Source organism: Miscanthus floridulus, chromosome 6 (assembly GCF_019320115.1).
Source record: "Miscanthus floridulus cultivar M001 chromosome 6, ASM1932011v1, whole genome shotgun sequence".
NCBI lineage: Eukaryota > Viridiplantae > Streptophyta > Magnoliopsida > Poales > Poaceae > Miscanthus > Miscanthus floridulus.
In genome coordinates this window covers 67,579,619-67,651,707 of record NC_089585.1, presented here as the reverse complement: position 1 = coordinate 67,651,707, position 72,089 = coordinate 67,579,619, and the positions used below count along the sequence as shown (strand labels likewise).

General features: G+C 48.2%; 2 protein-coding genes and 1 pseudogene across 2 annotated transcripts; all 3 read right to left on the bottom strand.

The window, feature by feature from the left end:
- Nucleotides 1-29,565: 29,565 nt before the first annotated feature.
- On the bottom strand, nucleotides 29,566-30,128 carry LOC136460651 (uncharacterized). Its single transcript, XM_066460272.1, has 2 exons — nucleotides 29,928-30,128; nucleotides 29,566-29,787 (listed from the first exon to the last, which is right to left on the bottom strand). Exons 1-2 carry the CDS (start codon nucleotides 30,126-30,128, stop codon nucleotides 29,566-29,568), a joined length of 423 nt encoding a protein of 140 aa, XP_066316369.1.
- An 8,243-nt stretch (nucleotides 30,129-38,371) lies between these two features.
- LOC136460650 (protein ALP1-like) lies at nucleotides 38,372-39,915 on the bottom strand (annotated as a pseudogene).
- Nucleotides 39,916-39,953: 38 nt separating this feature from the next.
- Nucleotides 39,954-41,143, bottom strand: LOC136460649 (uncharacterized). The gene is made up of 3 exons (XM_066460271.1): nucleotides 41,063-41,143; nucleotides 40,541-40,671; nucleotides 39,954-40,257 (listed from the first exon to the last, which is right to left on the bottom strand). The coding sequence occupies exons 1-3, from the start codon at nucleotides 41,141-41,143 to the stop codon at nucleotides 39,954-39,956; spliced, it is 516 nt and encodes a 171-aa protein (XP_066316368.1).
- Between the last annotated feature and the right edge of the window lie 30,946 nt (nucleotides 41,144-72,089).

Sequence of the window (72,089 nt, the reverse complement as noted above, 5' to 3'; positions counted from 1 at the left end):
CGTTAGACGAGGTCTTCTACATCGGAGATGGCCATGGGCCAGTAAAAACCATCTCGAAAAGCTTTACTGACCAGGTTTCTCGAGGCCATGTGGTTGTCGTAGGAACCAGAGTGAATTTTGAGAAGTAGCTGAACTCCCTCTTCTTGGGTGATGCATTTCTACAGTATCCCTTCCTTGGCACTTTTCCTCATCAAGTTGTCGGCCACCAGCACATAATGCTTGCTTTGATGGATTAGGCATTTGGTTTCAGTCTTGTCGATGGGTACTTCAGCGCTGGTGAGGTACTTGATGAACTGTTCCCTCCAATCAGTGGCCAGTGATGAACTGCTCGGCGGGGGGAATTTCCTAAACTCCCTTATCTTCCTTAATGGATGGCGCCAAAAGATCTTGAATGAAGACCCTCGGCGGAATCACGGCGTGAGAGGAGCCTAACTTGGATGGGTGGTCGGCGACCTGATTTTGATCTCGTACCACGTGGTGGTACTCGATACCGTAGAATTTCCCTTCAAGTTTCCTGATTTCAGCGCAATATGCATCCATCTTATCACTGGAGCATGACCAGTCTTTGTTGAGCTGGTTGATGACCAGCATGGAGTCCCCATATACCATGAGGTGTTTGACACTGAGCTCAATGGCTATACGGAGTCCATGGAGACACGCTTCGTATTCGGCAGCATTGTTGGAGGCCGGAAAATGTATACAGAGAACGTATCGGAGCTTATCCTTGGTCGACGTAATGAACAAAATGCCCGCACCAGCACCGTTGATGTTGAGAGCGCTATCGAAGTACATCACCCAGTGCTCGGGGCAAGTAGCGGTGATGGGCTCTTGGATCTCGGTCCACTCAGCGACGAAATCAGCGAGTGCCTGAGACTTGATGGTAGGTCTGCTTCTGAATTCGATGGAGTAAGTGCCGAGCTCGATAGCCCACTTGATGATGTGTCTATTTGCCTCTTTGTTGCAAAGAATATCCCCTAGAGGGAACTCAGTGACCACGACGATCAGAATGGTGTATAGCAGGTTTTGGACCTGAGGATAACGAGTTTAGGCTCGTTACGGACCTCGCTGATGAAGTAGACCAGACGTTGCACCTTATAGGCGTGCCCGGCCTCCTCGCGTTCAACGACGATAGCTGTGCTAACGACGCGAGAAGTGGCGGCGATGTAGATCAAGAGAGTTTCGTCTAGCCGTGGCGCCATCATGATTGAAGGCTTTGTTAGGAACAACTTGAGCTGCTCGAAAGCTGTGTCTGCCTCCTCCGATCAGGAAAAACGCTCGGAGGCCTTGAGAAGTTTGAAGAATGGTAGTCCCTTTTCACCGAGGCATGATATGAAGCGTCTTAAAGCAACCATGCAGCCTATAAGCTTCCGTATATCCTTGACGCATGTTGGCCATTTCATGTTGGTAATGGCGAAGACCTTGTCGGGGTTGGGTTCAATGCCACGTGTGTTGACGATGTAGCCCAGGAGTATACCGAATGGAACTCCAAAGATGCACTTTGAAGGGTTCTGCTTCCATCGGTACCTTTTCAGGTTAGCGAACGTTTCCTCGAGGTCGGCGATAAGAATGTCGGTGGTCTTAGACTTGACGACCACATCATCAATGTAAGCTTCGATGTTGCGGCCGATCTGTTGATCAAGGCATATCTAGATGGCCCTTTGATAGGTCGCCCCAGCGTTCTTGAGTCCGAAGGACATGGTGGTGTAGCAGTACACACCGAAGGGCGTGATGAACGATGTCTTAATCTGGTCTTCTTCCTTGAGGGAGATCTAGTGATAGCTGGAGTAATAGTCGAGGAAGGAGAGCAGTTCACAGCCGGCGGTGGAGTCTACAACCTCATCTATCCAAGGCAGACCAAAGGGGTCTTTAGGGTAGTGTTTGTTAAGATCAGTGTAATCAACACACATTCTCCATTCTTTATTCTTTTTTTGAACAAGAACATGGTTTGCTAACCACTCAGGGTTATACATTTCTTTTATGAATGTCGGTGAAGACTTTTTTTAGCTCTTCCTAGGATTCGATGGAGTTTGGGACAAGGCTTGTGAACCAGTTCATGGCGGTTGGCATGAGCATGATGGGAAGATAGTTCGCCATGACACTGATGTCTCCTCTAGCAGCGCGGACAGTAGTGGCGTAAGCCTATAGCCACTGTGTTGGGTTCATCCTTCTCTCATAGGGCTTGACCCCAGTGATTTTAAACCCATGGGGCCACTAAAGTGTTCAGAGCACCCTCATGAATGCTGGGGGCCCTTTGGGGTTGTCGGTGCCGTTGTCTGCAGTGTTGCCGGCGTTGAGCGGCTCGAGAGTTGAGTCCGGGTTACCGTACTCTTGTTTGTACTCCTAGCGGCGACGTACTTCTTCTTTATGGCGATCGAAGTAGTGTTCGTTGATACGTCGTCGCGCATCTTAGAGATTGTTGAGGTGCACTTGGACGTCCTGGTCGACCTCCTGGTTGTGTTGGCGGTGATATTCAATGCGGTTGCCCCTAAGTCCGCCGTGGAGGGGTTGCCTATCGTCGCGGTGCTGGTCGGTGAAGAGACTTGGGCGACAATCGTATCTTGGCACGGCTGATCAGCGAATTGAGCTTGTGGAGTATGAAGATCTCTGATCCTGACAGATCTCATTGACCTAGCAGTGCACCGCTTTAAGCATGGCAGTGACCTTGGCGACCTTTGGTGTCTATGGGAGCTGGACGAGCTCGTTGGCGGCCACGGTCAGGTTAGCTCTTGGGGTCTTGTAGATGTCTTGGCCATCAACATGAACAAACTCGTTGTCAAGGTTATGTTGGAGTTGGTGTGGCCTTCCTTACGAGTCAAGCTGCTGCTCGGCCAACGTAGGGCAGCCTCATTTGCTCGGCGCTGCGCACGGTTGACGTTCCGGTTCTCGCGAGCGGCGTGTTCCTCCTCAGTTTCGCTATTCTGAGGGGGGGCTGTCGACACTGACGTTGAATATTACGCCACCACGGAAAGGAGGGAGAGGAAGTAGTTCGGTGGTGGTTTCGGCGATGGTCTCCGTAGAGCCCTAGGACTCAGAGTCCGAATTCTCCTCTAGGATGGTTTGGAGGGATGCTCCGGGGCGTCAGCCGACGTGCAGCATGTTAACAGCCGGTGGAGGCTGGTCGGCGATCTGGTCAGCGAGAGGATGGACATCTCGAACCTGGTCTACGAATTTGCTCCTTAGGGCATCTTGGAAGGTGGCGGCAACGTTGGTGAACCCGAAGGGCAGAGCCGCAACCCCTAGAGTTTTCTGAGCAGACTCCGATAGATCTGGATCAGAGGGTGGTCGGCGCTGAATGAGGGTGTCCAGAGCCGATTCGGCGATGGAGAGACAATCGGTGAGCTTCTGACCAACCTGATCGATGGATGCGATTAGATCGTCGTTGTTGATCTGCCTCCTCTGGTAGCGAGGAAGCGGGCGGCGAGTTGTCGATGAAGGCGACCTCGAAGGCGGTTCTGAGATCAGATCTACAATCACAGGTGTTGGGGTGATCGGCGCAGAATTGATCTGCACCGGCTCGATGAGCTCTCCGACTCCGTCAGCGTTGATGATCCACGAGATCGATCCGACCGTGAAGATCTGGCCAGGCTACGAGAGGGATGAAGAGTCTACGGAACGTACCATCTTGTTCGATATAGAAATACCACGCACACCCCTACCTGGCGCGCCAACTATCAACAGAATATCGACGGTAGTCCTTCGAGGAGTATCCCACGAAGGTAGATTGATCGGCAGATATGCGTGCAATCAAGAACAAGAAGGCAACAGAGACACACGAGTTAGACAGGGTCAGGCCATCAGTATGACGTAATACCCTACTCTTGTGGTCTGTTGGTTTATATTGACTATTGTATGATATTACGCGAGTTTGGAGGGGTCCCTGCCCGCCTTATATAGTCCGGGGGCAGGGTTACAAGTCGGTTAGATCTAAGAGATAACCGGAAAGTAATAACAGATTACAGAAATCATGGGATCATACGTAATCTAACAGATCTCGAAGTATCTTCAGGATATATTCTCGGTGTCTTGCGGGAGATGCCGAGCAGCGTCGTGCCCCGTAAGGCTTTATCTTGTGGGGCTGGGCCGCCCCTGGGGGCGCAGCCCATGTGGTCTACTGTGAGTATCTGGGTCGTACCCCACAGTCGTTAAAGATTAGATGTTTTATGAAAGTTAAAGATTAGATTTGAATACAAGATGGATAGTTCAAATTTGGATTTGCATTCAGATATCTACTTTATTTGAAGATAACAATTATCCCCAGCCTAAAGCAGGTGGGCTCCATTCTCATGCGCAGCAAATGGGGCGGGACCGATGTAGACGAGATAACAGGGCCATGTTTAGTTCCCTCATTCCAAACTTTGGCAGTATAAAAAAGAAGATTCTTTGTCACATCAAACTTACGGTACATGGAGTACTAAATGTTGATAAAATAAAAAACTAATTACACAGTTTGGTTGTACTTTGCGAGACGAACGGTTTAAGCCTAATTAGTCAATGATTGGATAAGTATCACCAAACAAAAGCAAAACTCCACTGTAGCTACAGTGTTGCTACAGGGATTCTGCCGCCGCTGAATCGGTGACACTAAACGAGCCTAGGAATGGGTTGCAACACTGGCTTCGTTGAGGTGACATGGTTGTGTTGACATTCACGATCGACTGATGCTACAAGCTAAGGACCAGAGGACGGTTGCGTGGGGCATAGCAGAGGTCGTTGAGATGCTAGGGCGCTGCTGGGCTGAGGGAGCCGTGGGAGGCAAGGACAATGCTACTGTTAGATGTGGCGACACGGGTGGTGAGGAGAGCAGAAGGAAAGGAAAGAGAAAGAATGAAAGTGAGGGAGTGAGGAAGAAGAAAGGGTTAGAGGTAAAAATGATATCTCAACATAGTTTTTTTTCTTTTAAGTCAAAAATAAATATTTTAATAGGCACGGTATTTTTATTAATATTTTTCATAAATCAGATTGTTTACTAGCCAAGTAGATTTTTTTCATTGTTCGCTGGTAACGCGACATTACTTTTAATACACTGTAGTAATGTTTTTTTTAATATAATATGAGATAGATCCCCCCACCGTTCAGTCAATAAATTTATAAAGCTGGCCAGTCATTCATAGGTCAATCTCTTTAACACGAATCTGCAGGGAAAATGCTGGCTTCTCATTGGGCCACGTCACCTCGTTTTTCTCTGTTGTTGGATCCATCTATAGCGCCTGATCAAGCCGTCCGTTTCATGCCGGGGCTCAGCCACCTCTGCCCCCCCCCCCCCCCCCCCCCCCCCCCCGCACTCGCACCTCCCTCCGTCACCTACTCCAGCCGGCCTCCGGAAATTGCCCGGCCCGCCGTTGGCGCCTTTCTCTGCATGTAGCACAGTCTCACATGAATCGTCGCGAACCTGCTCGTTGCCGAACCATTGCTGACATGGCACTTGATTGCCACTATTGAGCTTGACCTAGACGGCGTGATAAATTGGTCCTGTTCGCTTGTCTTATAATCCGTACTTTTCAGCTTGTTTTTTTAACCAGAATAGTGTTTTCCTCTTATAATAAATCAACCGGAATAGTATTTTTGCTTGTTTTTTCAGCGAAGCGAACGAGGCCAAAATCCGACAACCAAATCCATGCGGCTGTCTGGTCCACCTCTGGCACTCACTCTGCTGCACGACAATTCAGGAATCCAGAGGTGGTGCTCATGTATAATTGCAAATTTGTTCCTTCTCAATGGAAAGGTACCTTCTAGCGATTGTAATGGTGCAGGGAAGCAGGATACTTAGTTTTCATATAGGCAACACTTGCATTGTAGTGTAAATAAAGCATACTCTGTTTAAATTGTTTATACTGCCATTAACAGAGTTGTCTATCTCCAATCTTAAGCAAACATTGTTCATCCCTGCCTGTAGCTTTCATTGTTACAATAAAGTTGTGCTAAACAGCCATTTGTACTTGCTCCAGTGGATGTCCTTAATATTTCGGTAAATAGATTCTATCGATCCAATGGTACCCCATCACCGAATTCAACCGCACATTTCTGGAAGCAGGGATATGTCCAATTCTGAAAATGTTGCCCATAAACTGACAAAAATGGGAATGTAACTTGTATGCTTAGTGTTTGGAGAATCTAAAACGACAGATAGCAATCTCTTTACAAATCTCCTTTCTACTATGAGCTAATGCATATATATTCAAATCATTTGCTCCTTCCTTGTATGTACTTCTCTTCAAGACAATGTCATCTGTTAGGAGTCATGCAGCAGCTAGCGATTTTTATGATGTTTCTCCTATTCCTATAGACCTTGTTCATTCAACGTCATCAGGTTACTCTTCGGTTCCATATTCAGTTGCCTCATGGCTCTAAAGTTTACGAAATTGTGTCATCTATTATATATTGTCTACGTACATTATGAATTCGGCACTCCACACATTACAAAATTTTGTAGTGGAAAATATTTAAGGCTTGGTGTGAACCTAAAAATCAGCACTGTACAAATGGTATAGATGCAAAGTTCATTTCAACTAAATATCTGAATTTACTACAGCACCTAACTGTGTGGTTGATTTTACGTTTTCCATCTAGGCATAGGTAACTAGCTGTAATGACCCGGGTCATTACCACTTTACATAATAACTCTGTCCTATGATTTATTACTCCACAAATACAAGATTTGTCGAATAAAAAAAACTATCGGTGCAGAAAGTGACCAACACGTAAATATTTGTAGTTTTGCCGTACGTTGTGATCGGAGGTGGCCTAGCACTCAATGACACAGGGTTTATACTGGTTCAGGCAACGTGCCCTACGTCCAGTTTGAGTCGGTCGGTGAATTTATTCCTGAGCCCAGGTGCTCGAAGTTTGCAGTGGGGTTACAAACGAGAAGGAGAAAGATGGGGGGTACAAAAGGTCCAGTCGGACTCTGGTCTGAAGGGCCGAGAGTGATGGAAGCCCCGCTATGAGCTGTGTGTTCGAGCGTGTGTTCGAGGTTTGAACCTGGTGGTTCTGTTATTGTGTACTAGTGAACTTGATCGACCTGAATCAACTTAGTTGTGTTAGAGAGAGCGTATCCCCTTTTATAGATGAAGGGGATAGCTTTACAAGTAAGAGGGAGAGAGTGCGTATGCTTACTAAGTTTTGTTGCCCGGGCCGGTGGGTATAAGATGATGGTAGGCGCCCACAATATTGTTTTAGTGTTAGATGCACGTGGGAGGTTGCGTCGTCTTCTTTAGGTATGGCAAACGTCGGTGCTTGCCACACTATTGTTACCTAGAGGGTTTTACCATGTTCACCTGGTACGGTAAATACCGAAGCCGACAACACCATTGATGCCTCAGAGGCACGTGGGGAAGCCTTACCGTATTTGTCTGGTATGGGAGTTGATGGCGCCCACAACACTGTAGGGGAAAATATCGGCGCCTACAACACTGTTTGAGCTCTGTCATGCCAGGGAGGTTGTAGGGTACTATCCTGCTATGTATAGGGTACGGTCCTCAGCATTGTGGTTGACTTGGGTCCCCTGCCTTCCTTTCTCTGTCTGTTTCCTGGTCCTTGCCGAGCGGACGTCCCCGGTCGGTTGGTCCCAGTTGGCTCTGATTGCGCCAGTCAAAGAAGAGTTGTAAGCAGGGGTTCGGTGCATTCTCAGTCGGAAATGTGGGTCTGAGTCGGAAGCGGTGTTTCGCCAGGCCTTCCGGTCGGAGAGGCCATCCGAAGGTGGGCTGAAGACTGAAGCGAGCGCTCCGATCGGAGAGGTGGGCCAGAGTCAGAAGTGGGCGCCGTTCCTCCTCGGCCAGGCCTTCTGGTCGGAGATTGGATCATCCTTCTAGCCTGTTGTCTAGGTATTTGGGCCAGCCCATGAGTTGCGCGTTGCTCGCAACCTTGTATGTTGGGCTGAGCCTTTGTTGGCAAGCTGGTACATGAGGGATCCTGGGTTTATGAACCCGACAGGAGCCCTTGAGCCCCCGGGCGATTCGGGTAGAATCATTTGGGGCATTTTTATCTCATCGGTGAGTGCGCGCGAGCGCACCCACGTGTGTAGCCCCTGAGCTCCTGGGCGATTCGGGTAGAATCGTCTGTGGGGTTTTTCGTGTTGCCAGCGGGGGAAGTTTTCATTTTGTCAGTGGGTGTAGCCCCCGAGCCCTCAGGCGATTCAGGCATAATCATCTAGGGGGTTTTGTCAGCGGGCGTGTGTTCGTGCATTTAAGTCGAGACAGAGTCGATGGTTAGTTTTGGGATCGAGCGAGGCAGAGCTCGCGGATCCTGGCATCGGTGCAGCCCGCGCAGCCGAGGCAGTTAGTTTTGGGATCGGGCGAGGCGGAACTCGTGGATCCTAGCGTCGATGTAGCCCGCATAGCCGAGGCTGTTAGTTTTGAGATCGAGCGAAGCTGAGCTCATGGATCCTGACATCGGTGCAACCTGCGTAGCCGAGGCAGTTAGTTTTGGGATCGGGCGAGGCGGAGCTCACGAATCCTAGAGTCGGTGCAGCCCGTGCAGCCGAGGCAGTTAGTTTTTGGATCGAGCAAGGCGGTGCTCATGGATCCTAGCGTCAGTGTAGCCCGCGTAGCCGAGGCAGTTAGTTTTAGGTGTCTTGAGCCCCGTTGGGCCTGGTAGGGATTGGTTTGAGTTTTGTGCGTTACCCCGTCCTCTATTTCTCATAACCGGAGGGGCTGAGCTTTGTCGCTTGCCTAGATCGCTTGGGCTCGAGTGACGCGCTCAGTCAGCTCGCTAACGGGTATGATCGAGTGGAATCTAGGTCCGTCATTCATGACGGGTCGGCATAGCCCTCTTGTGACATTCCACTGCTCCTTTACCTGCAACCCAGCAGATGCCTAGGTCGTTCCAGAGACCAACCCAGGTGGCCCGCTGGCCTCCCCTCGATGTAGATTCTGTGGGTTTGGCAGAGGTTTAGACTAGGCAAGAGCCGCAAGGGGCTCATCTGCATTTTCTCCCTTGGCTCTGTTTGACGTGAGGCGGCCTCGAGCCCTTCGTGGGCCGACCTTTGAACCACGGTCAGTCATTACTGATGTTGAATGAGGCAACTACCGCTTCATGATGCATTTAGCCGCATGTGCGATGCCTTAGTTCCTGAGCCCTTGGGCGATTCGATCCTGAATCGTCTGGGGGTGTGGGCATATGGAATGAATGCGTGTATGGATGTATGAATGATTATATAAAAAAAGAGCTGGGGTCGATAATGTTACCTTAATGACTCGAGTGACGGGGTTCGAAGAGCTCCAATCGGAAATGCCCAACCGGGACCCATGCTCGTCGTTCGTGACAGACTTGGCATGGCCTATATGGGGCATCCCTTTGCTCCTTACCTATCTCTCGGTGTTTTCCTGAGCTGTTCAATTGACTTAAGAAGCCCGATGGTCTCTCCCGGCGGAGATGTTGTTGTTTTGGGTTTTTCAAAGTCCCGCTTGGGGAGGCGGAGAGCCGCCTGAGCGTGGTGGCGCTTTGTTTTTCATGCCTAATCGTGTGGTAGTGGTGGGCCATACCCAAGCCATGTCTTGTCTGATCAGACGCCATTCCATCGGGCAGGGTACGTCTCATCGATCAAGGCACGTCCCATCATATCCCATCCGCATTAAATAGGGAAGGAAGAGGGTTTTTTACCCCCGTCGTTTCGCATTTCCCCGATCACCGTGCCTTCCCCAGCCGCAGCACCCTTTTCTTTAAGTAGGAGAAGGGAGAGGGCTTTCACCCTGTTGCTTCACCTATTCCTCATCTGTCGTTTCTTCTCTTTCTTCCTTCTTGCCAAGAGCGTCTGAGTGTCACGATGGTTTCTAGGAGAGAAAAAGGGAGAGAACGAGGGAGAGGAGAAAACTCACAAGTCCATTCGTGAACCTAGAGTGAAATGTTGGGCTGGAGGTCATTCGTTGTGAGGGAGCCGGTGTTGGAGGCCTTCGTCGAGAAGGGGTTTCTGCCGCCGAAGGAGGTGGTGCACTGGAGGGCTCTCGGGATGGAAGATTTCCCGCAACCTCGGCCCGGTGAGGTGGTTTCCTTCCTTGCCTTCCACGAGCACGGGCTAGGATACCCTGCGCACTAGTTCCTGTGCGGGTTCCTCAACGAGTAGGGTTTGGAGCTGTAGCACCTCAATTCGAGTGGGGTGCTGCATATCACGGGCTTCATCACCGGGTCGAGGCCTTCCTTGGGGTGGAGCCGCACGTGAATTTCTTTCGACGGATGTTCTCTAGGCGAACTTTGTCGGTGGGGAATCTACCCAAGGCCATGCCGGTGGGGGGGGGGCTTCACCCTAAAAAAGAAACTGAGCGCGGGGGGCTCGTACCACGTGTATATCCCCTGCAATTCCAATCGGGGGTGACACAGGGAATGGTTCTACATTAGGAACCTAGCAGAGGCATCGTTCCCTCCTTTCACCGGCAGGAGGCTGGAGAGGCTGGACAACAGGTCGTGGGGCCCCGTCAGCCGACAGAAGCATAAGGTGGAGATTATCGAGGCGGAGCTTAAGAAGCTCATGCGGCGCGGCTTGATGGGGTATGGGTGTTCCACACCCTCTTCCACCATTGGGTTGCTCCATTGGTAGAGAGGACATGGCCGCTGTGGAAGTATAGCGGCCTGATGGACCCCGACAGCACATTGCCGGAGGAGCTACCGAGCAACGAGGTCTGGAGTCACCTTCACCGGGTGCTACAGCTGAAGCCCAAGGCGAACATTGATGGAAAGCCCGAACCTCTCAATTCCTCGGTGGTGTCAAAACTAGTATGCTCCCCTTTCTTTACTCCATGTTCTTTTCCCCCTTTGTTCTCCTGTTTTTGATTAAGTCACCTATTTCGTAGGGACTTGGAGTTTACAAGTCCTGGCCGCACCTTTTGAAGGGGTCAGAGGGCGCGGCTCGGTAGGCCATCTAGAAGGAGGTGGCGGATGCCAGGAAGAAGAAGAAAGCCAAGGAGGCTCGGTGGAAGCATGAGAAGAAGGAGATCACCTAACGCGTGCGGGCTAGGGAAAATAGGAGCGATGTCGAGTTAGAGCTTGAGTCGGAGAACCCCATAGAGGTGGGGGATGACATGATCTTCTCCGAGGAGGAGGAGAGCCGAGAGGTTGTTGTGACCTCGGTGGAGTGCCACGATCCTATGGCTATGTCTGCTAGTGGCAAGGAGGAGGCAGAGAGGCGTGGTTATGTTCCCATGCTGAGGAACCATGCCATGAGTGCGGATGCCATTGACGAACGGGAGGTGAAGCGAACGCGGTCACCGCGCCCTTCGGTGGCATCGCCGATCTCATCCCCGCCAGCCACGGGCGTGGCGGAGCAAGCCAGGTGGTCAGAGGAGCGGGCTTGCACCCATGCGTCGTTGGGGCCGGCACCTGTGTGTGACTCATAGTGGGAGGATGCCCCACCAGCTGCTCTAGTTGGCGTGGCTTGAGCCGATGGTCGTGGTGATTCATAGGCCGAGCTACTGGTGGTTAAGTTGACTCCCCCGATTGAAGCGAGGGGCGCGGTCCTTGCCCTATGGGCCCATCATCGTCAAGTTAGGGTTTCAGAGTCGTACCACTTTCATCCCGGCATGCCCCTTTTTGTTTCTTTTTAATCTTGTTGTTAGTTATTTGGAGTGTGACTGACCTATACTTTTTTGACAACGGTCGAATGCTGATAGGGCTGAGCATTGCTCTAGCTCCTATGTAGGAGGTTTGGAGGCTCACCTTACAACACGCTGTGGTGAGCAGCGGGGAGAGTAGGGTGGTGGTGGTGGATCCTTCCCTTTCGGGGGCAGCGCCCCCCGGGTCGGTCGCTAGTATGGCGGTAGCGGCAGCGATCCCGATGGTGATGGTGGAGGTCATGTCGGACGTGTCCCTTATGGCCCCTCCTCCACCGGCTGCGCTGGAAGAGGAGAGGGAGACCGGGCTCCCTAGCTCGCTAGGCGGAGGGCTACATGGCTCACCTTCCTAGTTAGCACTGGAGGTGCCGAGGGGAGATGCGGCCAAGATGGAGCCAAAACGTCTGTTGGTGGCCCATGAAACCGAGGTGGTGGAGATCACCTCTGATGATGAAGAAGATGATGAGGTGGAGCCACCGGTGCTGTCGCGGGTGCTGGCAGTGGTCCGATCGGAGGCTGGGCCCTCCTGTGGGCTAGAGGAGACCGACCTAGTGTGGCCCTGCCCCAAGGACCTAACCAAGGTTTGGTTCATCCTTCGGGATTATACAGGAGTGTCAGCTCTAGGGCATCCTTGGGGGAGAGGACTCACCATGGAGTCCAATCTTACCAAGCTATCAGTGAAGCTTGAGGATGCCTAGGAGTGGGTTAAGTCCGTCCAGTGGTTGGTCAAGGTTGACCTACGCCACACCATGGAGGTGAGTTTCCCATGCTTGGCCTTGACCCCTTGGTCTCTCGTTGGTTGCCTCAGCATGCATGCTTCTCATTTTTGTAGGGTCTACAGGGGATGTCGTGCTGCAAGTCCCGTTTCCTCCAGATGGAGCTCGCCTAGATGGCCAAGTTTGAGTGCCAGCTAGAGTCTGCTCACCGCGAGTCCTAGGACTAGGCGGTGGAGGTGACCGAGGCACAGGCAGTGGAGCAGCTCACGGCGGAGCAGGCGACCGCCACCGAGCAGGGGCTTGAGGCAGCGAAGGCCTGCTAGGCAAAGACCGAGGCGACGCTGCGGAAGTCCCTGGCGAACACTAAGACGGTGCTTTGAGGTACCCTAGAGACCTTGGAGACAAAGAGGAGCACCCTGGTGTTGGAGTGGAAGGCCCAATCGGAGGCCGACCAGGAAGTGCTCGTGCTTTAGGACATGGTGATGGGGATAGAGGAGGCGAATGCCCGGCTATGCGAGCAGGTGACCCGATAGGCAGAGGGACTCTCCATCCTCAAGAACTCCCACCTCGATATGTACCTTTTCTATTTTTCATCGTGTTGGTTTCTTCCTTTAGCTTGCTTCTGAGCTTGTCGCCCTTTTTCTAGAGTTGGGTGAAAAGGTGGGGTCGTTGGAGCAGGACCTGGAGATGACCAAGGCGATGTTTGGCCAAAATGCAGAGGCGCTGGCCAAGTCCCTTGAAGAGCAACATGCTCTCGAGGGGGAACTCGACTAGATCCACAATGTTGCCCAGCTTGTCATCTTGGAGGTTTTTGGGTCGGTGCCAAGTACTAGTGCGCCCGCCATCCTACTGGCAGAGGTTCTAGATGAGGTCTAGGCCCTCATCACCCAAGGGCTGTTCTATGGAGCGTCAGGGGTGTTAACTTCGTTGGCGATGTACTACCCGGACCTAGACTTTGCCACCATCTATAGTGGGTATGCCAACAGCTATAGCACGGAGGACATCCAGTCACTCGGGGAGAGCTTGTTGCCACATGCAAAGTTGTTGGCCAAGCAAGTCTTTGCACAGTGGGTGATGGATGCTTGCCGTGAGACCATGGTCGGAAGCGTGTGTCAGGGGGACGTCGCCCAGCCTACGGATGGCATGGAGCTTGGGTCAGAAGTGGACATCGTCTCGCCTCTAACCAAGCCAAATGTCGTCTAGCCGGCGAGTGAGCAGCCCATGCCTTCGCCGGTCGCACCGACAGCAGATGCTGCCGAGCAACCCCAATAGCTTGTAAAGTATAAGTAGTTTACCATATGAAAAAGTTAAGTTCGTGGAGGAGCCCCTGTGTGAACGTTCTTGTGTACTTTAATGAATACAATCAGTTTCATTTTTTGTGATGGAATCACTCCATTCGGGGAAGCTTGTCCCATTCGTTCCTTAGTTTTACCTTAGCATAATTTTCTTTTTTATTCATTCTTTTTCGCACTTGACTGTTCGTCCCATAGGCTGCAACCTTAGGAGCCCGAGCATGGCCCACGAGACTCAGCTGCTCGTAACCGTAGGTAGAGGCGGGGTGCGATCAGTCGCAATAGTTTAAAGCAAAGCTACATAAGGTAATTTAAAGAAATGAAGTATCCTTTTGTTCGAGTAGGAAGGAGTTTTACCATATGATAGTAAACGAAAAGAGAGGTGGTAGTGCACACCCGTGGAGCCCCCAAGCGACCTGGGCCGAAAGTGTTCGGGTTGGGGCGCTTTTATAGGAGTAAACATTAAGTAAACAATGGTAAGATTAAATTTTAGGGGAAGAAACGACATAGCTATTTCAAGCGCTGGTGAGAACATTGTCGTTGTTGTCCTTCAGTCGGTAGGCATCTGGTCGGATCACCTTGACCTTCAGTCGTCTAGATTCTTGCTTGCTATGCCCCCTTTCTTGGCCGTTGCTTCTTTGCCTTTTTCTTCCTCTGGCCCATCGGCCTATTGTAGAAGGCACTTGAGGAGCTCGCTGTCCTTGTAGAGGTGTTTGACAGGGTAGGCGTGGTTGGTGCATGGGCTCTCCATGAGCTCATTGAAGTGGTCTAGAAGGCCCTATTGGGGCTGCTTGCCCATGTGATCAGCCGTGGCGACCAACGCGGAGTTGGCCGGTCGACGGTAATCTTTTCTGTTCTTTTTGCCCCTCCACATGGAGGGGCCCTCATCTGGATCCTCACGCTTGGCCTTGCCTTTGCCACAGCCTCCGTTGAAGCACTGCAGGAGCGGCACTCTCTAGATGCGTTAGGCAAAGGCCCGTGGTCCCGGGCCATTCAGTCTAGGACTCCGGCCGTCCAGCTAGCAACCATGCCTAGGGTGTGTTTCACCACCCCTCACGATGGTCTAGCCAGGGTCTATGTTGCCTGCCATCACTACTGCTCGATGGGTGCCATCATCCTGCTGGGACTAACACCGATTGCTGATGATGCTACGAGCATCTTGGTTTAGCCTGAGATGCTCGTGTACATGTGGTTGGTGCAGAGCGGGCGCCAAGTCAAGCCAAGGCGTAGATGCTACCTCCTGTGCCGCGCTCGGCGGCTATAGCGGTGAGCGGGTGGAGCGATTTGTTTGGTGCGTCCGTAGTCCCCTAGTGGGAAGGGAGGCCATGAGTCAGTGTCATGATGTGGAGCTCTCCTCCTATTGAACGGCAATAGTTTCCACCATTGCCCGGAGGTTCCGATGGATCGCCTGTTCCTGGGGTCATTCGGCTCGAGAAGGCCGCGCATAAGCATTGCCGCAGCGGCGATGTTCTGGTTAGCCCAAGTGAACTATGGGGGATTGTTCCCCTCGTCCATGATGTTGCGCTAGAGCCAGCGGGCATGACCCCGAGCGCCGCTCACCGATTTATGCTCATGGGGCGTAGAGTGGTGTACTGAGCGTGCCGGCGCAGGTGGCGGCTAGTTCTGCTACCGTTGTCATAGCTCCTCGCCATGTGAGCGTGAGGGTCCTTGCACAAGGGTCTAGAGGGGTGTGAGTCTACAAGGACTCCACTACCACCGGTGGTTGTCCCAGAGCGTCTGCCGTAGCATACTCCTAGGACGAACGGTGGCTAGGTGCCACGTCGCTGATCCTAGAGTTGTCACTCTCAACATCGTCATCCATGAGGTCGAGGAAATAGGTGGAAGCATAGCTCGCCATCCCCACAAATTTAGACGTGAGAGGGGGCGGCGCCGGCATCCTTCGGAGCCCTCGGGCGTACGCATCCATGGGGGATGCAAGGCCGTAGGGGAATCGGTCGCATGGTGGTCGCGGCAGGGACAATGGGGTCCCTCCAGATAATCAGTGGAAGATAGTGAATAGCGAGTAAATAATAGTATGTACATTACTCACAGTGGGGTTTAAGCAGAGAGTTTACTCAGAATGAAGCGCAGGTGCCTCGTCATTGAAGTCAACATGCGTCCTAGTGCCGAGGGAGGGCGCCCCTCCAATGGACGCCAGAACAAGTGCCTTCTCACGGAGGTGTAGTACGCCGAGCCGGTCAGCGATGAAGTCCAGGCTTCCTAAGAGGAAGACCTAGGATAGCTCGAAGATGGGTGGGACCCACATCCCCACAGGTGGGAGTGCGGAAAACTCTAGTGAGCCGAAGTGAGTCATATCACTTGAGCCCGCCATGGCAAAGGTGGCGGAAAAGTGGGCCATCCGATGACCAAAAGTGTTGAACATACAACGTCTTCCCCATGGACGGCGTCAACTGTCGGTGCAGAAAGTGACCAAGACGTAAATATTTGTAATTTTGCCGTACGTTGTGATCGGAGGTGGCCTAGCACTCAATAACACAAGGTTTATACTGGTTCAGGCAACATGCCCTATGTCCAGTTTGAGTCCGTCGGTGACTTTATTCCTAAGCCCAGGTGCTCGAAGTTTTTAGTAGGGTTACAATCGAGAAGGAGAAAGATGGGGAGGTACAAGAGGTCTGGTTGGACTCTGGTCTGAAGGCCCGAGAGTGACAGAAGCCCCGCTATGAGCTATGTGTTTGAGCATGTGCTCGAGGTTTGAACCTGGTGGTTCTGTTGTTGTGTACTAGTGAACTTGATCGACCTGAATCAACTTAGTTGTGTTGGAGAGAGCGTGTCCCCTTTTATAGATGAAGGGGATGGCTTTACAAGTCAGAGGGGAGAGTGCGTATGCTTACTAAGTCTTGTTGTCCGCGCTGGCGGATACAATATGATGGTAGGCGCACACAATATTATTTTAGTGCTAGATGCACATGGGAGGTTGCGTCGTCGTCTTTAGGTATGGCAGATGTCAGTGCCTGCCACACTGTTGTTACCCCGAGGGTTTTACCATGTTTGCCTGGTACAGTAAATACCGGTGCCCACAACATTGTTGATGCCTCAGAGGCACATGGGGGAGCCTTACCATATTTGTCTGGTATGGGAGTTGATGGCACCCACAACACTGTAGGGGAAAATGTCGGCGCCTACAATATTGCTTGGGCTCTGTCATGCTAGGGAGGTTGTAGGGTACTATCCTACAGGTGTACTGGGTATGGTCCTCAGCATTGCGATTGACTTGGGTCCCCTACCTTACTTTCTCCTTCTATTTCTTAGTCCTTACCGAGCGGGCGTCCCCGGTCGGTTGGTCCTAGTCGGCTCTGATTGCGCCAGTCGAAGAAGAGCTATAAGTAGGGGTTCAGTGCATTTCCGGTCGGAGACACGGGTCGGAGTCGGAAGCAGTGTTTGGCCAGGCCTTCCGGTCAAAGAGGCTGTCCGGAGGCGGGCTGGAGACTGAAGTGAGCACTCCGGTCGGAGAGGTGGGCCAGAGTCAGAAGCGGGCACCATTCCTCCTCGGCCAGGCCTTCTAGTCAGAGATTGGATTGTTCTTCTAGCCTATCATCTAGGTATTTAGGCCGGCCCATGAGTTGCGTGTTGCTCGCAATGTTGTCTATTGGGCCAAGCCTTTGTTGGGAAGCCGGTCCATGAGGGACCCCGGGTTTATGAGCCCAACAAAACCATAATCAAAGTTAGCAACAGAGAATAGCTAGAGGGTAGCAATAAATATTACAATACCATCCTACGCACTTAAGTCTTTAAAGAAGCGTCCCATGTTTGCGCATTATTACAAGCCCGACATACATAAGTCCAAACTAGATTACTAGGTGAGCGACAAAGATATATCAACCCTAACATACATAACTGAACTAATGGGGATCATTTATTCATCCCATCCACCATAGGAGGTGGCAGCAACTCGACTAGCCTCCTCATTGTCATCCCAATCTGCATAGGCATAACCATCATCTAGAGACCCTTAAGCACACTCTTAGGGATTCTCTGAAGAGGGAGAGTTAACAAGAGTGAGTACAACGTACTCAGCAAGCATATAAATATCAAAGCAATGCAATCTGGTCATCTCAAATGATCAATAACATATCATCTTGCTGTTCAAAATATCATTTGTAGAAAAAGTCAAGTTTAATTTAAAAACACTATTATCACTTGTATCTTGAGAAAGAGCCACCCATAGGTTCTCGTAGCCTCTAATTCAAGAGACATGACATGAATTCATGATTTAACCCTATGCAGGTTTGTATCACTTTAGCCATAATTACCTTGACCAATTTTCCATCGCACTTCCGTTGGTGCAACTCATGGTTAAGATACCGAACTTTCCCCATTTCGTATAATTATACATCCACATCTATTCACGTGCGCTAATATATGTGCCTAGGTGTGCTTCATCGACACCTGATTGAAAATTTCATCACCCAACCCTCTCCTCACTTACCATAGGGATTATACAACAACTCCTTGGGTACTAGAATCGGCCCGTCCCAAACGAGTTTACGGTTGACACGAATTTATACGGCCAAATAACATAAGTGAGAGTTGATCATTAGTCCTACCAAACTTTTTCATCCAAATATACAGTAGGGAATTAGTTGCTCCATAATATAACCCCATATCATCAAATTCATATGTCATCCATCCATAGTCAATATTAGAAAATAATATTTAATGCAGGTTACTTTTATTTTTTTAAACTTTGTATAAAAACTCAAGGAGAAAATGATCAAGGATTATTGCCTGAGTTGTTAAGATTCAACTCGGGCTCAGTTTGGTTCGCTAGAGGTTTCTACACCTAACTTTGCTCGCTCCCTATAATTAGTATATATATACTGACATTTAGAAGGGATAGAAAACACACAAATATATATACACAATACATATGTAGCCATATGGTCGTCCAACACTAAAAAATAGCCTCCTCGTATTTAGTGTCAATTATATGTTGTGATTTATAAAGGAACTAGGTAGCGTGCTCATACGTTGCTACAGGACAACTAAATCTTTTGTACTAAAAACACACGGATCGCACGATAAGATAACAATACTATTAAATTAAATATCGATGTTAAAGTGGCATTTAATTCAAAAAGCAAAATTCATGAAATTAACACAGTCACGGAGAGCGCGGCGTCGTAGACTCGTAGACTCACAAACTCTACTTTATAGACTTTTTCGTTATATGGCTAAGATAATATTTTATATTGGCATAAAAAAATTCTCCGATATCCATTTCTTTCATGCGCCAATAAATCCATAAATAAGTTTTGCTGCATCTCCATATAATCGTATACACATAGGTTCGAGTATATATGTAAATATTAGTGCCTGTCACATGGATAATGCTGCGTGTCTTAAAAATCTCTCATAATTTTTTTTTAAAAAAAGTATGTTATACTCACCGTATAAATATGTGTGACTTTAGGACTATTCCACACAGACATATATTATAGAATAAGGTATCTATTTGAGTCTCTGTTTCAAGATGTTGAATTAGGTGTTATAATTCTTAATTTCGACACATTTTTCAGGTCAAGACAACCAATGGTGACACTTTTCTTAGTGGTGCATAATTTTATGGTGCACCTCTTGACTATCTAAGTAAGGACAAGTTAGCACTACAAAGGCTCAGAAAAGCTACTAAGAACGCCAAGGTTGAGTTTTTCTCCACTATGCATACTAAAACCTATGTCCCCGTTTATCATTGCTAATACTTTTGATGCAAAGTAATTCAATATTACCATGATCAGATATAAGTTTGAGTCTCTTCTGAGCAATCTCATAGAGGAACTCTCAATTTTTATGTGATCTCCCTCAAGGATATTGTCAGGACTATGGACCCATGTTGGAATGTCGTACCAAAAAGTGTCCACGTTTTGTCCATAATTTATTTCCCATAAATATATGCGGATACTATGATAACACTAACTACACCAAATAAAAGATTAGAGAGAATTTGCATTGCCTCCAAAAAGATTTATTTATTCAGTTCTTTGGACTCTACAGATAGTTTTAAAATATCTGTTTGCATGTCTTACCTCGTATCCTAATTCAAAATTTTATAGTTTAATTAGAATATTTAGGTGATTGTATATATATAATATTCAATACAAGAATAATCTATGCATGATCTTCTTGAAAGATTTCTGCATTGTAAAGACATCTTCGTTTTCCATGCATATCCGTGCTAACGCTACGGTAAAAATAAAAGGACAATATATTAATTAAAAAATAAAAACAAAACTCATGCTCAAAGTCAAAGAGATAAATTATGGATGCTTGAATTTTGTTATCCATTATCTACCGACATGCCTATAAAATAGACTGAATAAACAATTAAACATAGATAGAAAACTAAATTAATGAAAGGATCATTGTAAGACATCAATCATCTCATAGCTTCAGACAATATCGCAAAGCTACTAAAAACTATAACCGTGCCCTCACCTCAAACATTGTCCAGATAAATAGATTACAATGAAAAAATAGATATCGGAGATTTCTTCCTGCCAATATAAAATATTATCTTAGCCACATCACGGAAAGGTCTATAAAGTAGAGTTTGTGAGCCTGCGACGCCACGCACTCTGTGACCGTGTTAAATTCATAAACTTTGCTTTTTGGATTAAATGTCACTTTAACGTTGGTATTTAATTTTTACAGTATTGTTATCTTATCGTGCGATCCGTTTGTTTTTAGTATAAATTGTTTGTTATCCCGTAGCAACGTATGGGCACGCTATCTAGTATAAATATAAAGAATGAAAAAGACGACAAGAAAGATTGGCATTGGGCTATCTCCTTTTGATTCTTGACAAACATATCTGAAAGTTAATATGTGGGCTATGGGCATCAAATCAAAACAACAAAAAGAACATGGATTCGACCATAAGTAGCATTTGCGCTCCTTTTTTAAAAAATAAGAAAGGTACTGCACAGTTACAGGATTGTCAATCTTATCAGCACCATCAATTTTTGGTAATTATAGAACTCAACCAAAACACCCATTGAAGTGCTACATCTTTAGCTCGCAACACAATTAAGAGTAAGTTTTCGCAAGCATAGCTCCCCAGCCATTATTAAACTGCATGAAGGGCTCCGAAATGAAGACCGCTATTTGAAAAAAGAGTAAATGATTATTGTTTCCTTCCATACATGATTGTTTCCTTCCATGCATGATTATTGTTTCCTTCCATGCATGATTATTGTTTTCTTCCATATATGATTATTGTTTCCTTCCATGCATGTGGGCTCAGATAATCGATTTGTTTATTTCAAAGCAGGCGGGGATCGCAGGGATGGCAGTTTCATTTTCTATCACGCAGGGTATCGCACGGGGTGGGCAGATGGACGAACCAAACCAAATGTGGCACCAAAAGATGTCCACACTTTGTTCTTTTTAGCCGTAGGAGGAGATATTGTATAGTTGTGCTTAGTAAATCATTGAATTAGTTTAGTATTGTTAAGCTCTCTCTACTCTCACGTGAGCTGCACCTGCACTCAATTAATTGAAGCCATCCACCGCTCAGTACTACTGCTATTTGTTTAGCTGATAAGTCATGGTTGAAAGTACTAGTTGATTTGGTGTGAGAGAAAAATATTATTCATTGGCTGAAAAAGTATGGCTTATAAGCCAATCAAACCCAAACGAACAGGGCGTTTGCAGCCCCAAAAGCACTAGCACTTAAGCATGTCAACAAGCAAGGCCGCAAGGGGCAACACACATACGCACTCTCCTCTCTCCCTTTCTCTCTCTATGCTTCTTTTCCCCTTCCCCTAGATCGACGACCATGGCTGCTGGGCTCTCCAAGGATTTCTACCCAAAATAAATCTCTGTGGTTTCTAGCTGCTATGCACTAGTTTTCCCCTTTGATTTTCCTTGATTTTCCCCCTCTCTGATGTGTGCAGGTCGTCGGTGGCGGTGGCGTGCTCCACCGAGGTGTCGAGCTGGGCGGCCATGGTGCCCAGGCAGGGCCAAGGAACCCGTGTGTGCTGCTATATGGTGGTGTGCAGGGGTTCAGAATCCGGCACCAGATACCCAACCTGACAGTGAGTTCTCTCCCACATCTTCTCTCTCTTTTGTTTACCTAGCCTACAACTCTGTAACTCAACCTACATACCTGAGAGCTCTAGATGTGTAGATTTGAGGTTAGAGTTTTAGCCTAGGCCCAAGTATTTTTATGAGTATTTTTCTATTAAAGAAGGAACGCTAGTTCTTGCTCTTGTTCTGATAACAGTTGGTATATCTCTTTTGACCCAATATATTATTGAACACCTAACTGCCGTGCTGCTCTAGAATAGATCAGAGATCCTCTCTATGGAATGGTGCTCTGTGTTCTTAGTAGAGAGGAAAAAAAGAAATATTCTAAGACATGCCTGTGAACCTTACCTTAATTTTGATGATGTTTAGCTCTAATCTTAGGCTTATTTCCCTCAGACACTCACTCCTTCTCTTGCAGGTCTTGGTTGCTTCAAATGTGCTTCGAGAGTTGCTTGCAAGCACTAAGGCTCATTGGTGATTTCCTCTCCTGGTCAGCCTCCTTCCTTCTCACCCGGTCACCCCATGTCGCTCTCCATGGTGATCAAGTCACCATCTTGTATTGGTGGAAGAGTTGTTTTCTCATGCAAGGCGTGCACGGCGTGTTTGCCCTGTTCGCTTGGCTGATAACCTGGCTTAAGGACTGTCGGCTGATTTGTGTTGAGAGACTGGTTTTTTTTGTGAGAGAAAAATACTGTTCATATGCTGAAAAAGTTAAGTGGCTGCTACTTCGATGGAGGCAAAGGCCCCTCTCACCTATATTGAGCTCTTCTTCTACTACTACCCTCTCCCAGCTTTCCTAGATATTTTAATCCTAGTCATGGCTTGGTCAAGGGAATTCACTATGCTGTTGAGCTGCTGCTAGTTGATTGGTTGCATCCTTTTTGGGAAGGGCATGGCTACACCCGATGTGTATCAAGTGTGAACTATAAGGGGGTGTTTGGTTCTTTAGTCGCTCCTAAAATTTATGTCACATCGAATGTTTAGATACTAATAAAGAGTATTTAATATAGATTAATTACAAAACCAATTACATAGATGGAGGCTAATTTGCGAGACGATTTTTTAAGCCTAATTAATCTGTCATTAGCGCATGTTTACTATAGCACCACGTTGTCAAATCATGGACTAATTAGGCTTAAAAATTCGTCTCACAAATTAGTCGCAAGTTGTGTAATTAGTTTCGTAATTAGTCTATATTTAATATTCTATGCATGTGTCTAAACATTCGATGTAACAGGAATTTTAGGAGCGCCTGTAGAAACCAAACAGAGACTAAGCATAGTGTTGAGTGTACTAGTACTAGAGTACTTTAATATGCAAAAGAATGGTGGCTTGAGTCCTTTCTGTGGAGTAAATTTGGTCTACCAGTGTATATAAACACCACCATGGATTAATATTTGATTTATGCATTTTAATATCAGAGTGTATTAAATTGTCCAGCTTGTTGTAATTGATTTTTGTTTACTGTGCACTTAGCTGTGATTAACTATAAGCTAAAATGGTGGGTCGTTACACTAGCATAATACCAATATAATTACAATATAACTAGCATAATAGCAATATAATTATAATATATAGTTCAGTATTAGATTACTATTGACCGGTCCACAAGTTAGATAACTACAATATCATATTTTCAAAGAATAGCAGGCATATATCTCCTGTGCCAAGATATTACAAAATTCTTTTCTCTGAACTTATGTTCTCTGATCCCCCTGGAAAAAAGAATTTATGTACTGTGAAGTTTCGATCCCTTTCTCAAAGATACAAAAACAAAAATGTGCACTTGCACTCCGAAGTTGTGACCATGCCGTAATAATTGATGAAGGCTGCAACTCACTATCATTTGCACAGTCTGTAAGAACATGAACATTTTATGTACTGAAATTTTATACTATCTTGCTACTCAAAATGTATATTATCTTACGGTCTTGGTAAAGGAATATGAAGCCCCTCTTTGAACTGAAATTAAACATAATTTATTTGGTTGCAATTGCATTCTTAATAATGGCTGCAATTGTCCTTTTGACTTTCATCTTTCACTTTTTCCTATTAAAGTCTCTTTGCAGATCTCCTTCATCTCTGCTGTTAAACTGGAGATTGTCTTTTGATCAGCAAAAGTCAGGAAGCACATATGCAACCAAGGATAGTTAAACACCGCATAGATTAACCCAACGACAGAGACAGGCTGGACCACTCAGCGTAAGGCGCGGGCGCGCGGCAAAGCCGCGTCTGGTTTTCTAGTTTTGTCTTAGAAAGCCCTAAAAAACAAGTCCATCTAATCACCACAGCTCTAAAAAAATCAGTCGGCCTCGGATGACGCTAGTGTACACGAAGAACGCCCAGCCCTGGGCCGCTTTTTGAGCTTGTGCACAAACGACCCTAGGAAGGGCTGCCCGCTTCATGTGTTCTTCCATGAATATCGGATTTGGATGATTATTTTCTCTCTTATTTGTTATATTTAATTATTTAGCTAATTTATAAAAAAATCAATGGCTCAGATTCATCTGTGCTGTTACCTCCAACCTCCAACCTCGGCGGAGGATGCACCCCTAAGGTTGGCGGAGCAAGTCCGCCCCGCTCCGACCAACCCCGCCGCGCTGACCCTGATTCCACAGCAAGCCCTGGTGCAAACCAAAGAGGATGCGCCTCCAAGATCGGCGGGGGAGGACACGCCCCCGAGGTCGGAGGAGCAAGTCCGCCCCCGCTCCAACCCACCCCACCAGGGGATTGAAGCGGCTAATTGCTAACGTGGCGGAGTTGGGGTGGAGCGACTAGCCCCCGAAATGCTCTCGGATTATGGCGTCGAGGTGAGTTAAAGACTTCTTCACCCTTTCATTGCGTTCTCAGATTTCATCGTGTGACGTTGGTGCTTTCCGTAGGACCATCCCTAGCAACTGCTTGGTGTTGGCACCATAGATGATCCTAGTGCGCCAGCCAATCCCCTAGGAGCCTACTAGTGTGGTGCCGGGTGAGCGCCATGATGGCGCCGAGGCGAGCACAGCGCCGCCTGAGGAAGTGGGGGAGGCAGAGGCGCCGATTGCGGCAGAGGAGGAGCTCGTGGAATTGGCGCCCGCTCCAGTCGACGAGCCCAAGGTGGGGCAGATGGGAGGAGGTGCGACCGAGGCGTCCCCTATAGACGCAACGACGGCTCGGACTTCAAGCCCGAGCTGCCAGTCTCCTCTACCATCGGAGGGTCCGCTCCCGAGGGAGCGCCGGTGATGAAGGAGGTACTGTCGGCTCTCGTTGGGCCGACGACAATGGTTGCGACGGTAGACCCCTCTGTTGGGGCTAGGCCCTCCCAGTCCCTTGTCTGCCTAGGCGACGATCCGTTGACATGGGGAAGAAACTGGCTCCTTAGGGCCAGGAGGCTAGACCCGAGCGACTTGGTGTTCACCCTCGATGACCCAGCGGAGGTGAAGGACTGGACGAGCACGTGCTCGGGACTTGAGTCCGCAATCCGCTCTCTGACTGACGCGTTGGGGCGTTGAAGGATGGCGTTGCCCCGGCCAGCCAGGTTTGTTGTGTCTTAGTGTTTTCTACTTTCGAGCCTTGTTTAAATAATTATAACCTGATTTTTTTGCAGTCCCTTCTAATGCGCAGCTGGGAGAAGTCCCTATTCCTCCGTCACGAGAGGTAGGTCTGGGGCTTGCTGCCAAAGTGTTGCAGCTGCAAGAGGAGGTGACGAGCCTCTAGACCAAGGAATGGGAAGCCCATCAACACGCCGATGAGGCCGAAGACAAGCTCAAGGTTGTGGTCGCCAAGGCTGGGGAAGATGCCGCGGAGCTTGGACGACTCTGCCTGGCCCTTGACCTTGCTCGATGCGCTCTCGAAAATGAGTAGAAGTCAAAGGAAGAAGTCGAAGGGCTGGACACCGCCTTGCCAGGGATGTTGGCATGCTCCAGAGAGAGAAAAGGGTCCTTGAGGAGCAAGTAAAAGGTGAGGCTCTGGTTACCTTTTTGCTTGATGTTTGCAATTGGCTTTCTGATGCTCTTTGATGGTCGATTTGGGCAGCCCTATGGGGGCAACTCTTCGAGGTGCGAAGTCAACTCCAGTTGGAGAGCGACGACCACGACGCCTTGCGCGCTGCCGTTGGGTTGGTCTTCGATGACCTTGGGGTCACCCTGACCGTGGAGACGAGCTCGCTCGCAGTCCAGGTTACCTAGATCCCAGATCGGGTGCGCGCGCTCGCAAGGGAGGCCCAGTACACCGGTGTCCATTGTGCGTTCGCCATCGCCCGCTCCCACTACATCAACATCGACCTGCCAGGGATCAGCGAGGGCTTCACACCTAGCTACACTGACGCCGAGCTAGACGAAATTGAGAAGGAGGCGGCTCTCCCGGCGCAGGACCTGGCGGAGAAGGTCGGAGAAGAAATCCTGTCAAAGGGTGTTTAGTTAGATAGCTGAGTCTGGCGTCAGTCCTTTTGTAAAGACTTTTATTATGGCCAAAAATATTGTTTGTCCTTTATATATATATAAAGTTCATTGTGATCCGTCCCTTGTTTTATGTTAAGGCACTAGAAACTTAAGTTGTGAGCGACTAAGTAATGATCACGCTGGTGAGCAAGCGATGCCATAGCCATGGGAGCATAGGCTTTTTGCATTGTGACCAACTTTACTCATCGTTAGTTTTTGGTAACTCTTATTTCTAGGTCTCGTCATAAAAAGAAGGGTCAAATGGGAAAATGTTTCTGAGTATATGTACTCCTATCAGCCCCTGAGTAAAACCCAACCCTAGGTAGTTGCTGGGGTCGGGTGTTACTGAATACCAATCAGATCGGAAGTGAACCCGATAGGAGGTAACATTTTTCAGTTTTTGCATAAACAATACTTAGTTTGATAAGCATATCGAAAGCTTTGGAATAGAAAGATTAAGGGTAAAAGCGACGTAGCTGCTCGATGTTCCAGGTGTTGGCGATGGCTTTGCCATCATCGGTCTTGAGCTTGTAGGTGCCGAGTCAGAGTACTTTTGCGATGATGTATGGTCCTTCCCACGACGCTGAAAGATTGTGGCGATTTTTGTTGCTCTGGATGCAGTGAAGGACTAAATCGCCTATACCGAAGGCGCGACCCCGCACACGTCAGCTATGGTATCGCCATAGTGCCTGCTGGTATTTGGCTGAATGGAGCAGGGTGATGTCACGTGCTTCGTCAAGCAGGTCCATGGCGTCTTCCAAAGATGCTTCGTTTCCCTGCTCGTTGTAGGCCTTGACCCTTGGTGCTCCATAGTTGAGGTCGGTCAGGAGAATGGCTTCAGAGCCGTAGACCATGAAAAACGGCGTGTAACCAGTTGCCCGGCTACTAGATGTCCTTTGGCTCTAGAGTACCACAGGAAGCTCGACGACCCATCGTCCGCCAAACTTTTTCAATCAGTTGAAGATCCTAGGCTTGAGGCCCTGTAGGACCATGCCATTTGCGCACTTGACCTGCCCATTCTTGCGAGGGTGCACCACGGCGTCCCAGTCAACGCAGATGTGATATTCATCGTAGAATTGGAGGAACTTCTTCCCGGTGAACTGCGTGTCGTTGTCCGTGATGATGGAGTTTGGGACTCCAAAGCGATGGACGATGTCCATGAAGAACAACACGGCCTACTCGGATTTGATCACGGTGATCGGCCGAGCCTCTATTCACTTCGTGAACTTGTCGACGGTGATAAGTAAGTGCGTAAAGCCCCCGGGCGCCCTCTTGAGGGGCCCTACCAGGTTGATCCCCCAGACCACGATGGGCCACATGATGGGGATCGTCTAGAGTGTTTGAGCCGATAGGTGAGTTTGTCGAGCATAGTAATGGCACCCTTTTCAGGTGCATACGACCTGCTCAGCATCGGCCACCGCGGTTGGCCAGTAGAAACCTTGCCGGAATGCATTTTTGACCAAGGTTCTAGGTGCGGCATGATATCCGCAGACATCTCCATGGATGTCTTCTAGCAGGTCCTTCCCCTATTTGGTGGGGATGCAACGCTGTAAGATTCTGATGTGGCTACATTTGTAGAGCTCCCCTTTTATGATGACAAAGGACTTGGTGCGACGCGTGAGCCATCGGGCCTCCATCTTGTCGGCAGGGAGCACCTCATGGAGGAGGCAATCGAGATAAGGTGTTCTCTAGTCAGTCGAAGGGTCGGCCTCGGACACTAGGTCTTTGATGAGTTCCATGGCCTTAGGGTTAGATGCAACTAAGGGTCGGTCAACCCTCGAGCCCAGAACTAGCGGCTCATTGCTGGCCTATTTTGGTTCCTCGTATCAGACAGAGGGCTTGTGCAGGTCACTAGCGAAGATGCTGGTGGGGACTGGCTCTTGGCTCGATGCCATCTTTGCTAACGTGTCGGCTGCTTGGTTGAGCCACCTCGAGATATGGTTGAGCTCGAGGCCATCGAACTTATCCTCCAACTATTGGACCTCATGACAATATGTAACCATCTTGGCGTTGTGGCAGCTTAGCTCCTTCATGACCTCATGTGCACCCCGAGGGGGAAACAAAAACTAGCCTGACCCCGACGCCCTTCTTCATTAATGATCCATTGAAGTATATCATCCAGTACTCCAGATCGACGGCCGCCGGTGGCATCTGGGTCTCAATCCATTCGGCCACAAAGTCAGCTAGTACCTGAGACTTGATGGCCATTCGTGGGGCGTACATGATGCCCTGATCCATCAGCTCGAGTGCCCATTTCACGATTCTCCCCATGGACTCCTGATTCTAGATAACCTTGTCGAGGGGGAAAGATGACACGATGGTCACCTGGTGTGAGTTGAAGTAGTGGCGCAGCTTTCTCTTGGTGATCAAGATGGCGTATAGGAGCTTCTAGATCTAGGGGTAGCGTGTCTTGGAGTTAGACAAGACTTCACTAATGAAGTACATAGGGCACTGTACCTTCAGGGCAAGTCCCTCTTCTCCCCGTTCTACAACCAAGGCGGCGCTGACCACCTGAGTTGTAGCTACGATGTAGAGTAGGAGCGGCTCTCCCTCAACCAGTGGGACCAGAATTGAGGCCTTGGTTAGGAGCACTTTGAGCTTGTCAAGCGCTTCCTAAGCCTCAGGCGACCATGCAAATCGGTCTATTTTTCTTCAAGAGCTGGTAATGGGGGAGCCCTCGTTCGTCGAGGCATGAAATAAAGCAACTAAGCACTACGAGGCACCCAGTAACCTTCTGAACTCTCTTCAGGTTGGGAATTGGGCCCATCTTTATGATGGCTAAGATTTATACCGGGCTTGCTTCGATGCCACGCTTGGAGATAATGAATCCGAGCAGCATGCCTCTTGGGACCCCAAAGATGCATTTTCAGGGTTGAGCTTGATGATGTTCTCCCAGAGCTTCCTAAAGGTCTGCTCTAGGTCAGCCACGAGCTGGTCGATCTGCTTGGACTTGACTACGATGTCGTCCATGTAAGCCTTAATAGTCCACCCGATGAGGTCTCCAAAACATTTGGTCATGCAACGCTGGTATGTAGCCCTAGCATTCTTGAGTCCAAACAACATCGTAACATAGCAGAACGATCTAAACAGGGTGATGAAAGAGGTCATGAGCTGGTCAGACTTTTTTATCATGATTTGATGGTACCCGGAGTACGCATCAAGGAAGCATAGGGTTTCACACCCAGAGGTCGAGTCAACTACCTGATCTATGTGTGGCAAAGGAAACAAATCCTTTGGGCATGCCTTTATTGCGGCTCATGTAGTCAACACACATTCTCCATTTCCTACTTTTCTTTTTTATAAGAATAGGATTGGACAACCACTCTGGGTGGTATACTTCCTTGATGAAACCCACCGCCAAGAGCTTAGCGATTTCCTCGCCAATGAGCCTCCGCTTCTCCTTAGTGAAGCGACGCAGGCATTGTTTGACCGGCCTAGAACCCGATCTGATCTTCAAGGCATGCTCGGTGACTTCCCTCGGAATTCTTGGCATATCCGAGGGTTTCCATGCAAAGATGTCTTGATTGGTGCGGAGGAAGTCGACGAGCGCGCCTTCCTACTTAGGGGAGAGGTCGGTGCCGATGCTCACCGTCTTGTCGATGGAGTTATCAGGGTCGACAAGGACCTCCTTGGCGTTCTCTGTAGGCTCAAAGGATCTGGCTGCCCACTTCATGTCAGGCGCTCCTTCAGCGATGTCCTTCTCGATTGCTGCAAGCTCCTCAAAAGCAAGGGTTGCCAAAGCAAGCTCGCAACTCTTGACCTCGCACCCATAGGCCCTCTGAAAAGAAGTGCCAACGGTGATACCCCACATGGGCCTAGCATCTTGAGCTTGAGGTAGGTGTAATTGGGAATGGCCATGAACTTCGCGTAACACGGTAATTGGGAAATGGCGTGGTAGATCGAGGGCAACCTGACTACCTCGAAGGTGAGGGTCTCTGTCCTATAGTTGGATAGATTCTCAAAGGTGATAGGCAGGTCGATCTGCCTGATCAGTATGGTCTGCTTTCCTGGCACATTGCCATGGAAAGGCGCCCTGGTCGGTCGGATGCGCGCTCGGTAGATGCCCATAGCGTCGAGCGTCTCAGCGTACATGATGTTGAGGCCGCTGCCTCCATCCATCAGTACCTTAGTGAGCCACTTCGTGCCAACGATAGGGTCGACCATGAGTGGGTACTTGCCTGGGTGTGTGACGCTATCCGGGTGGTCGGATCGGTCAAAGGTTATGAGAGACCCTGACCATTTAAGGAAAGCGGGCATGGCGGGCTCAACTTCATAGACTTCTCGATGTGTGAGCTTCTGTCGACACTTGGAGTCGTATGCCTCTGGCCCACCGAAGATCACGAGGCATCCATCCAACGACGGAAAGTCACCGTCCTTTTCTCCAGCGTCGTCAGCTTCTGCCTCGGGCTTCTTCTGCTCCCATTTCTTAGAGCCACTGGTTAAGAAATGCTTCATGAGGGAGTAGTCCTGTTTGGCGGGGAAGGCATGGTTGGGGCATGGCCCCTCGAGCAGCTTGTCGTAGTGATCAAGGGTGCCCTCGGCCGACGCTCAATCGGCTTTTCGATCGGCGGCGGCCACGAGCGAGCCCCCACGCCCTTTCTGGTTCTTCTTCTTATTCGAATGGTCGGACGGGCCTTCATCGGTGTCATCATCCTACTTTGTCTTGCCTCTAGAGCGATCGAAAATTGCTCCAACTGCCTCCTCACCGAAAGCGTGTCTGGTCATGATGTCGAGGAGTTCCTTGGTAGTCCATGGGCCCTTATGCCTCAACTTATAGACCAGTGACTCATAGGTAGTACCTGATAGGAAGGCTCCGATGATGTCGGCATCGGCGACATTGGGGAGCTCGTTGCACTACCGGGTGAAGCAACTAATGTACTCTCGGAGAGTCTCTCCCAATTTCTATCGATAGTTCTTCAAGTCCCAGGGGTTCCTAGGGCGCACGCAAGTGCCCTAGAAGTTCCCCACAAAGATTTGTTTCAGGTCCACTCAACTCTGAACACAATTGGATGGAAGGTGGTCTAGCCATGTTTGTGCCGAGTTGGCTAGGAACAGGGGGAGATTGTGGATGACGAAGTCGTCACTGACCGTACCGCCGGCCCGGCAGGTGAGCCGGTAGTCCTCGAGCCACAAGCTGGGGTTCGTATCCCTGGAGTATTTCAGGATGTTAGTTGGCAGGCGGTATCGGGGCAGGAGCGCCGCCTTGAGGATATGCCAACCGAAGGCCTAGGGCCCCATTGGTTCGGGGCTATGACTCTAGTCCTCCTTGTAGTCATAGCGTCTGCCCCATCGAGGGTGGTAGCCACAGCTAGCGTCGAGGGTGTCACGCGCGTCATGGTTGCGGCCGAGACGCTCCTGCACCGAAACCATGATGCATGGCCTACCACCGTGCGGCGTCTGGTGGACCGATGCGTCCTTGTCGAGTCACACTGAGGGTGTGCATTGGCTAGCATTGGGCTCCCATCGCTGAGACAGCAGCTCTCAGCCTGCTGCGTGGCCGCACGCTCAAGCAGCGCGTGAATCTCACGGTGGGCCTATCAATCCTCGGGCGTTGTAGGCTCTAGAAGCCCCCTAAGCAAGGCTACTGCAGCAGCGATGTTCTGGCTTGCCCAGGTGAAGTGTAGGAGCGCTTGATCGTCCTCAACGATCCTCCAGCTCACATCACGGGCCATGACGCGTGCGTGCCCCCGTCTCCGTGGCGCTCGATCTCGCGATCAAGCTCCATGCGTTCCTACTCGAACTAGAGTCGTGCTTTCTCAAGCTCTAGGTGTCGGGCCTTTAGCTGCTCCACCCGTAGGTAGGGTGGGGCTCCTGTATCTCCATCGACCTCATCGTCGAGGTCGTTCGTCTGGGTAGCCTCCTCCTCATGGATGCTTTCGATGTGTCCCTCGGGGGTACCTGTCATGAAGCACTAATGAGAGAGGTGATGTCCCCCCTTGCTGGAGTCAGAGCCAAAGGGCGACTCTGGCTCCTCTACGAGGAGGTCATGAAAGGACTCTGTGACACGTTCGATCACCCCTACGAACTCATCGTTCATGGGGGATTGAATCATTCGTTGCGCCACAAGGTGGCCAACGGTCTCTGCGGCGTTGTAGAGACTGAACGAGAGCACTATCGGGGCGCTCCAAATGAGGTATTCTAGGGAGAGCAGCTCTCCCCCGGTAAGCAGCGCCATGACATTGGCGAACAAGAAGGTGAGGTGGCGCAGGTCCTCCCGAGACGGTTGGGGTCCTAGGAAGACGCCGAGCTGACGCTCCAACCTCTCGTAGTTGAAGTCGAGGAATTGGCTGCTTCCGAGGGTATGGGCCTCCAGTGCGTGCAGCCGTATCTCCTCAAGCGCCTCGGCAATCGTGTTGAGGCCGGCGGAGTGGAGTGGCTGGATGACGATGGGTGTCCGCACCAGCTCTCCCTCCACCGTGATGATGAAGTCTAGGTCCCCAAAGCGCACGTACGCACCCGGGACCCAGGTGATGTTGTGACTAGCCATACGAGGTCTGGTGTTGATGTCGAAACGCGCAAAAAGGCCCCTACCTGGTGCGCCAACTGTCGGTCTTTCGAGTAAACATCAACGAGTAAATTTGTATATTATGCGTCTGACCCAGATAGTGTGCTAAGAGGACACAAGGATTATACTGGTTCGGGCCAAATGTCCCTACGTCCAGTTTTGGGCTACTCGTGTTACTAGCACTAAGTTTGTAGTAGGGGGTTACAAACTGGCAAGGGAGGGAGGAGCTTCCAAGTCTCTATTGGAAAGAACGAACGGGTCCAAGAGCTTGGTCGCTACTCAGCTATGTGCTTGAGGTTCGACGCTGACGCCCTTGATCTGATGCGGTGTGGTGAACCGATGTGAGTTCGATGCCCTTACTGAGATGCCCTGCTTGCTCTTTTATAGGCCAAGGAAAAACAGGGGTTACAACGGTAGGGAAGAGGGAAAAAAAGAAAGAGAAATAAGGCTCCCGAGGGTGTGCCGTCCTCCTCTTCGCGTGGGTCCCGCTGACCCTATAGATTGTGGTGGTAGCGGCGTCGCATCGGGGTCCTGTTGGCCGCTGCAGCGTACGTGCGGGCGTCGTGTGCCGTTCTTGTCTTCCATCCCATCCGAGCGGACAGACTGGTCAAAGGGTCCCCTGATAGAGGCCATACGAGGGGCTGGCGGTACAGTGCCAGTGAACTGACGCCGGTTGACTGACGTTGGACGGTGGTCAGGCAGGGAGTTGGCAGTACAGTGTTGGCCTGTTAGCGCGATGGGCGACGTGATTCTCCCAGCATGGCCTGATGCGACCGCCAGTCGCATCAGGATGCGCCCGAGAGTGCTCCCGGGCGTGCGCCTCCATGCCGTAGTGGTTGAAGCGGTTCGGGTCCGACCCTAGGGCCACCGCTTTTGTTCGATAGCAAATCCGACCCTTAGGGAACGGGCGAGGTGGAAATCTCATCGTGGGGGGCGAGCGAGACAGAATCCGACCCTCGAGGGTCGGACGAGGCAGAGCCCTCCCCATGGGACCGGATGAGTCAGAGCCCACGCCTTGGGGTCGGACGAGGCGGAAACCTCGTCCTCGACTTGGAGCCCACGCCTTGGGGTCAGACGAGGCGGAAACCTTGTTCTCGGGGTCATACGAGGCGGAAACCTTGTCCTCGGAGTCGGACGGGGCGTGGCCCAACCCCTGGGGGTCGGGCGAGACGGAAACCTCGTCCTCAGAGTCAGACAAAGCGTGGCCCAACCCCTAGGGGTCGGGCGAGGCGGAAACCTCGACCTCGGAGTCGGACGAGGTGTGGCCCGGCCCCTAGGGGTCGGACGAGGAACCTCGTCCTCGGAGTTGGACGAGGCGTGGCCCTGAGGATCGGATGAGGCCACAGTTACGTCTTTAACTATCGGATGAAGCGATGTGACCCTCGAATACTCGGTATAGATATCCGACACATGGCCACGAGCGGTGGCAACCCCCCCCCCCCCCCCCCCCCTCGGGGGCGGATCCAGCCATCCGGTTAATTTCGATGGCGGCCCGGCGGTTGATCCGTGCAGGCAGGCGGCGATTTTGGAGCCTCGAGGTGGCGTGGTCTCATCTGGAAGGTATGGATGGAGCGTCCCTGGTGTCCTCCTTTGGCGTGACCTCCAGCATACACAGGCGTGCGTAATTCCCCATCTCAATTTTTAGATTATTTTTTCTTTATTTTGTTACACTAATTTTGCTACTCCGTTCAACTGATGATAGGTCCTTTCTTAAAGATCTGCTTTACTCTGTCTTGCCCCAAGGATCAAGTTACTAATGGCCAGAATCCATTGTGGTTCCGTAAGACAAGGGAGCATGGAGTCCAGCCTTTATGTACAAATTTTATTTCGATCTTCTTGTGAGTAGATTCATTCGGGAGCAAAATCCTGTGCCGGCATGCCACCTCTGTTTCTTTTTCCTTCTCTGTTTCTATTCTGAAGATGGCGTGTGAGCTCCATCCCTGCATGTGTGCAGATTCACAAATCGATTTGTCATTTCTCATTGGAAATGACAGTAATCTTTGGATGTAAAGATGAGTTATGTAAAGATTGTGATCTTTGTTCTGGTAATAGAAATTGATCAATTACTAGTGATTAATTACTACCAACGCATCTCTGAGTTTTGTTCAAATTATATTTTTTGAACGACAAATTACTACTCATTATGTGATTCTAGTTGAAATATTTACTACTTAAGCATCGTCTACAAAGGATTATTACTTCTCAAAAAATAGAATGCCACGCAAGAATGAGCCATGCATGAATAATTACTGCTTGATTTAAGAGCTTACATACTCATTACAAAGTGGAGAAAGTAAAAAATACTACCCAAATAAGTGCAAAATACTACCCAAATAAGTGCTTGTAATTGTTTTGTACACCCACGTAAGAGAATTGGTCCAGATCGAGGTTGTGCGGAGTAAAAAGTACTACAAAGACCAATCCTATTTATTACTACTTAGAGTAAGTCAAATTACTCCACAAATTAGTGACCAGGTTACCTGAATTTTAGTGACCAGGTTACCTGAATTTTGGAAGATAAATAATCTTAAATTTCAGTTATTACTCCATAAAGTGCCTTGCCATACGTAAGCACATGATTGTAGACCATCATCATGCCTTAACTATCGTTGTTAATAAGGTAGAGACACATGCACGGAGGTTTACTTGGTAACTGACGGCCACCGAAGCTTTAATTGCCAAAAAAATGGCTCTTTACGGCAACATAAGCCGGACCAAATTTTTTATTATTATTATACTTCTATGTTTGGTGAATCTCGCAGGTGTTACGGTCTCTAGGAAACGAGCAGCACCGGCGTCCAGAAATTTCAAAAACGTTCAAAAGCCAGTTATTAAATTACTACTAGTTAAAAACCGTCCAGAAAAAAAAATCTTATACTAGTTCAAAAATGTTCAGAGACCAGTTATTAAATTACTACTTGATTTGTGTAAATTGTTTGATTATTATTACTACTTGATTACGCCAATTATAGTAAAAAAGATCCGGTTTACAGAATTTTAGTGAAAAAATAATATTTAATTTTGATTATTTACTTTTATGGTTTATTATAGGTCAATTACGGTTAGAACTGACGATCGGCAAGGATCACAGGCTTGTACCCATCCTTTTGCGGTTGCACGATCTCCTGTCTGTTTGCGGGAATTACGGTAATAGGCTACGGTCAGCGATAAACAAATCAGAAATCAGTTGCCTTTTACGGTTGTGAAGTAATAATAGGCTCCGTTCGCTGGTCTGAATACTGGCCGAAAAACACTGTTCTGGCTGAATTGTCGTGAGAGAAAAACACTGTTCCGACTAAAAAAACAAACCGAATATGGGATAAGCCGAACGGGGTCATAGTAGTAGACACCCCTCCATGTAACTACTAAATCTATAAACGTTCAGAGCCCTTGATTTGTGTAAATTACTTGATTTGTGTAAATTGCTGGATAATTACTACCTAATCACGCCAAATTATAGTATATGTTTCCTGAATTTTTGTAACTAAATAATCCTAAAAAGAACCATAAAGAACCATTTCATGTCGGCCCCGTTCGCTGATCTGAAACTTGGCTGAAACTGGCTGAAAAACACAGTTCCGGTTGAATGGTTGTGAGAGAAAAACTAAAAAAAAAAGTCAAACAAGCCGAATATGGAGTAAGCCGAACAGGACGTAATCACTAATTTCCTTAAATATAGGCATGCACGGTTCACACTTACACTCCTATTCCTTGCGTACATTTATTCGTCATTAAAGATTGCTTTTACGGTCATTTGGAGCATACTACACAGGTGTCCGCCAGCATTTTACGGTTGCGGGCCAGGGCAACCTTCCCGGTTTTTTGGGGGTGTGCGGCAGTTGATAACAGGTCGTTTTTACGGTTGCGGGATCACAGCCTGCCGTAGATTTACGGTTGCGGAGTGGTCGCCACGAGCCGAGCGCGGAGCGTCGCCGGCGCTTTAAATTTTATTACGTCGCCGAAGATGGAGATCATGATTAAGGATGAAAACGGTCGAAAAACTTCTAAATTATTTTCTATTTTTATATTTGAAATACGAAAACAAAAGCGAAAACAGTAAAACCGGACACGAAAACGAACGCGAACTTAGGAGAATTTCGAAAACAAACCAATTCGAGCGGATTTATGTCGAACACGGTCGATATACGAAAACTCAATACGGAATACCGACCCGTAGACCAAGTGCATGACTAAGTGCATACATGATCAAGTTCAAGTGCATATAATAATTAACAAGTGCATATTATAGAAACATGAACTCGAACTGAGTCAGAATAATTTTATTAATCTTTTTAGAGTAGATGTAGTATTTTATTTTAAAGATTTATTCAGATTTTTCTTTTGAGTAACAAAGATTTATTCGGCTGATGCAAAAACTATCAAATGATTGACTTTGCATGCGGGGGTTAAACCGATGAGCTGGATGGGCTATGGTTCAAGTGGGCTTTCGTGTAGATGCTGCTGGTTTCCTGATATTTAGCACCGAGAGATGAGGCTGGGCGCCGTCTATAAGAGAGGGCAGCTGGCCACCAGTAGAAAGAACGCAGCTGCGTGGTGAACAACCTGTAATTGGGCTGTATGACCTGTGCAGTTGGCCAAATTTGGTTTAAACCGAATTTTCAATTCGAAATATTTTAAATTAAAAGTAGAAAAGTAGAAAACGGTCGAAAAATATCTAAACCATTTTCTACTTTTACATTTGAAATACAAAACATCTGAAATGCGAAAGCGAAAACAGTAAAGTCAGACAAGAAAATACGGTTTCAATCGGATTAAATATAGAAAACGATGCAGTTCGGTTCGGAATATTTCCGTTCCGTTTTCATCCTTAGTCATGATCGGCTGCGCCATCCCGTTGGCCACCCCCGCGACGGCGCCCACGGCCATAAGCAGAGCGTCCGTCCGGTCCGCGAACTCGAAGAGCCGGTACAACGGCACGCGCCCCACCGCCGCCGGCTTCGGATTCGAATTCGAATTCTCACGGCTGCCTGCTGCAGCTCCCTCCCGTCCTCCTCCATCTCCGGCGCTAGCTTCAGCCCTCTCCCTCCTGTCGCCGTCTCCCATCATGGTCAACTGCTACCATCCCATCGAGGATTATTCAGATGCAGTCTTGCTGATGTGTGGCTTGCTTGCTGGTCTGGCGCGCGCGGGCGGTATGTTTGACGCCCCCGCGTCCCGCGCGGCGCGGCCTGGCATATAAAATGATCACCACTTGTGCGTGCCCGTGCTTGGGCTGCATGGCATGACGTGACGTGACCAGGGACTAATATCGTGTCACATTGGACGTTTGGCACTAGTTTAAAGTATTAAATATAATTATAAAACTAATTACATATATAAGACTAATTCGCGAGACGAATCCATTAAGAGCTTGTTTGGTTTCTTTAGTCCGCGGACTAAAGTTTAGTCTCTGAACTAAAGTTTAGTCCGTACTTTGTTTGGTTTCAGGGACTAAAGTCCATTAATGCAGTTGTATAAAGACAATATTATTTCTGTTGAGATGAAGATAAAACAGCTGCAGACCACGCTGCTCCTGGACGCGCTGCTGGCCGAGCTGAACCCATTCACCCCAAAACATCACAGCTGCTCATACACTAAAAAAAATGCTCATACATTCAAAAAATTGTCCATAAACTTAAAACCCATCACAGCTATGATCTACTAAACAAACCATCAGCTATCCAATCACGAAATTGATTCATGGTTTGATCTTCGTCCCCGTGTATTAGCAGCATTTGCTTCAGAAGATGATGGCTCGGTGAATGGAACATAGTTTTCATCATTATCAAACAAATCAAAGTCCTCATCCCCAAAAAACTACCTCGAATGAAATTATGAAGTGCCATGTATGCAAGATTTATTTGACTTTGCTTTGGCATCGGATAACTTGATAGATCTAACAAAATCCTCCACTTCATCTTCAAAACTCCAAAAGACCACTCGATGACATTACGAAGTGAAGAGTGTGCATAATTAAACTGCTCTTTTTTACCTCTTGGCATTGGGCCTTGTCGATACTCCGGGAGATGATACTTTGTACCCTTGTACGGTGCAAGATAACCCGATCGGTTTGGGTACCCCGAGTCGATAAGATAGAACTTGCCTACACATTCAATATTTTTTAATGTAAGACATGCAAAGTATTGAAAAAATGAGAGAAGAAGACAGAATAGAACAAGTCAATACCTTGAGGTGGATGTGGAAACTTGTCTCCATATTTCTCAATTGCATCTTTGAACACCCTCATATCATGAACCGAGCCAGACCATCCCACCACGACAAAAGTAAATCTCATATCGAAGTCACATATGGCCATCACATTCTAACTTGTATATCCATGTCATCCCGTATGTTGGACTACCTTGCTAGTTGGTACCACAATAGGGACATGTGTCCCATCAATTGCTCTAATGCAATTGTCAAAGAATAAAGAAAAACGTGGAGATTGCAACCTAGGATGCACATTCTTAAATTCAGGGTCTACTGGCCTAATGATATCAGCCGCAAGCTTGCTCACACTTTGCAGTACTTTATCAAACTTCCTACAAACTGTCTCCAATGACCTAGTAAAACGGTCTTCAGCTTGTCTAACAGACTGAGGGGCACCACATATCCACAAAAACAACCCTAAAGCCTCCATAGATGACATCCTCTTTGTGGACTTAAACCATATGACTCAACTAGCAAACTGTGAAGCTTGTCAAACACACACCTACTCATCCTAAACATGTTGAAGCAAGAAGTCTTATTTGCTAGTGTTCTCATGACCCATTCATACCCACTTTCTGTTGGTACCCTGTACTCAGATTTGTTCATGTATGTGTCAAAGTGGTACATACCGATCATGGCACTAGCAAGAATAGCAATTCTTCTCCTTTTCTTCTGGCACTTCAAGATATAGTCTACTACTTCTTGATCATCATCGGACCCCTGTTACAACAAGAAAATGAGTTGATCAACAGCAGCAGCAGCAATAGGAAAATGTTAATGTAACAAACAACCAACCACATGAAAATGCAACAGACAACCAACCACATGAAAATGCAATAGACAGCCAACCACATGAAAATGTAACAAACAGCCAACCACAATGCAACATAAGTTCAAGCTCTAGTTCAACACACATGCAACCAGCATGCCAAAATGAGTTCAAGTTCTAAAGTTGTTGCAGATAAACTAAGTTACAACAATAAATCATCTGGTGTCATTGCAGCATCTCTTCAACCACATCAACCTGTCTTCATTCTTTTTGAACTGGCAAAAGACTTGTCGATTGTATTCATCACAGAACAGTTTAGTAGCCATGTAGTATTCCTCTGAGTTATAGTCCACCACCAAATCTAGACATCTTGCTATATCCTTTTTCTTCTCCTCCTTCTGCCGGCTCTTCTTGTCTGCCATTTGAGCTATTGTTTCTTCTTCCTTATTTCTAGTAATTTCTAACTCTTTAAGCAGCCCCTAAACATCTTCAACATTGGACTTTTGCTTTTCTTGAGTGGACTTGAGGCTGTGCTTGTACTGCTGCTTGTCCTCTTGCGGCTGTTAGAACTCATTGGGCTATTCACAAAGCCTTCTCCATCTGCATCTTCACCTTCCTCATCAGCACGTTCTTCTGGATCAAAAGTCCCTTGTCCAGGGATGCAAGAGGTGGATCCATCAACTGTCACCCCATGGAACATTTCACCTAGTTGGTCAACGTAAGTCGATACGCCATACATGAACTTCTTACATTTCGGTTTTTTTCTGAAACACACAAAGAAAGAGACAAAACAAGTAAGGAACAAATCAGCAGTCATTAAGACATAACCACAGGAACGAATATGTAATGGCAAAGATCCAATAGAAATTACCTCTGTCTCTTTTTTTCCAGAAGGCAAGCGGTGCTATGATCGTTCCATCAAGTCGTCACCCTAAAGCAATATGATTGTTAAGCATTACCCAAAAACTGTATAGGGTCTTGCATTGGGTCATTCTGTTCTTCAGTTGTTTCGTTGAATGATTGAGGCCAGTCTTCACGAAAAATTGCCGACGCATCTCCTTGTAACCTCTACCAGACATTGTCCCATTCAAGCAATTCCCTGCCCTTATTTGTTCAACAACTACATCACAGAATATGTGTGTGTTTTCTTCAGTCCAATTGGCTTTGTCAAATAGATTCTACAAATGGAGCCTAATTATCTACTGGAGCATCTCAAAACATGTTGAAAACAGCTACAAATGGAACATATGAGCAAAATGAGATCATGGTTTTGGATCTTACCGATTGGGAACTATGTTCAGTTCCGTTGTCATCTTCATCCTCGATAGCGCCGAGATGCTCTAGAGGCGCGTAGCTGTGCCCAGCAAACGTCGATCCACGGCCTCCGCCACGGCCTCCCCCCAGACTACCCCACGGACTCCCCCATGGCCTCCCCCATGGCCACCGCCGGATCCCGCTCCAATGGTCAGGGACCTGGAACCGCGGCCTACCCCACGTCCTCCTCCACGGCCGGATCTGCCACCAGGGGCACGGGGGGGGGGGGGGGGGTAGGCCTTGGTCGCCGGGAACCTGCTCCGCCTGTAGGAACTCCTGGTATGAGCCTAGCTGGGGGAAGCCCTTGGCCTGGGAGTTCAGATCCAGATCCTCCATCCGCGTCCGGGGAGCGGTGAGGCTGGGGGCCGCCGGCTAGGAGAAGGGGCCGAAGTCGTCTTCGTCGCCGGCGTCCGAGAAAGAAGGGAAGTTGGGAGCCGTTGATGAAGAACCTGCCCGAGAGAAGAAGTCGCGGTAGGCGTTCCCGTGGCTATCCATGGTAGATGCGGAGGTGGGGAGGAGATGGGGGGGGGGTGGGGAAGGAGCGGGGGGCGGTGGCGGCTACGGCGGCGTGGGGAGTGAGCGGCGGCGGCTCTGGAGGGCAGTGCGCTGACGGCTTGGGATGGGGAGTGCGCTGACGGTGGGATGGGAGCGGGTAAGGGCAGTGCGCTAACGGTGGGATGGGCAGTAATGAGGGGTAGGAGTGTCTCCAGAACACTTTAGTCCAGTTTAGTCACCCTCTCATGGACTAGAGGACTAAACCCTTTAGTCCAATATTTAATCCATGTGTTTGGCATTTTAGGGACTAAAAGTGAGCATTTTAGTCCACATTTTAGTTTAGTCCATGAACCAAACAGACCCTAAGACTAACTAGTTTATGATTTGATAAGGTGGTGCTACAGTAAACACATGTTAATGATAAATTATTTAAGTTTAATAGATTCGTCTCATAAATTAGTCTACATCTGTGCAATTAGTTTTAGAATTAATTTATATTTAATTCTCCTATTTAGCATCCTAGACAGAGACGAAACTTCAGTTCCCAGATCAAGCACCCTGCGTCTGTACGTGGTGCTTACACAGATTTCCAGCACAGAAACACTGTTCCTCTGCGTCCGCTAGTACGTAGGTGAGATGCTTTTCTTTTTTTCCCTTTTCTGTAACGGTAGGGAGGATCGTCCTGAACCCTGATCGATGTGGTTTTTATAGAATAATGAGTGACCCGAGCATCGACCTTCTAGAAAAAACTTATCTACAGGAGGTATACTAACAACCAGTTATATTAATTATGCAATCTTTCGTCAGCTCTCTCCTCTGCTTGTAATTAACTGCAGTACATTATCGCATCGGTTATTTTAATGCTATTAAGACACTGGTTACTAGAGTCGCATTGACATTTAGGCCCTGTTTGGTTGAGCTGTGGCTATGGGAAAAAGCTGCTGTGGGATGTGAGCTGTGGAAAAGCTGCTGTGGGCTGTGAGCTGTAGAAAAGCTGAAAGCTGTTTGGTTAAACAAGTATAAAATATACCTTCTATCTTTATCTCTCTTGAAACAACTATGGAAGAGCTTTTTATTCCACCAATTTTGAAAAGCAGAAAGCCAAAAGTCAAAAGCAGGGTCAAACCAGCTTTCAAAAATGTACTACGGAAAAGCTGCTGCTTCTGAAAAAGCAGCCTCCAAAAACAGCCCCTTTGGTTGGGCTTTTGGCTTTTGGGGCCAAAAGTCAAAGCCAAAAGCCTAACCAAACAGGGCCTTAGGCTATCCGCACTCATCAATCTCTATTTTCATCTCTTAAAAGGAATATTCTATCCTAGTCATTAAGATTCTCTACTCTATATTCATTTCTTCCACACACATGTTATCTCTATCCCATACTCTATACTCACTATTCCATATTTTATTCCTCTCCCTCTCCCTTTCTCTCTCTCACCAAAACTCTCCCTCTCTTCGCTACAGTGTTTAGCGGAGCTGGGACGCGCGCTGGAAATAGCGCTTTCCTGTGCGGCCGGTATGCTACCGCGCGCGTTGTGGACGCGCGGTGCGAGCGCGCGGTACGCCACTGCTAGCGCACCGGCCGCTTTAGCGTTCTGAGGTGCGGACAACCTTAGGAATAAATACGAAAATAGTATATATAAACCTAGCTACCCACGGTGTACGGCTATCCCAATGAAGATCCATTTGAGCTTGTATATATAAAGTTAGCCGTAGACGCAGACGCAAGAATCTGAAGCCAACGGGGCTTGTATAAACCGACAGGGCCCCTTGTATCGTGACCAATCAGCGCGCCGCGCGTAAACAATTAACAGTATCTTCAACAACAGCACCTAAAATATAAGACTCATTTAACGTTTGATAGCGCTGCAGTCAAATGATTCAATACTTATTCGATATCTTTTCTAACAACAGAACCAAAAAAGAATCCTTTCTACAAATGGGTTTTCAGAAGAGATAATACTCGTATTTGGATTATGCCTCTCGAACAATCCAAAATGGGTCTCCCGTATAGATACTCTGTTGGAGACTGATTTTGAGTCTCCTGCTACTCATTTTGGGTTTATGTGCCCATATAAATCACTTATTGAAGACAGTCTAACAAAGCGCAACGCGCGCATACACTGAACCCAGCCATATATATATATGGTGCAAAACATACAATATACAAATATAAGAAAACTCAACCCGCAGAGTAAGACAGCCCCGAACATTTGTGTTTAAGAAGAAGATCTTCTCACGCAGATCGAGAAAACTCCCGAACCTATGTCCCACTCATACACAGTGGCACCGCAACTCTCGTGAGACTGGGCTGGCCTTAGAACTGTGCTTTAATGTGGGGCAACGAGTGAATTTTTTTTCAACGCGCAGATAAACTACGCCTCCTTCGACCAACAAATCCGTCCCGTGGAGGTTCGAACTCTGACCGACAGGGTGTAAAGCGCACTGCAAGACCAACTGATCTATCGTTTCACTTGCTCAGTATACAAATGTACAAAGTTCCGATTGAGCATCCACGGCTAAAACAAACATTTCTATGGATAAGTGGTATTCTGTTTCCACAAGGCTTGAAACTAAATTGTGGATTCTACAGAGCAAGACAGATCATAAATAACAAGGAAAATGAATAAACAAATGAAGGGAGAAAGATTACTGTCACTGAGTCAGCAGCCCCCATCCGGGCGACCCAGCTGCGGCACCAAGGCCCAAGTCCAACTGGTTGGCCCCGAATGGGCTTGTAATGCGTGTGTTGAGCGGCCCAGTGAGTGAGAGGATAAAAGGGGAGTGAATTGGAGGCTGATGTATCTTTTGAAACCCTAACTCGTTACATTTTATGCTTTACAATAGAACCGGCCTTCCGCCGGCGGCTACATTTCTCGTATTACTGTTTATCCTTCTTGTTTCCATTCAGCAGCCGCCGCCGCTGCTGACAGTGGTATCAAAGCCGTCGATCTCTGGGCGCTGTGCGTGTTGGAGCCCCTCCACAGCCACTTCAATCGACTTCAGCGAGCTCGCAGCGCCATGAATCTGGTCGTCCGCAACATGTTCGATGAGCCGATCCAGAAGTTCGACGAGTTCCGCAGTGAGTTCGACTCCTTCAATGGCCGCTGGGAGCGCCGCCTCGTCGATTCCGAGTCCTCCCAGCAGCAACGCGACTCCACAGTCGACAAACGCCTTGCCTTCTAGAGCAGTATGCCGCCTCTGCCCTGCCGACAACTGGGGAGGACAATTCGTGGACTGCATTGGCGACCTTGAGCAGCGCGTCCTCGACCTCGAGCTTGTGCGCTTCAGCGAGATCCAGGACGAGCGCGACGACCGCATCTCGGTGCTCGAGACCATTGTGGAGGCGTTCGAGTCCTAGCGCCCTCGGATTGAGAGCTCCATCTTCAGCGTCCGAGCCGAGGTGGAGCAGCTCTCCAAGCGCCTGGATCGGCCCATCGTCGAGATGCCGCCCTCACCAGAGTCGATCACCGGTCGCCCATCTGCCGAATACCCGACTGACTGGCCCTACGGGCACGGCCTGCCCTCACCAATATAGGAAACAGGCTATGGATCAGTCACGGCCATAGCCCCGTTCAATGCCAATGGTACGTTCAGTTTCCCCACTTCTTCTCCTACCTTGAGGCTGGGTTTCACCGCTTTTCCCCCACCTCCGCCAATTCCCCTGAACCTTCACTACCCGCTGCCATTACCATATCCCCCTCCTACCACCCAGTTTGGCCTTCCTAAGGCTATGTTCAACAACAACACCTAAAATACAAGACATATTCGTTCTTTGGATAGTGCTACAAGCAAAAAGTTCAATACATATTTGGTATCTTCTTCAACAACAAGATCCAAAAGAGAATTCTTTCTGCAAATGAGTTTACAGAAGAGAGGATGCTCATATTTGAGTTGTGTCTCTTAGGCAACCTAAAATAAATCTACCGTATAAGTACTCTATTGGAGGCTGATTTTTAAGCTCTTGCTATCCGTTTTAGATTTTAATGCTTATATAGGTTTCTTGTTGTAGACGGTCTAATCAAATTCCCCCTCCACCCAATCCCCATCCGCAGCCAGCTCATCCCCCAATTCCCCACAACCCATCCCCAAATTCCACCGCCAACCGCAATCTCGGTCAATTACCGGATATGCTTTTCCCCCAATTCGACGGGGATAACCCCCAGTTGTGGATTACTCGCGCTCAAAACCACTTCGAGATGTACTCAGTTCACAACTCTATCTGGGTCCGTGTCGCCACTCACCACTTCACGCACGCGGCCGCTCATTGGCTCTAGTCCGTCGAGCGTCTTATACAAAACATTTTGTGGGAATCCTTTATAGCCCTCCTCCGCGAGCATTTCAGCCGCGATCAGCATGAGCTATTGCTTCGGCAAATGTTCCATATCAGACATACCACCACCGTGTCCGAGTACATTGAGCGCTACACAGACCTCATTGAGCAACTCACTGCGTACAATCCCAACCATGATATCCTAGCCTACACAACCCGGTTCATTGATGGATTGCACGACGACATTCGTCCGGCTGTTCTTGTTGCTCGCCCTCCCTATTTGGATTCTGCGTGTATTCTCGCTTTGTTACATGAGGAGGCGTCGGAGCAAGGCCAGCGCAAGGTGTTCAGGAAGTCTGATGGCTTAATATTCTCCAAGACGGCGACCATCAAGGGGGCACTTCCTCTTCCTCCACCTCCGCCTCGCTTGCACTGCAGGCTTCCGAAGATGACAAGAAGCCAGGCAACAAGTCTTCCACCGTGGACGATAAGCTGTCCACCCTGCGCTCCTACCGCAAGGCAAGGGGGCTGTGCGTTCGCTGTGGAGAAAAGTGGGCACCCGGTCACCGCTGTGCTGCAGTCCCTCAGCTTCACGCACTTCAAGAGGTTTGGGATTTATGCCAGAGTGACTTCTATGAAGAGGGTGAGACTTCGGATACTCCAGCTCCTGAGCCTGGTTAGCTGTGCATGTTATTGTCTTTAGTAGCTATCTCTGGCAACTCTGCAATACGCACTATGCACTTATTGGGCTCTATTGCCGGTTGGGAAGTGACTATTCTGGTTGATTCTGGTAGTAGCCACACATTGATCAGCTCTTCTGTTGCCGGCAATCTATCTAGGTCTCGGCTCCGTTCGTTTAGGCTTGTTTGACTTATAAGCCGTACTTTTTCAGCCAGCGAACAATATTTTTCTCACGCACCAAATCAGCCCATAGTACTCTGCGGGTGCTTTCCTTGGGTTCTTATGACATGATCGTGGGCATGGATTGGCTCGAGGCCTTCTCACCTATGAAAGTGCATTGGCGCGAAAAATGGATGTCAATTCTGGATGGAAACAGTAATGTTCTGCTTCAAGGACAGTCATCTGATGGTGGGCAGCCCTCAGTCTTTCAGCTCTATCAACTTTTAGAGGCAGTGGGTAATCAGTAGTCCGAGGGTGTGCCACCTCAGATCCAAGCTCTGCTCGATGAGTTCAGCTACCTGTTTGAAGAACGATCTAAGCTACCACCAAGGCACACTTGTGACCATACCATCCTCTGGTCCCTAGCGCGTCACCTGTTGCAGTCCGGCAATACCGATACGCTCCGAAGCTGAAGGACGAGATTGAAAAGCAAGTATCAGAGATGCTCCAGTCCGGCCTCATCAGGCCCAGTTCAAGCGCCTTTTCTTCACCAGTACACTTAGTCCACAAGAAGGACGGTAGTTGGCACTTCTGCGTAGACTATCGAATGCTTAGCGCCCTTACTGTCAAGGCGAAGTTCTCATTCCAGTGGTCGACGAACTGTTGGACGAGCTTGCCAACGCCCGATGGTTTTCATGCTTGGACTTGAGAGCTGGTTTCAATCAGATAAGATTAGCCGAAGGGGAAGAGTACAAGACGGCCTTCTAGACCCATTGGGGGCAGTTTGAATTCAACGTCATGTCGTTTGGCCTCACCGGAGCACCAAATTCTTTCCAGGGGGCTATGAACTGCACCTTGAAGCCTCTGCTCAGAAAATGCGCAGTAGTCTTTTTTTTTTATGATATCTTGGTCTATAGTCCTAGTCTGGAGGCTCATATTGACAATTTGTGCTAGGTGCTCCAACTCCTTTATGATGATCAGTGGAAGCTCAAATTAAGCAAATGCCGCTTTGCTCATAGCTCCATCACTTATCTCGGCCATGTCATTAGCGTGGATGGCGTTGCAACAGACCCGAGTATGATCTCTGATGTGCAACCTGTTCCCCAGGATCTCAAACAACTCCGCAGCTTCTTAGGCTTAGCGGGATATTACCGCAAGTTCGTTCAAAATTTCGTAGTCATAGCCCGGCCACTGACCAATCTCCTCAAGAAAGGTACTCTGTTCATGTGGACTGCTGCTCACTCTTCTCCGTTTGAGGCATGGGATGCCACTCTTGTGTCGGCTCCGGTTCTCGCTCCCCAGACTTCAGTCGTCCGTTCCAAATACAAACCGATGCTTGTGACACCGGAGTTGGTGCTGTACTGATGCAGGACCTGCACCCCTTGGCATATGTCAGCAAGGCCTTGGGCCCTCGTTCTCGTGGATTATCAATGTATGAGAAAGAGTATCTTGCCATATTGGTGGCAATTGAGCAGTGGTGCTCTTACCTGCAGCATGCAGAGTTCACGATTTTTACCGACCAGCGCAGTTTGATGCATATCTCTGACCAGCGGCTACATACACCATGGCAAATGAAAATGTATACTAAGTTGCTTGGCCTGCAGTACAAGGTTGTTTACAAGCCTGGAAAGTCCAATGCCGCGGCTGATGCCCTCTCCCGCCACTCAGCCCCCTCTGATCAGCTTCTGGCTATCTCCACCGCTACTCCAACCTGGCTGACAGAAGTGGTTGATGGTTACTCTTTTGATCCTGCCACGGTGAAGCTGAATCAGGAACTCTCTATTGACCCCCTTGTTCATCCACCTTACTCACTACATTCTGGTGTTTTGCGTTACAAGGGTCGTGTATGGCTTGGTCAAAACAAGCAAGTTCAACTCAAAGTGATCTCCGCCTTGGGAGGGCATTCAGGCTTTCCGGTCACCCATAGTCGCCTCAAGCATTTGTTTGCCTGGCCCGGCATGAAGTCTGATGTCAAAGCATTTGTTGCTTCTTGCACCACATGTCTGCAGGCTAAGTCTGACCGCTCGAAATACCCAGGGCTCCTTCTTCCCCTCCCGGTTCCTACTAAGGCCTGGCAGGTGGTGTCGATGGACTTTATCGAAGGCTTGCCGACATCAGGATATGCCAACTGCATCATGGTTGTTGTGGATAAGTTCAGTAAGTTTGTTCACTTTATCCCACTTCACCACCCGTTTACAGCTGCCAAGGTTGCTCAGTCCTTTCTGGATTCTATGTTTCGGCTCCATTGGTTACCAACTCATATCATCTCGGACCGGGACCCCATTTTCACAAGTCAGGAGCTCTTCAGGTTGGCACAGGTCGAGCTCTGCATGTTTTCTTCTTATCACCCGCAGTCTGATGGCCAGACTGAATGGGTGAATCAGTGTCTTGAGACCTACCTGAGATGCTTCGTCCACTGTTGCCCACGTCGCTGGATCAAATGGATTCCTCATGCTGATTTCTGGTACAACAACACTAGTGATCATTCTACGCTCAGCTAGACTCCATTCGTGGTACTAGACGGTCGTCTTCCCCGTCATTTTGGACTGACTGTTGACAGTCACTAACAACCGTTTTGACCATCAACATTCCACCCAAAAGCCTGACAAATTGAGGTAAATCATCATCACATGTGAAGAATTTTGTTTATAATTCACCTAGTTCCACCAGTGCTTGTAGAATTATTTGTATGCAGGAAATTTGAGCAAAAATAAGCAAAAAGGTGACAAATATGGACACATGAAAGCAAGTGGACATGGCAGGGAGCCTTGGGCCCACTTGGCAGCGCCGCCCGCCCTCCCAAGTGGCCATGCCACATCATCGATCCGTGGGAGCTGTTCTAGAGTCAATGACAAGCGTCCATTCAAGTCGGTTTGATCAATGGACAAGATTTGATGACGGTGGATCCATAGGCCCATTGTCATAGACTTGGGAGGCTTCCACTGCCTTACCAACCGACTTACCTATCGAATTTCGACATGTGCTAGCTTCACAACCGACTTGGAGGAGCAACCACGGCGCTACGATGCAAAGGCGGTGCATCCAAGGGCCTATCGGCGCCCCTAGTGCCGCCCGACGCCCTAGGTGCTCCACCTACCTACCTGCTACCTACAAATAGAGGGTGTGGAGCTCGGTGGAGAAGTACCCCATTCATTTCCACGCTCTCCAAGCTTCTCTTAGCTTTCTAGCTTAGCATTAACTATAGAGTAGTAGTCTAGTAGTGGAGTAGAGTAAGAGCGGAGCTTCTCTCGGAGTTCAGAAGAGTCTTCTGGGTCTGGTATAGCTCTTTTGTAATTCTTTAATTTAGCATTTACTTTATTCAGTATTTATTTCAGTAATTTATTCTAGTATTATTGCTTTGCTTAGGTAGTTGACATTCAACTTCCACTATCGTTCACTTACCTAGGATACACTTAGGCTTCCCTTAACAATCTACCAATAAATATAAATTCTAGCTTTCCGTCTTCATGTGGAAAAAATATAAATTCGATACTCGGTACTCAATGAGCGAAGTGCTACGCGATAGTTCTGTGCGCTCGAAATTCCTCCAATAGTTGTTAAGAAGTATCAACAAGTATTTCTGGCACCGTTGCCGGGGAAGGCAACTGGCCTCGAATTTATATTGTTAGTCTTGCTAACTAGTCTTTTAGTTATCCTAAGTAGTTTATCTTTTTTTCCTCATACCCTATCACTACCCTACACGATCATGGGCGACAAGTCCATTCGTTATTTTTCTGCACCCTTGGCAGCTAATGTAGCCACCGGACCCAATGTTATCAATGGGGACGCTAACTTTGAGCTTAAGCCAGCGTTAATTACGATGGTTCAAGTTAGCTCATTTTGTGGAAAACCCACGAGGATGCAAATGCTCACCTCCAAAACTTTTTGGAGTGATGGAGGGGAAACGGCCAGCTATGACCCACCTCCGCGTCAGCAGAGACAAAGTTGGTTTTGGTTAAATTTAATTGGGACAAAAGAAAAAGAACAGGTATTGCAAGTCTATACTTCCATAATTCTTATATTTGCATAAAAATTATGTTAATTACATCTCTGAAGAGAACACCCCTGATTAAGAGTTCCAACATAAGTACACGAAAAATAAGATTACATCATATGGCTTCCTATTACAAACTACAAAAGAAAATAAAGTCTTCAATCTTATAGTCGTGGATGAATGCATGTGTATGTTTTGCACTTCGGCCATGTCATTTCTTGCATGAATAGTGCATTATATCATGTATGCACGTGGTTTACTTTGAAGACTAAATTTGACATAGTCTTGTAGAATCATGGAGGTCATGGTTTGACATTTATAAATGTACTCAACATATGGCACAATATTTTGTATGGGCAAAGACCAGATAATTATCTCGTCAAATTTCAAGAAGATATGTTGTTGCACCAAACCTAGGTGACGCATGGAGTTGATTTGTTTTATCAAAGTTGACGTACATGCTCATGACATGATATTTGACCAAGGGTTCACATACACTATGCTATTTAATTTGATTTGATTTGGTTCGTTATAGCTAGACATAACCTTATATGAGTGTAGTCTAACTAAGGAGCTAAATTTAAGTTAGCCGTGATGCATAGCATTTGGAGGGCCTATCTGGGGCATAATTGACATTTCTTTTCAACATGACATGAGTTCATTTCTTGGCAAACTAACGCACACTCTTTGTAAATACGAATGACCGATAGCTTATTTGGGTTTTTTTAGGAGACCACGATGTGCATGTATTTAGTTTATGCAAAGCTTTTATGAATATCGTGTTATTTATTTAGGCCATGACGTAGTTACGTCTTAATAACTCGGCATATGGCCTCTGTATGATTATTTGGACATATATGCATTTTGATATTTGTGCATGTCAATGGAAGAAAATTTATACATTTGTGTGATAAGCATTTATTTGATGTGTTGTATCATGTGTGTGTGTATATATATATATATACTGTTTTGCTATAATACACTTGGGTGCATCCTGTATATAGAATGCACCTAGGCCGGTGGGCGCACCAACTTGGAGCAACCAGCGCGCCCAAGCGAATACATACATGCATGGAAGTTTTTGTTGGTTTCAATCTTTGAAACAAATTTTCTCCTAAACCGTAACCCCAATTGACAAACTGTTTGTTGCATCCGACTCAAAAAATATTCTGAGCAAAACTAGATCCAATATGGATATATTTTTTTATCCTTTAAGCGAGTTGCATGTCAATGTACTACCGATTGCAACTCTATCTACCACCTAGTTGCAACTAGTTATAACTCTGTGTATTATATGCATCTGGTCACTATAATCACGCCAAGTTGCAATTCTAAGTTGCAATCAGTGCTAAATACGCTACAGCCAAGTTGCAATTGTGGTGTAGAAGTACTTGCAACTCATAGTACAACATATTGCAATTATGTATTTGAAAAAAAACTTCATCAAATACAGCCTTCATTGCAACCAGTGTTAAATACGCTACAACCAAGTTACAATTGTGTTGTAGAAGTGCTTGCAACTCATAGTACAACATATTGCAATTACGTATTTGAAAAAAAAAACTTCATCAAATACAGTCTTCATTGCAACCCATGCTAAATACGCTACAGCCAAGTTGCAATCGTATTGTAGAAGTGCTTACAACTCATATTACAACATATTGCAAATACGTATTTGAAAAAAACTTCATCAAATACAACCTTCATTGCAACCAGTGCTAAATATGCTACAACCAAGTTGCAATTGTGTTGTAGAAGTGCTTGCAACTGATAGTACAACATATTGCAATTACGTATTTGAAAAAAAATTCATCAAATACAACCTTCATGGATCTCGTTGTGTTAAGCATATTTTTTCAACAACCTACTTCAAATAGATCTAAAATCAGATCTGTGGTTTAGAAGATATCGCATTTTTTCGTTTAGAATCAACAAAAGTTTCCCTGCATGCATGCTTCCTGGAGTGGTGGGTTGAGCTGTTAGGTGGCATCACGTAGTTGGTTGTCTCCATTTAGTTTTGCATGCAGGAGCGTGGACTTACCTCGCGCTCGCCGCTCGCCACGCTCCGCGCGTCTCGCGTTCGCGGTCAGGTGCATTTGCTGCACAGAATGCACCCAGGTGCATTTTAGCCTCGTCATATATATATATATATACATATATATATATATACATATATATATATACATATATGCATGTTGTGGGGGTATTAACCCCTATACCCTTATGGCTAAGCTTGGGCCGGCCCGGATCGATGGGTCCGGTCCAGCCGAAAGACGACGTGCGGCCCAGCCAACCTGGTTGGAGTCCCGCGCAAGGAGTCAAGGCAGATTTGGCGATCAAGTAGGATCCTGGTCGGTTAGAATAGGAATCCTTATCCGGCTACATATGGCAATTGTAACTGACTAGGATTAGTTTCCAGATCTGTAACTCTGCTCCCCGGACTATATAAGGCGGGCAGGGGATCCCTCTAAAAAACATCTCTCATTGACATACAGCAATACCAATCAGACGCAGGACATAGGTATTACGCCTTCTTGGCGGCCGAACCTGGATAAAACCTCGTGTTTGTCTTGCGTCACCGTCTTGTTTGTGGCTTGCGCATCTGTCTGTCGACAATCTACTACCTTGGGCATACCCCTAGGTAGACTGCCGACCATATTTTGTCGACAGTGGCGCGCCAGGTAGGGGGTGTGCGTATTGCTCTCCAAGCAAACAAGACGGTCATCACCTCCGGCTCCATGGCTACGCCCAACGGCCTCACGTTCACCGTCGGCCAGATCACCTGGACCACCGGCTCCAACGACGTCATCGCCATGACCACGGGGGAGGCGTGGATTCAGTCTGCGCCAACCACTACTTCACTTGCGTCGGCTACGACTCTGACCACTACGGATACGGCTCCGACCACCACGGCTACGGCTCCGACCACGATGGATCTAGCTCCGACCATGGTACATCTGGCTCCGACCACGCCTACGTCACCTTCAGCCACGCCGACGACCCGTCATTCGCTTCCCCGCTACAAAGGGAAGCAGATCGACAATACCGACCTGCTCGACTCCATCGATCGGGTCGGCACCAAACTCGCTGAAACCCTAGCTCTGGTGAGTACGATTCAAAGTCAACCTAATGAGCAGGTAACCGCTCCCCACAACAGATCTATCCGACCAGCTCGGACCAGTCATCCTACGCGACTTGGAACAGATCTCGTGGTCATATCTACTCCTGAGGGGCGCTCCGCTCGTCGCCAGCCAACCTTCGCAACAGGTCTCCAACTCTCCAAGTACGAAGCCTCGATAGAGAACCACCAGGTCCAACCCTACGGCCTACGAAACGCTACTTCCAGCTACGCGTACAACCTACAACGCCGCCCGAATCTGTGTTTTATGCGTCGACCTCGGCAGAAGCCACGCAACTTTGTCAACATGGTCCGGATTAAAGATCATCGCAAAGGATCCGTCCACACGATCTAAGAGGGTGACTCCAGCTTCTCATCTGGCACCGCATCTGATGCCTCCGTCCACACCAAGCTCCAGCATCACGAGGATGAAGGCGTCGAGTACAATCTGAATATCTCGGATCACGCCCTGGGATTCCCGCAATTCCCGTCTTTCCCGCCAAGGCGAGGGGGTTTGATCAACGTAGTCAGCAATGACGAACCACCGACAGTTGGCGAAACAGAATAAGAAAGGACTGCACGCAAAGCACGCAACATTGACCGGTTTAATCGCCGGCAAATTGAAGCCGAAGCAGACCAGGAGGCACGGCGCATAAGGGTCCAGCCACGTGACCTCAACGACGCTTTCGACAGGGTGGGCGACAAACAAGTCTTTAGGACTCCAAGTGCTAATGTAGCCATCGCCATGGCGACAATGCAACGGCTACCGAACACCCCGGAAACCCAAGCAGTTCACGACGAAATACAAGCCTATCTGACGGCTGCTATGGCCCAGACCACGGAGATGGCAAACCAAGCTCGGGCTCCATTCGTGTCAGTCGAGTCAAGCCACAGCTGCCAGCACCCAAGTCGTTCACAGCCACTCAACCAATGTGGCTCGCGCAACAACGATGGCCATGATGGTGGTCAGAATGACAACCGTCGTCGGGACAATGACCGCTGGGACAACCGCGACAATCGCCGCGATAACCACGGTCGCAGAGCTAATCTAGACGGCAATCGGGATCGCCATGATGGCAATAACGATCTTCGCCATTACCTCGGTGGATGGGATCTGTGCGCTCACATCAACTAGAGAGCCGACGATCGAGCATCCTACGAAAGCCACCGCCGTATGGAGTATGACACTACCCACGGTCCACTGAGTCTGAAGCAGTTTACTCCGCACCTTCGCCAAGTCATATGGCCCAAGAATTTCAAGCTCGAGAAACTTCAAAAATACGACGGCAAGGAAAACCCCGAATTATGGGTCATGCTCTACGAAACTACGTGCCGATCAGCCATGGCTGATGAGCACGTCATGTCTAACTACTTCCCAGACGCTGTTGGTCATGCAGGTCACCAATGGCTGGTTAGCTTACTGGCGAACTATTTTGATTCTTGGCAGGAGCTCAAGTAGGCCTTCATCGACAATTTCATCGCTACCTATGAACAACCCGGCAACAAGTACGATCTGCAATGGATCCGAGATCGGAAAGACGAACCACTGCGTGAGTACGTTCGGCGTTTCTCGGAGATGCGCATCAAGGTCCCATCAATCTCCGATAACGAGGCAATCAAGGCTTTCGTCACTGGTCTCCGCTTCCACGACGCCCTAAGAGACAAGCTCCTCCGGAAGAGACCTGAATCAGTCACAGCACTCTTGGCCACCGCTAAGAAATATGCGGACACCGACGATGCTAAAAAGATAATTGTTGAAGCAGTAGCAAGGGTTCCACGCTCCAACCACCCTCCACACCACGACAATTACCGCAGTAGTCGTGGTCGGAACGACAATTTTGACCACCGCAACCGGCGCAATGACTCCCGCGACCATCGCGACCAACGTAATCAGCGGTGCAACCGCCATGACGATTACAGGAGCAAGCGTGCTCCGGATACGTCCGACAAGCCTAACGACGTAGGGGAACATCACAACAAGGATAATGACGACGACGATGCAGACCCTCATCACAAATACGTCAAGCCAACCGATTGCGTGCACACCATCATCGGCGGCAAGGTGTCCATTGAGACCAAATGAGAACGCAAGCTGCTCGCCCACGCTTGCTTGAACATGGCAAACACTGACAAACTTCTCATCGATCCGCAGCTCCCATCGTGGTCTCACTATGAAATCTACTTCAGTAGGAAGGACCAATGGGCCGCCATACCTGAGCCAGGGCGTTTTCCCCTGGTCCTCGATCCTTGTATCAACAAGGTTCAGTTCGACAGGGTACTTATCGACAGCGGCAGCTCCATTGATATACTGTTCAGAAATAGCCTGCCCGCCCTGAAAATAGCCCAGGCGGACCTGAAGCCGTACGAGGCACAGTTCTGGGGCGTTCTCCCCGGACAGAGCTCTACACCTCTCGGGCAGATCACGCTACCTATGCAATTTGGGACTCTGGACCACTTCCGCACCGACTACATCAATTTTGTGGTCGCTGACTTCGACGGCACCTACCATGCTATTCTCAGTCGACCGTCGCTCACCAAGTTCATGGCCATACCTCATTACAGGTATCTGGTGCTCAAGATGCCTACTGAGAAAGGAGTCCTAACCCTCAGGGGCAACGTATACGCAGCTTACACCTGTGAGGATGATAGCTTCAAAATAGCAGAGGCCCACGACCTCTCTATTCGCATGGCCGAGACAGTGCATGACGCTAAGAAGGCCTCAGCCGACCACTTGGAGATCCCAGACCTTGAGACTCCGCGCAAGAACATCAAGTCAAAGGAGCACAAGGTGATCCAGCTGGTCGATGGCGACTCCAGCAAAACGGCCCTTATCGGGGCCAACCTGGATCCCAAATAGGAAGACGCGCTCGTCGGGTTCTTGAGGAGCAACGTGGATGTGTTCGCATGGAAACCTGCCGACATGCCCGATGTACCTCGAAACTTGATTGAGCACTCCTTAAATGTCAACAACAAGGCCAAACCAATCAAGCAGAAGCTACGACGGTTCGCTCGTGACAAAAAGGAGGCGATTAGGGTAGAAGTTACATGGCTCTGGCAGCCGGATTTATTAAAGAAGTGTATCATCCGGAGTGGTTAGCCAACCTGGTTCTTGTACGCAAAAAGAATAATAAATGGAGAATGTGCATTGATTACACTGATCTCAACAAACACTACCCTAAGGACCCCTTCGGCTTACCTCGCATAGACGAGGTCGTAGATTCAACCACCGGTTGCGAGCTGCTTTCCTTTCTCGATTGCTACTCTGGTTATCACCAGATCGCTCTCAAAAAGGACGATCAGATCAAGACGTCTTTCATCATGCCTTTCGGTGCCTACTACTATACGACTATGTCGTTCGGGCTTAAGAACGCCGGGGCTACATACCAACGCGCCATTCAGGCCTGCCTCGTAGACGAGATAAAAGATGACCTAGTAGAGGCCTATGTGGATGATGTAGTTGTCAAAACCAAGGAAGCACACACCCTTGTTGACAACCTAAAATGTACCTTCGCGGCCCTCAATACATTCCAATGGAAGTTAAACCCAAAGAAGTGCATCTTTGGTGTTCCTTCTGGCATATTGCTAGGCAACGTCGTCGGTTACGACGGCATATGCTCTGATCCAGAGAAAGTCAAAGCTGTCTTAGACATGAAGCCCCCCAAGAAGGTAAAGGATGTCCAGAAGCTTACCGGATGCATGGCTGCCCTAAGCCGTTTCATATCAAGATTAGGAGAAAAAGGGCTACCGTTTTTCAAACTGCTCAAAGCATCCGAGAAGTTTGAGTGGTCGGAAGAAGCAGACGCTACCTTCACGCAGCTAAAACATTACCTTACATCACCTCCAGTCCTCACTGCTCCTAGAGAAGACGAAACCCTCCTACTTTACATCGCAGCAACCAATCGGGTGGTCTCCACTACCATGGTGGTCGAGCGCGATGAGCCGGGCCACGCCTATAAGGTACAGCGGCCAATTTATTTCATCAGTGAGGTACTCAACGAATCCAAGACCAGGTACCCATAGATTCAGAAACTGCTCTATGCCATACTGATAACATCCCAAAAGTTGAGACATTACTTCGACGGATATTGGGTGGTGGTCATTACCGAGTATCCTTTGGGGGACATCATTCGCAATAAGGATGCGAACGGGTGCATCGTCAAATGGGCAATGGAGCTATGCCCCTTTTCCTTGGAATTTGCAAGCCATACTACAATCAAGTCTCAGGCACTCGTCGATTTCATCGTCGAATGGATAGACTTAAGCACGCCTGCCTCTCCGGGATCCGACGAATATTGGACGATGTACTTTGATGGCTCTCTCAACATTGATGGTGTGGGAGCAGGAGTTCTTTTCGTGTCACCATCCAAGGAGCAGCTCCGGTACGTCCTCAGGATTTATTTCCTGGCATCTAATAATGCTATCGAATATGAAGCATGCCTTCATGGTTTACGCATCGCGGTTGAGCTTGGTGTTAAACGTCTCTACGTCTACAGAGACTCGGCTCTGGTCATCAACCAACTCAACAAGGACTGGGATACGACCAGTGAAAAGATGGATGCATACTGCAAATCGATAAGAAAGCTGGAGGGTAGGTTCTATGGCATCAAGTACATACACGTGGTCCGGGACAAGAACCAAGCAGTGGATGCGCTGTCAAAGTTAGGATCCTCCTGAGCCAAAATCCCACATGGCGTATTCGTCCAAGACCTGCTCACGCCTTCCATTGAAGACAAAGATTCTACGGTCGACAAAGCTCCAGACCAGCAATTAGTGGCTACGGTTCCGGTGCCGAGCACAACCGAGGCACTTCCGACCACTCATGAACTAGACTAGAGAACACCTTTCATCAAGTACTTAACATATGGTAGCAGTTATACTGATCGGACAGAAAACGAGCACCTGATGTGTCGTAGTAAGTAGTATCTGCTCATCGATGGCAAGTTATGGCGCAAAAACGCAAAGGAGGAAATCTTGATGAAGTGTATAACCCAGGAGGAAGGTGAGCATCTCCTGGACCAAATCCACTTTGGCTCCTACGGCAACCATGCGGCCTCAAGAACACTGGTCGATAAGGCTTTCCGAGTAGGGTTCTATTGGCCGTCAGTAGTAGCCGACGCAGAGAAGCTAGTCCGCCGCTGTGAGGGTTGTCAGTTCTTCACCAAGAGAATCCATGTACCAGCACATGAGATCCAGATGATTCTAGCCTCTTGGCCCTTCGCATGCTAGGGACTGGACATGATCGGGCCTTTCAAACCAGCTCCTGGGAAATTTATATGCGTCTTCGTGCTGATTGACAAATTTTCTAAGTGGATAGAATACATGCCTCTGGTACAGGCATCCTCAGAGAAGGCTGTCACGTTCCTCGACCAGGTCATCCACCATTTCGGCGTACCCAACAGCATCATTATTGATCTGGGTACCTAGTTCACCAGGAACGCTTTTTGGGACTTCTGCGATGAAAGGAGCATAGTAGTAAAATACGTCTCGGTGGCGCACCCTAGAGCTAATGGACAAGTCGAGCGGGCAAATGGTATGATCTTGGATGCACTAAAGAAGAGGATGTACAGAGAAAATGACAAAGCTCCCGGAAGATGGCTCAAGGAGTTACCAGCCGTGGTCTAGGGCCTCCGAACTCAGCCCAGTCATAACACCGACGTCTCACCATACTTTATGGTTTACGGCGCTGAGGCAGTCCTCCCACTAGATATAGCTTTCAGATCAGCACAGGTAGGAACTTCAATGAGGGCAAGGTCAATGAAGTATGGGAGCTAGAAGTCAACAGCGCAGAGGAGAAAAGGCTCGATTCTTGTGTATGTACGACCAAATACCTTGATGTTTTGCGCAGGTACTACAACAAGAATGTTAAAGAATGGTTCTTCATGATTGGGGACTTGGTCTTGAAGTGGAAGACGAACCAGGCTGGTGTACACAAACTCGCAACTCCATGGGAGGGACCCTTCATGATCAAGGAAGCCACACGACCAACGTCTTATAGGTTAGCTCACCTAGACGGTACGGACGTACCAAACTCATGGCACATCAACAAGCTCAGACGTTTCTATGCTTAACTACTGAGATATGTACTCCTCTTGTACTTTCGATTTAATTCAATAAAGCAATTATGATTTCTCCGAGCACTCTAATGTGTCACTTCGAGTCTTATGGTTATTCTAACTTAGCCAGTAAAAGCCGATCACCACCCCTTCTATGGTTTTCAGAGCAGGCCCTGTCTCTGGTTCCTTCCAATACGTGCATGGGATCCGCTCTCTACGTTACGGGTGATCGGCAGGTCCCTCTTGGTTTAACTTGTCTACGTCTACGTGTGCATAGGTCACCAGACCTCACACTCCGACCACATGGAAAACTAGGGCCGCACAAACTTTTTGGGATGATGTGTCGAGAACGATGGTACAACTAAACAGAACGTTAAAATGTTCTTACTTAGTTACACCAACATAAAGTATCAAGCTTAAATACACTTTCTACAAAGCAAACAAGCTTATAATAATATACAGTTACGTTATTACAAGCTTGCCTGAAGAGGCTCAAGTTCACAATAACACAACTATGTCCTCCTTCTATAGCTCTAAGCCTATTACATTGGCTGGTCGGGGCACAGGGCACTTACTGCTCGCCGCTTCCGATACCCTACTTGAGTCCCGGGGACTCTTGTGCTAGTCGAGCTGAAGGGGATGGCCCCGTTGGTGCCTGGCTGGTCGAGACCGCAGGTTTCGTTGGTTGGCTTGCAGCTGATGGCATTTCCAGCTGACTCGTCGATGGCGTACCTTGTACAGGTGCTGACCCACCTCCACACAGGTTAATATCGCCAATTATCTTTGACGACAAGTCCAGCTGGGCCATCCGAAGTTCCTCTGCCGTGTCTGGGTCTACCTCCTTCGGGTACCCAGCCTCCAGGTGCTTGAGGTCGATTAGGGGGTAGTGGGCATGCACCATGCTTAGCACATGGGCACCCGTGTACTCACCAGCCTCCTTCACGAACTCTTGGAACCATCCCCAAGCTTGTCTGTATCTCTCGACCAGTCCGAGCTGGGGCATCCTCGGCTCTTCCTCGGTGAACGCCAGGTCGATAAGGTCGAGGACGGGCACAATGCCAGTTGCCACTTCTTGGCACCGGTTCTTCCACGTGTTTCGCTCCTCGGTGGCCTTGAGGCATCGTGCTTTCCAGTCGTCACGCTCTTTGATCACGGCCTCTAGGTGCTTCTTGGCATTGACTTTCAAAACTGAACACAGTACAAAACATCAAATGTGATAACACGACAAGGCAAGGTGGGCAACAGAATGAGAAAGGTGATATGGAATACTTACTTTTTAGTTCCTCCATTTTGTTGGTGTGGTCTTGGAGTTGAGACTAGCTGCGTGCTAGCTTCACATTGTCCTCCTTCAAGCGACCACACTCGGCGGTCACGCGGCTATTTTCCCCTTGGAGGCGGGCCACTTCAGCTTCTAAACCTGCATTACAGCTGTTACTACCAAGAATACAACAACACAAGTCCTACACTTGCTATGATAAGATGGAACTTTACTCGTTTTCTCTAGCTCTTTGTTATTGAGCTAGCCGACCAGGTTTTGGTTCTGTGTTTCTTGATCTGTCCTCTCCTGGTCGGCGGCTTCAAGTTGGCGCCGCAAGCGTTCCACTTCGGCTGCCAGTTCCTTATTGGTCGCCGTGACTCCTTCAATCTGGTCGAAGCACCTCTTTCGGTATTTTGCGGTTTTCATCAAGTCCTGCATACAGATAAGCTAAGTCAGACAGTTTCGACTACATAACAGGGTCAAGGATTCAAGCCAAACATACCTAGACTTCTGTCACCAGACGCTTGGCTGCCCGTTCGACTCTTAGGGTCTCTTTGACCTCTGGGATTTCTTCATGCATAACCCATTCGTCATTCCGATAGCGCGACACATATACATGTTGTCGCCTATCTTGGGGACGGCCCAGGACCTCTTCTACTCCTTCCTCTTCAGCCTCCTGTTCGGGAGGCGGCGCTGGTTTGGAGTCTGCAGACTACACGACCACCAGGGCTTTTCCATGAGCCGCCGCATCGGCAAGAATGCTCTAGGCCACTTCTGGCTGCTGCTCCTTAGCTAGATCTAGCTCCCTTGGAGCCATGGTATCCGCCTCAGCAGGGTTTGTGCTCGGAGCGCTTGTACTCTGCTCGGCTGTCTTCTCGACCAGCCGCTCGGGGACTGGCGTCTGGTTGTTCGCCTGCTGAGGTCCCGGCGGAGTTCCTGCTATAGGCTCTTCCATGGCTGGCTGCTGGGCAGTTTGTCCTGCCATTACTGGCAAAGTTGTGCCGCACCCGGCTAGCTGGTCGGGATTCTCAGTGGACGCCGACCTAATATATCAGAGACAAGTTTAGAGGATAATAGTATCCAATGCAAATTACAAGCTTACATCAAAGATATAGATACTTACAGCTTCGATTTGCGGAATGATGTTGCGAAGGAGCGTCTCCTCGACCGCCACTGCTCCGCGTGCTCGGCAGGTTCCACCGGGTCTCTTTCCACCTCTGGTACAGGCGTCGGGGCTTGATGCTCGACGTTTCCCTCGCTTGTCCTCTGTGTGGCAGTGGTCGGTGATGCGACCACTGTTGGCACAGAGGAGCCACCTTGCTCCGATGATCCCATCTGTCTTCTCCTCTTTTGAGGGACGAGCCAGAAGATGTCCGCATCCTCTGCTTCGTCGTCCGACAAGGGGAAGATGGCTTGGCGTCGTTTGCTGGCCGCCGGACGCTTGCCAGCGGCTCTGGTCGATGCGTCCTCCACAGTCTCGAGTGCCGCCCAATGGACATCGTCGGTCCTAGTGCTGGTCTAGGCGGCTAGGCCGGTAGCTTGAGGCCAATCTACACCGGGGGGGAGGTGACACGAACACTGCTGCCCGGTCACGACCATTACACTGAGGCACAAAGCAGGGACAACAGTCAATTTATGGTTACAACATGACTCTATAATTAAAAGGAGGCATCATTTACCTTTGGGGGAGGTCAAGCCAGCTTGAAGGCGTGCTTGATGTCATTCAGCTTGACGTAATTGGGATCGGCCAGGTTGAAGAGCTCCCCAATCCTGGCCTTGATTTCCATCTTATCGAGCGGCTCCTTCCTGGTCCTTGTTGGATCGGCGCTCCCCTGGTACTCAAAGCCTGGATGAACCCTCTTCTGGCAGGGCTGGATCCTTCGGCTGATGAAGTTACCGACCACACTTGGGCCATCTAGCTTTCCCCATAGGATCATCCCAAGCAGTTTGGCGATCTGCTCCAGACTCTCGGGTTTCTCTGTCCAGCTATTCTTCTTCTCTGGAATTAGCCTCACGTCGCACAGGGTGATGGTGTTCGGTTCTTCACGGATGTAGAACCACTTCTTGTACCACTCATCCAGCGAGGTGTTCCAGGGGCAGTGCAAGTATTGTGCTTTCATGCCGTCGCGCAGATTCAGGTAGACGCCTCCGGCTATCTTCAAGCCACTGCTCCCTTTCTTTCAAAGATAGAACAGGTGGCGAAAGAGGTCGAAATGGGGCTGAAAGCCACCATAAGACTCGTAGAGATGGATGAAGGTGGAGATAAGGAGAATCGAGTTGGGATGCAGATTGCAAATCCCAATCTCGTAGTACAAGCAGAGACCCTGAAGGAACGGGTGCACTGGAATCCCGAAACCCCGTTTGAAGAAGTCTTCAAAAACCACAATCTCACCTGGTTGTGGATCGGGGAAGCTTTCTCCTTCCGGCGCACGCCATCCCGCGAGTGCCTTATTGTGAAGCACTCCCATGGCAACGAGGTCCTCGATGGTCTGCTCATTGCTCCACGACTTCCACCATTCCTTCGCCATGACCCCGCCTTTCTTCTGGGCGTCTCTCTTTGCCATTGGTCTGTCCTCACTAAGAGGGTGGATGCGGTGGTGAGGGGATTGGCGATGATTTTCGGAGGAATAGGGTTCAGCAGGAGGAAGAAGAAGGTTGCGGCGGTGGATGACAATGGGGAACGGTGTGAGTAACTTACCAGATCTACATTATATAAAACAAAGAGCTCCGTCGTTTCGTTCGCCCGAGATTATTGGGAGTCGTGCGCACGCGCCACAGACGGTTGTTCACACAACCTCAAAATCAACGCCAATAAATGCGCTCCTTCGTTACCAGTGTACGCGCCTCTTCGTTGATAGTGTAAGAGGGCCCACACTGACGCACCTTCATACAGGTGCCAGGCAATTGTTTGACAGAAAAGAGTAAGAAGATAGAATGACGTACTATACCCATTTGCTTTTTTGACCAGGCATGTCAGACTGGACTTGGCAGAGAATAGAGATAAATAAATACATTAATGGCGTTCGAGTTTTTGATGCCTGTTTCGCGCTCAAGGATGGACCAGACCACTGCCATGCTCTGGGACCGCCCAGACCACTGAAGTGCTCGGGGACTGCCCAGACCACTGCTGTGCTCGGGGACTGCCCAGACCACTGACGTGCTCGCGGACCGCCCAGACCACTGAAGTGCTCGGGGACTGCCTAGACCACTGCCGTGCTCGTGGACCGCCCAGACCACTGAAGTGCTCGGGGACTGCTCCGACCACTAACGTGCTCGGGGACTACTCCGACCACTATCGTGCTCGGGGACTGCTCCGACAGCTGGTGTGCTTGGGGGCTATCCCGACCACTGATTGGAGAATCGTTCTCCTCGGCTACATGTGATTTGTACTCACATACAGTTGAGAGATATTTACTTGGACCTTGCTACAAGGCTCATACCTCGCCTTTCAGCAAGCTCGGGGACTACATCGGTACGATGCACCTGCCGGTGCATCTCGTATCGCCTGTATGACGATTGGATTCTCAACTTAACTAGGAATTCTTTTTAGACCCTGGCACCACATGCCTACGTCACCTACTACCAGGCTCGGGGACTAAGTGGGCACACTTCACCTTGCGGTGAATGTGTTTGTTTTTCGACCTCTACGCCTCTGATGATCAAAGACGCTACGCTTCAAGACGCACTTACATTTCTTTTCAGAAATACAAGTGGGCACACTTCCCAGGACGGAAAAATCTTTTTCTTTTTTCTTAAGAGCACCATACATTCTTCGGACAACCTATTTCTCCGGCGACGACGGTGGTCGAAAGATGTCAAGGACTCGGGCAAAACTTGTCAGAGAAGGTCGAAATGGCGTGTCGCAGCATAATACATGGTGCTCGGGGACTAGCTGTGGGGGTATTAACCCCTATACCCTTACGGCTAAGCTTGGGCCGGCCCGGATCGATGGGTCCGGTCTAGCCGAAAGACGACGTGCGGCCTAGCCAACCTGGTTGGAGTCCCGCGCAAGGAGTCAAGGCAGATTTGGCGATCAAGTAGGATCCTGGTCGGTTAGAATAGGAATCCTTATCCGGCCACATATGACAATTGTAACTGACTGGGATTAGTTTCCAGATCTGTAACTCTGCTCCCCGGACTATATAAGGCGGGCAGGGGATCGCTCTAAAAAACATCTCTCATTGACATACAGCAATACCAATCAGACGCAGGACGTAGGTATTACGTCTTCTTGGCGGCCGAACCTGGATAAAACCTCGTGTTTGTCTTGCGTCACCGTCTTGTTTGTGGCTTGCGCATCTGTCTGCCGACAATCTACTACCTTGGGCATACCCCTAGGTAGACTGTCGACCATATTTCGTCGACACATGTGATTCATTATATCATGCAAGATTATGGATTATGATGCTTTGACATATATGATGTAATATTTTATTTGGGTCTAAGCCAGTACGTTTATTTTGCCATGGCTTAGAAAGATATGTGGCATCACCAGACTTGACCGTGATGTATGTAGTTAACTTATTTTATCAGAGTTAACGTGTATACTCATAGCATGGTATTTGGCCATGGATTAGCATATATTATGCAATTTACTTTAATTTGAATGCGATCACTAACCTGGCATCATATTCTCTTTTGTGCAGTTGCCTAGGCAAACAACAGCACGTATGCATGTCGGGCGGAGCATATTGGGATACTTTATTACTTAGGGCATATTCTCTTTTGTGCAGTTGCCTAGGCAAACAACAGCACATATGCATGTCGGGCGGAGCATATTGGGATACTTTATTACTTAGGGCATATTCTCTTTTGTGCAGTTGCCTAGGCAAACAACAGCACGTATGCATGCCGGGCGGAGCATATTGGGATACTTTATTACTTAGGGCGTGCAAGTAGGTGCTAGCCATGCAGTATATTAGAATAGAATCCTTTAGTTGCAAATGGTATGTTTGGAGATGAACCGTGTAATGCATTTGATCTTTCTTACCTTAAAAAAATATTTAACTATTTAACATTGAAATGACGATTGGTTTTGTGCCAAAAGATGCCTGGAAGCTAGCAGTATTCCCGGCGTATTGCATATGCATGGATTGAAGATTTCTACATGCAGTACATGGCTATCTTTTCTTTTGGCATAATTTCTAATGCACAGATGGCTATTTCTTCGATTTAATACAAACTAGCGCACGAACTTTCTTTATGGCCGTAGCATGCACTTTATTTATTCTCTTTGATGCACAATATGAAAAAAGGCCGGCGGGGCCGTGGCCAAAATATATGCAGATTTATTTGGGTATGGAGCCAAATCACGTCTATATCAACTTCACCATGAATCAGGCGGAGCCAAAATGCGTCCGCTCCGAAATTTCAACGAGGCACATCTACTGTCCTTTTACATCTTTAGCGGGGGCACGAGACCCACGCGCATCGTGCAATCTTGGCGCTGCTGACCGATTCTTTACCAGGGCATGAGACTCCTTTGCACAATGCATTCATCTTTTAACCGGGGCATGTAGCCCCTGCGTGCAGCGCAGTCGGCCGTTACCAGCTCTTTTTACCTTTTACCAAGACATGACGTCCATGTATGGGGCACCACCCTCACTGGCCCTATTTACCAGAATGGAGGAGATAAGAAACTTGTCGATGAAGTTGTCGTAGATCAAAAGGGAGGTAGAGAGACAGGAGCGGGGCTCCTTGATTCATCTCTGAAGATCGGACTAAGAGTCTGAAAATAACTGGGGTTCCCACCTTGTTCCGGGCACCAACGAATGGGCGTAGCTGCTTCCACCGGCTGGTCCTAAGAGGGCCTCTAGTGTGTGCTTCGACGATGCGGGAAGGCAGCCGGATGGTGCAGTGTTTGAGGTGGGAAGTTGGTAGGTGTTTGCTTTTCTGATCACGGAACGGGAGTGTATGTGTGTATGTGTGGGAGCCTGATGGCACTGTGGATTAGAGAGCCGGGTGAATATGTGTATGTGTATGTGTGGGGGAGCCTCGAATGTTTGCACTAGCCTGCTACTTATAGACAAGCAACCAACGGCTCTGAGACTTGGCGCTCCTTTCAATTTGATTTCCCTTCGCTAATGACACCGGCGCGCTGGAGTTTGAATTGCTGCGTGTGCTGGCGGAGAACGTGTGATCGTGGGTCTCTCCGGACTTGGTCAAAGTAGTTCTCGTCCAACTTGGTCAAGGCTGGAAGCACGGAGCATCCTCTGGCTATTTCTTTGATTTTAGTATGCTCAAACCTGCTCTATACTAGCATGCCCGGTTCCTATTGGTTTGAACCCACACATATAGCGTAGGCAAAGATAGCACTTGGCATGGAGACGGAATTTGGGTGTCTCCCGCATGACTGCTGGACGGGACTCTTTCTGGATGTGAAGTTCATGGAAGTTTGAATCCTCCTTTGGACTTGGACTTGGTCGCATCGAGACCTACTGCTCCCTCTCTATGGCTTGTGGGCCACTTTATCTTTAGATTGAAGTAATTAATCTAATAAAGGAAAATGGGGAGGTTTATCTCCTGGCCGGCATACGTAGCGCTACACGCTAGGTAGTATATATACACCACTATACTATACATTGCATGATCATACTTTAATCCATGCGTGTGCAAAGTGTTTGCATTTACGGCCGGATGTACTTATGGGAAATGTGATAATACTTATTTACTCCCGCAGCACCATATGAGAGTATGTTGAATAATAAGGCATTTTCATATTTATTTTAATCCATAAAAATAACGCAATAAAAATGAGAGTGAAGTCATGAATAGAAAGACAGAGACAATTCATGACAAATGTTAACATGCTGATAAGACAAATTATGGAGCCGAAACATATGTGAAACATTGTTTTACATAGCTGAAGCATCACAGACATGATTATAAATATAAAAGATGTATTCTCAAATATCAAGATCATGATGATCACAAAAATAAAAGGAACCAGAAAACCAGTACTAGCATAATCATTCAGATCAACCAAACAGAGCATGCTGAATATGAAAGCAGTATTGCCTAGGAACATCATGATATTGATGATGAAACTCAGAAGAGGGTGAAGGAGATTATACCCTGCGGCGGAGCCGCTCGCACCAGGAAAAGCCATGATGGTGCTTTGTTGTTGTAGTCGTTCCGCTCGATGCAGTGCAGAAAAGGACGCCGTGAAGAGGCACCGCTACAGGTTCACCAGCGAGTAGTCGTGCCACCACTGACACTCCCCAAAAACGTAATCGCCCGTCTTCACCCGAGCAGGTGAAGCCCACGACGGAGACGCGTTCCGGAGGCCTACTCTTCCATCTCTGGTGCTCGCCGGAGATGGAACGAGAAGAACTTGCGCTGCTGGAAAGTGGTGTGTTTCGCCAAGAGAACTTAACCGAGAGGGAAGGATTTGTTTTATAGGCAGAGGCCAGAAGACGAGAAGCCGACGGCACCGAGGGGTCACACCTCCCTTCTGCGGTGGGAGAGACGGAGACGGAGAGCCAGAAGTCACGGGAGTTAACAGAAACTCCTCCCTTCAATTCGTCACAGGAAACGAAGTTTCAAAAAAAAAGGCCTCGCCCGCCCGTCCGCTCGCTCGCTGCCGCCCGCCCGCCCGCCCGCCTGCCTCGCCACGCCACGCCCACGCCCACGGGCTCGGGCCGGGCCGGGCGGCGGCGGCGGCGCGCGCGCGCGCGTGTGGCATCCAGGTGATTCGCTTTTACTTCTCAAATAGATCGATCAGTGATCAGGTATTTAAGTAGAGTCGTCTCTCGATTAAATTCCCATATGGTATAAAAACCATTAATGTACATGTACGGACCATAGAGTTTAATAGAGATATTAAATAAATGGGCCAAGCCCATAATATCTAACAATCCCCACCAAACTCTAGGGTACGCAGTTTGAAGTTCTCAAAACCACATTCCTTTTATATACCAGTGTTTCGATAGAGACTGTTAAGTTGAACATCCATCTAGAAAGCTAGCTACACTCATCCACAACTGAACAATGGACAAAACCTTGAATTGACAGTTTTGTGTGAGATGAGTTTCACATAGCCTCTTAACTGATACTAGGCTGCCAAGTGCCTTCCCTCTGTTTTGAAGCATATAAGTCACACTTCGAGGCCTTTTCATGAGCATCTAGAGATTACCCACATCTCATAGATTGTGACTAGCAATCAAGCTCATATAGGTGTGTTCCTTATAGGATGTTCTGTAGGACAACATCCCCGCTATACCAAGCCGCTCGGATCACATTAAGAACTTAATCATCCTACCTAACAGTATTGGAGAGATGGTGCATCTCCAACGAACTGAGCTATAATCTAAGGGGTCTCTCCCTCAGTCAATCAACAGCTTGTTTCGCCATCCTAATTCACGGGATCTCCGATCACATAGGATAGGTTACCACTGTTGATGGCTCTATGTGGGTCTCAAACCCAGTTCCCTCGACGCACCTTCTATCACATTGCGTGACAGACCCTTAGTGAATTGATCTGCCAGATTATTTGATGTATGGACATAGTCCAATGCAATTACTCCGGAGTTTCTCAGTTTTCTGACAGTCTTCAAACGTCTCTTCACATGCTTTGTGGACTTCATGTTATCCTTAGAACTGTTTACCTTAGTGATCATAGTTTGATTATCACAGTTCATGGAAATTGCCGGGATTGGTTTCTCAACAATCGGCAAATCCATCAAGAGATCACGGAGCCACTCTGCCTCAGCACTAGCGGTATCCAATGCGGTCAGTTCTGCTTCCATTGTAGAGTTCGTTAAGATAGTCTGCTTGCAAGACTTCTAAGAAACAGCACCACCTCCAAGTAGAAACACGTATCCACTCGTGGCATACAGCTGATCCGCATCAGAAATCCAATTAGCATCACAATAACCTTCTAGTACCCTCGGATACCCGGAAAAGTGAATGCTGTAACTCATTGTCCCTTTCAAATAGCGCAGCACTCTCTCAAGAGCATTCCAGTGAGTATCTCCCGGATTTGACACAAACCGGCTCAGTTTGCTTACAGCGAATGAGATATCAGGCCTGGTTGCGCTAGCTAGGTACATAAGAGAACCAATTATCTGTGAATATCTCAATTGATCTCTTGCAATTCTGTGATTCTTCCTCAAACGAATACTTGGATCGTACAGAGTAGGAGCAGGCATACACTCACTGTACCCAAATCGGTTCAAGACCTTTTCCACATAGTGAGACTGCATAAGAGTTACCCTACCATTTCCTTCCTCCCTTGAAAGCTTAATGTTGAGAATAACATCAGCCTCTCCCAAGTCTTTCATCTCAAAGTTACTCGACAAAAAATCTTTTACTTCTTTAATCACATTTAGATTGTTGCCAAATATTAATATATCATACACATATAGGCATAGTATCACACCATCACCACCACCAAACCGATAATATACACATTTATCAGCTTCATTCACAACAAAGCCGGCTGATGTTAAAGTTTTATCAAACTTCTTATGCCACTGCTTGGGGGCTTGCTTTAGGCCGTACAGGGACTTCAATAACTTACAAACTTTACCCTCTTGACCATTTGCAATAAACCCATCAGGCTGATCCATGTAGATCTCTTCCTCAAGCTCTCCATTTAGGAAGGCTGTCTTAACATCCATCTGATGAATGAAAAGACCATGTGAGGCAGCCAGGGATAGCAACACACGAATGGTCGTCAATCGAGCAACAGGTGAGTAAGTATCAAAGTAATCTTCACCTTCCTTCTGTGTATAACCCTTAGCAACAAGCCTAGCTTTGTACTTCTCAATTGTACCATCAGGCCTCAGCTTCTTTTTAAACACCCATTTACAGCCCACAGGTTTGCAACCAAAAGGACGGTCAACCACTTCCCACGTCCCATTGGACATAATGGAGTCCATCTCACTTTGCACTGCCTCCTTCCACATGTCAGAATCAGGAGAAGAGTATGCCTCAGAAACGGTTGTGGGAGTGTCATCCACGAGATATATAATAAAGTCTTCTCCAAAGGATTTTGCAACTCTTTGCCTCTTACTCCTTCGAGTGACAGTATTATCATCCTCCTCAGGATTTTGCTCAAGCTCATGGGTGTTATCATCAGCGTGTATATTTGATTCATGAAGTTCAGGAATAGGATCATGACTAGACATGCTAGATGCACCTATTTTCATTGGAAATTCATTCTCAAAGAACGTGGCATCTCTAGACTCCATGACCGTTCCAACAGCCATATCAGGAGCACTAGAATTTATTATTAAAAAACGATAGCCCACACTATGAATGGCATAGCCTAGGAAAACACAATCTACAGTTTTTGGTCCAAGCTTTCGCTTTTTGTTTATTGGCACGTTCACTTTGGCCAAACAACCCCAAACGCGAAGATAAGAAATATTTAATCTCTTTTTCTCCCATTCCTCAAATGGAGTGATTTCTTTGTTCTTTGTGGGCACTCTATTTAGGACATGATTCGCAGTTAAAATTGCCTCACCCCACCATTCCTTAGATAAACCAGCTGTCTCCAACATGGCATTCACCAAGTCAGTTAGAGTGCGGTTCTTTCTTTCAGCAATCCCATTGGATTGTGGTGAGTATGGAGGTGTCCTCTCATGAATTATACCGTGCACCGTGCAAAACTCAGAAAATTCATTAGAGAAATATTCTCCCCCGCGATCGGACCGCAACCGTTTGATATGCTTTTCAAGTTGATTCTCAGCCTCAGCTTTAAAGGTTTTAAAATAATGTAATGCCTCATCTTTTGTTTTAATTAGGTACACATAGCAATATCGAGTGCAATCATCTATGAACGTTATGAAGTATCTCTTACCACCTTTGGTCAAAATTCCGTTCATTTCACAAATATCGGAATGGATGAGTTCAAGTGGTGCCAACTCTCTCGCCGCAATTGCCTTGTGAGGCTTGCGAGGTTGTTTTGCCTCAACGCATGTATGACATTTGGAGCTTTTGGCAACGTCAAATTTAGGAATTAAATTCAAACCAGCTAAGCGGGACATGCAACCAAGATTAACATGACATAATCGAGAATGCCAAACATTCATCTCAACATTAACGTTATTAACGACATTATTCACTGCAAGAGGTAAAGTATCAACCAAAGACAAGCGGAACAAGCCTCCGCTCTCATAGCCTTTTCCAACAAAGGTTCCATACTTTGACATAACACATTTATTCGATTCAAACACAAGTTTAAAACCGTCTCGACATAGCAGAGAGCCACTAATAAGATTTTTCCTTATTGAGGGGACATGATGCACGTTCT

Excerpts from the sequence above, each read along its gene's own strand:
- LOC136460651 (XM_066460272.1), bottom strand. The coding sequence starts at position 30,128 with ATGGATGGAGGCAGCGGCCTCAACATCATGTACGCTGAGACGCTCGAC. Across the intron at positions 29,788-29,927 it reads CAGAGACCCTCACCTTCGAG|AGGGCCTATGGGTGCGAGGT; the intron begins GTAGTCAGGTTG and ends ACTTCTTTTCAG.
- LOC136460649 (XM_066460271.1), bottom strand. The coding sequence starts at position 41,143 with ATGGAGGATCTGGATCTGAACTCCCAGGCCAAGGGCTTCCCCCAGCTA. Across the intron at positions 40,672-41,062 it reads AGTTCCTACAGGCGGAGCAG|AATCTATTTGACAAAGCCAA; the intron begins GTTCCCGGCGAC and ends CTCCATTTGTAG. Across the intron at positions 40,258-40,540 it reads GGTTACAAGGAGATGCGTCG|AAAAAAACCGAAATGTAAGA; the intron begins GCAATTTTTCGT and ends TGTGTGTTTCAG.